This window comes from Lampetra fluviatilis, unplaced genomic scaffold (genome assembly GCF_964198595.1).
Source record: "Lampetra fluviatilis unplaced genomic scaffold, kcLamFluv1.1 SCAFFOLD_730, whole genome shotgun sequence".
Lineage (NCBI taxonomy): Eukaryota > Metazoa > Chordata > Hyperoartia > Petromyzontiformes > Petromyzontidae > Lampetra > Lampetra fluviatilis.
In genome coordinates, this window is record NW_027620522.1 from 1 (window position 1) to 52,109 (window position 52,109).

At 56.0% G+C, this 52,109-nt stretch overlaps 2 long non-coding RNA genes across 3 annotated transcripts; one reads left to right on the plus strand and one right to left on the minus strand.

The window, feature by feature from the left end:
* Positions 1-3,900: 3,900 nt before the first annotated feature.
* On the minus strand, positions 3,901-34,993 carry LOC144954011 (uncharacterized). 2 transcript variants are annotated; one of them, XR_013641004.1, is made up of 6 exons: positions 34,852-34,993; positions 17,463-17,521; positions 12,917-13,027; positions 11,059-11,145; positions 10,159-10,243; positions 3,901-3,980 (listed from the first exon to the last, which is right to left on the minus strand). It is a non-coding gene; the product is annotated as an uncharacterized LOC144954011 (long non-coding RNA). The 2 variants fall into 2 exon arrangements; XR_013641003.1 differs by lacking the exon at positions 34,852-34,993 and adding an exon at positions 20,719-20,791.
* A 10,624-nt stretch (positions 34,994-45,617) lies between these two features.
* On the plus strand, positions 45,618-50,127 carry LOC144954012 (uncharacterized). The gene is made up of 3 exons (XR_013641005.1): positions 45,618-45,711; positions 46,099-46,590; positions 49,873-50,127. It is a non-coding gene; the product is annotated as an uncharacterized LOC144954012 (long non-coding RNA).
* The last annotated feature ends 1,982 nt before the right edge of the window (positions 50,128-52,109 follow it).

A 52,109-nucleotide genomic window follows, 5' to 3' on the forward strand; every position in this document is an offset into this window, starting at 1 on the left:
CACCCACTCACGACTCACCCCACTCACCCCCACCCACCCACTCACCCACCCACCCACTCACCCACCACCCACTCACCACCCACCCACTCACCACTCACCCCACCCACTCCACTCACCCCACTCACCCACCCACTCACCCACCACCCACTCACCCACCCACCTCACCCACCCACTCACCCACCACTCACCCACCCCACTCACCACCCACCCCACCCACCCACTCCACACCACCCACCCACCTCACCACCCACCACCACCCACTCACACCACCCACTCACCCACCCACCCACTCCACCCACTCACCCACCCACTCCCACCCACTCACCCACCCACCCACCACCACCCACCCACCCACTCACCCACCACCCACCCACCACCCACTCACCCACCCACCCACCACTCACCCCACTCACCCACCCCCCACTCACCCACCCACCCACTCACCCACCCACCCACTCACCACCCACCCACCCACCACCCACCCACCCACTCACCCACCCACCCACCCACTCACCCACCCACCCACCCACCCACTCACCCACCCACCACCCACTCACCCACCCACCACCCACCCACTCACCCCCACTCACCCACCCACCCACCCACTCACCCACCCACTCACCCACCCACCCACCCACACCACCCACTCACCCACCCCACCACTCACCCACCCACCACCACCCACCCACCCACCCACCCACACCCACCACCCACCCACCCACCCACCCACTCACCCACCCACCCACCCACTCACCCACCCACCCACTCACCCACCCACCCCACCCACCCACTCACCCACCCACCCACCCACCCACCCACCCACCCACCACCACCCACCCACCCACCCACCCACTCACCCACCCACCCCACCCACCCACCCACCCACCACCCACCCACCCACCCACTCACCCACCACCACCCACCCCCCACCCACCCACCCACCACCCACTCACCCACCCACCCACCACCCACACTCACCCACCCACTCACCCACCCCCACCCACCCACACCACCCCACCACCCACCACCACCACCCACCCACCCACCACCCACCACCACCCACTCACCCACTCACCCACCCACTCACCCACCCACCCACCCACTCACCCACCACCCACCCACCCACCACCCACCCACTCACCCACCCACTCACCCACCCACCTCACCACCCACCCACCCACCCACCCCACCACCCACCCACTCACCCACCCACCCACTCACTCACCCACCCACCACCCACCCCACTCACTCACCCACCCACCCACTCCACCCACCCACCCACTCACCCCACCCACCCACTCCACTCACCCACTCACCACCCACCCACCCACCCACCCACCCACTCACCACTCACCCACCCACTCACCCACCCACCCACCCACCCTCACCCACCCACCCACCCACCCACCACCCACCCACTCACCACCACCCACTCACCACTCACCACCCACCCACTCACCCACCCACCCACTCACCCACTCACCCACCCACTCACCACCCACCCACCCACCCACCCACACCACCCACCACTCACCCACCCACTCACCCACCACCACCCACCACACACCCACCCACCCACTCACCCACCACACCCACCCACCCACCCACCCACCCACCCACTCACCCACCCACTCACCCACCCACCCACTCACCACCCACCCACCACTCACCCACACCCACCCACCCACCCACTCACCCACTCACCCACCCACTCACCCCACCCACCCACTCACCCACCCACCACCCACCCACTCACCCACCCTCACCCACTCACCACCCACCCACCCACTCCACCCACCCACTCACCCACCCACCACTCACCCACCACCCACCCACCACTCACCCACCCACTCACCCACCCACTCACCCACCCACCCACCCACCCACTCACCCACCCACCCACTCACCACCCACCCACCCACTCACCCACCCACCACCCACTCACCCACCCACCCACCCACTCACCCACTCCCACCCACCCACTCACCCACCCCACCCACCTCACCCACCCACACCACCACCCACCCACTCACCCACTCACCCACCCCCACCCACTCACCCACTCACCCACCCACCACCCCACTCACCCACCCACCCACTCACCCACCCACCCACTCACCCACCCACCCACCCACCCACTCACCCACCCACCCACCCACCCACTCACCCACCCTCACCCACTCACCCACCCACCCACTCACCCACCCACTCACCCACCCACTCACCCACCCACTCACCCACCACCCACTCACCCACCCACCACCACCCACCCACTCACCCACCCACCCACTCACCCACCCACCCACCCACCACCACTCACCCACCCACCCACTCACCCACTCACCCACCCACCCACTCACCCACCCACCCACTCACCACCCACTCACCCACCCACCCACCCACCCACCCACTCACCCACTCACCCACCCACTCACCCACCCACCCACTCACTCACCCACCCACCCACCCACTCACCCACCCACTCACCCACTCACCCACCCACCCACTCACCCACTCACCCACCCACCCACTCACCCACTCACCCACCCACCCACTCACCCACCCACCCACCCACTCACCCCACCCCACTCACCCACCCACTCACCCACCCACCCACTCACCCCACCCACTCACCCACCCACTCACTCACCCACCCACTCACCACTCACCCACCCACCCACTCACCCACTCACCACCCACCCACTCACCCACCCACCCACTCACCACCCACCCACCCACTCACCACCCACCCACACACCCACTCACCCACTCACCCACCCACCCACTCACCCACCCACTCACCCACCCACCCACCCACCCACTCACCACTCACCCACCCACTCACCCACCCACCCACTCACCCACCACCCACCCACCCACTCCACCCACTCACCCACCCACTCACCCACCCACTCACCCACCCACCCACTCACTCACCCACTCACTCACCCACTCACTCACCACCCACCCACCCACCCACTCACCCACTCACCCACCCACTCACCCACCCACCCACTCACTCACCCACCCACCCACTCACCCACCCACTCACCCACCCACCCACCCACTCACCCACCCACTCACCCACCCACCCACTCACCCACTCACCCACCACCCACTCACCCACCCACCCACTCACCACCCACTCACCACCCACCCACCCACTCACCCACCCACCCACTCACCCACCCACCCACTCACCCACCCACTCACCCACCCACTCACTCACTCACCCACTCACTCACCCACCCACTCACCACCCACCCACTCACCCACTCACCCACCCACCCACCCACTCACTCACCCACCCACCCACTCACCCACTCACCACCCACCCACTCACCCACTCACCCACCCACCCACTCACCCACCCACCCACTCACCCACTCACCCACCCACCCACTCACCACCCACCACCCACTCACCCACTCACCCACCCACTCACCCACCCACCACCCACTCACCCACTCACCCACCCACCCACTCACCCACCCACTCACCCACTCACCCACCCACTCACCCCACCCACCCACCCACTCACCCACTCACCCCCCACTCACCCACCCACCCACCCACTCACCCACTCACCCACCCACCCACTCACCACCCACTCACCCACCACTCACCCACCCACCCACCCACCCACCCACTCACCCACTCACCCACCCACTCACCCACCCACCCACCCACTCACCCACTCACCCACCCACCCACTCACCCACCCACTCCCCACTCACCCACCCACTCACCCACCCACCCACCCACCCACTCACCCACCCACCCACCCACCCACCCACTCACCCACCCACTCACTCACCCACCCACCCACCCACCCACTCACCCACCCACCCACTCACTCACCCACCCACTCACCCACCCACCCACTCACCCACCCACCCACTCACTCACCCTCTCTCTTGCTCTCTGAATAGTTTCTCTGTCCCGATGGAGATTGTCGAGAATGTCCTGGCCAATTTGTTCTGACGGACAAACAGAGAGACACACCAGACGTCAAAGACGGGTTTTGATTCCTTACCCGTACCCTACCCGTACCCTACCCGTACCCTACCCGCACCCTACCCGTACCCTACCCGTACCCTACCCGTACCCTACCCGTACCCTACCCGTACCCTACCCGCACCCTACCCGTACCCTACCCTACCCGTACCCTACCCGTACCCTACCCGTACCCTACCCGCACCCTACCCGTACCCTACCCGTACCCTACCCGCACCCTACCCGTACCCTACCCGTACCCTACCCGCACCCTACCCGTACCCTACCCGTACCCTACCCGCACCCTACCCGTACCCTACCCGTACCCTACCCGTACCCTACCCGTACCCTACCCGCACCCTACCCGTACCCTACCCGTACCCTACCCGTACCCTACCCATACCCGTACCCTACCCGTACCCTACCCGCACCCTACCCGTACCCTACCCGTACCCTACCCGTACCCTACCCGTACCCTACCCGCACCCTACCCGTACCCTACCCGCACCCTACCCGTACCCTACCCGTACCCATACCCGTACCCTACCCGTACCCTACCCGTACCCTACCCGTACCCGTACCGGGCCGTACCCTACCCGTACCCTACCCGTACCCTACCCGTACCCTACCCGTACCCTACCCGTACCCTACCCGTACCCTACCCGTACTCTACCCGTACCCTACCCGTACCCGTACCCTACCCGTACCCTACCCGTACCCTACCCGCACCCTACCCGTACCCTACCCGCACCCTACCCGTACCCTACCCGTACCCGTACCCGTACCCTACCCGTACCCTACCCGTACCCTACCCGTACCGTACCCTACCCGTACCCTACCCGTACCCAGCCGTACCCTACCCGTACCCGTACCCTACCCGTACCCTACCCGCACCCGTACCCTACCCGTACCGTACCCTACCCGTACCCTACCCGTACCCTACCCGCACCCGTACCCTACCCGCACCCGTACCCTACCCGCACCCTACCCGTACCCTACCCGTACCTGTACCCTACCCGTACCCTACCCGTACCCTACCCGCACCCGTACCCTACCCGCACCCGTACCCTACCCGCACCCGTACCCTACCCGCACCCGTACCCTACCCGCACCCGTACCCTACCCGTACCCGTACCCGTACCCGTACCCTACCCGTACCCCGCCGACCACCCGTACCCTACCCGTACCCTACCCGTACCCTACCCGTACCCTACCCGTACCGTACCCTACCCGTACCCTACCCGTACCCTACCCGTACCCTACCCGTACCCTACCCGTACCCTACCCGTACCCTACCCGTACCCGTACCCTACCCGTACCCAGCCGTACCGTACCCTACCCGTACCCTACCCGTACCCTACCCGTACCCTACCCGTACCCTACCCGTACCCTACCCGTACCCTACCCGTACCCGTACCCTACCCGTACCCTACCCGTACCCGTACCCTACCCGTACCCTACCCGTACCCATATCCGTACCCTACCCGTACCCTACCCGTACCCTACCCGTACCCTACCCGTACCCTACCCGTACCCTACCCGTACCCTACCCATACCGTACCCTACCCGTACCCTACCCGTACCCTACCCGTACCCTACCCGTACCCTACCCGTACCCTACCCATACCGTACCCTACCCGTACCCTACCCGTACCCTACCCGTACCCTACCCGTACCCTACCCGTACCCTACCCGTACCCTACCCATACCGTACCCTACCCGTACCCTACCCGTACCCTACCCGTACCCTACCCGTACCCTACCCGTACCCGTACCCTACCCGTACTCTACCCGTACCCTACCCGTACCCTACCCGTACCCTACCCTACCCGTACCCTACCCGTACCCTACCCGTACCCGGCCGGGTACGGGTAGGGTACGGGTATCGGGTACCCGATTGCGACCTCTGGGATGAAGCCGTGTTGTGGCAGGCGCGGGTTTGTTGATTCTATGAACTTGAATTGTGAGAAGACACTATGGGAACCTCATTTGCCAGTAAAAATATGATAATTGGATCTTTAGCCTTCTGTCTGGCAACAAAACTGACACCTCTTTACAAGGAGTCATGTTTGCATAGACCGCAATACCTGCGGTCATAATGCAAACAAAAGAACATAACTTCTGAGGACAGTGTACATTATCAGAGGTTCCCATAGTGTAGATGCTTGCCCCGAGCTCTCATACTCTGATGGTGCATTGTCTTTGAGTTGTGCGCCTTTTGGCGTCATCTGGTTCAACCCATGTGAGACTAGGCTCTAAGGAAAGCTGTCTCGGGTGTGGGCCAATCAACTTCAAGGACCATGCGAGACTAGGCTCTAAGGAAAGCTGTCTCGGGTGTGGACCAATCAACTTCAAAGACCATGTGAGACTAGGCTCTAAGAAAAGCTGTCTCGGGTGTGGACCAATCAACTTCAAGGACCATGTGAGACTAGGCTCTAAGGAAAGCTGTCTCGGGTGTGGACCAATCAACTTCAAGGACCATGCGAGACTAGGCTCTAAGGAAAGCTGTCTCGGGTGTGGACCAATCAACTTCAAGGACCATGTGAGACTAGGCTCTAAGGAAAGCTGTCTCGGGTGTGGACCAATCAACTTCAAGGACCATGTGAGACTAGGCTCTAAGGAAAGCTGTCTCGGGTGTGGACCAATCAACTTCAAGGACCATGTGAGACTAGGCTCTAAGGAAAGCTGTCTCGGGTGTGGACCAATCAACTTCAAGGACCATGTGAGACTAGGCTCTAAGGAAAGCTGTCTCGGGTGTGGACCAATCAACTTCAAGGACCATGTGAGACTAGGCTCTAAGGAAAGCTGTCTCGGGTGTGGACCAATCAACTTCAAGGACCATGTGAGACTAGGCTCTAAGGAAAGCTGTCTCGGGTGTGGACCAATCAACTTCAAGGACCATGTGAGACTAGGCTCTAAGGAAAGCTGTCTCGGGTGTGGACCAATCAACTTCAAGGACCATGTGAGACTAGGCTCTAAGGAAAGCTGTCTCGGGTGTGGACCAATCAACTTCAAGGACCATGTGAGACTAGGCTCTAAGGAAAGCTGTCTCGGGTGTGGACCAATCAACTTCAAGGACCATGTGAGACTAGGCTCTAAGGAAAGCTGTCTCGGGTGTGGACCAATCAACTTCAAGGACCATGTGAGACTAGGCTCTAAGGAAAGCTGTCTCGGGTGTGGACCAATCAACTTCAAGGACCATGTGAGACTAGGCTCTAAGGAAAGCTGTCTCGAGTGTGGACCAATCAACTTCAAGGACCATGTGAGACTAGGCTCTAAGGAAAGCTGTCTCGGGTGTGGACCAATCAACTTCAAGGACCATGTGAGACTAGGCTCTAAGGAAAGCTGTCTCGGGTGTGGACCAATCAACTTCAAGGACCATGTGAGACTAGGCTCTAAGGAAAGCTGTCTCGGGTGTGGACCAATCAACTTCAAGGACCATGTGAGACTAGGCTCTAAGGAAAACTGTCTCGGGTGTGGACCAATCAACTTCAAGGACCATGTGAGACTAGGCTCTAAGGAAAGCTGTCTCGGGTGTGGACCAATCAACTTCAAGGACCATGTGAGACTAGGCTCTAAGGAAAGCTGTATCGGGTGTGGACCAATCAACTTCAAGGACCATGTGAGACTAGGCTCTAAGGAAAACTGTCTCGGGTGTGGACCAATCAACTTCAAGGACCATGTGAGACTAGGCTCTAAGGAAAGCTGTCTCGGGTGTGGGCCAATCAACTTCAAGGACCATGTGAGACTAGGCTCTAAGGAAAGCTGTCTCGGGTGTGGACCAATCAACTTCAAGGACCATGTGAGACTAGGCTCTAAGGAAAACTGTCTCGGGTGTGGACCAATCAACTTCAAGGACCATGTGAGACTAGGCTCTAAGGAAAGCTGTCTCGGGTGTGGACCAATCAACTTCAAGGACCATGTGAGACTAGGCTCTAAGGAAAACTGTCTCGGGTGTGGACCAATCAACTTCAAGGACCATGTGAGACTAGGCTCTAAGGAAAGCTGTCTCGGGTGTGGACCAATCAACTTCAAGGACCATGTGAGACTAGGCTCTAAGGAAAACTGTCTCGGGTGTGGACCAATCAACTTCAAGGACCATGTGAGACTAGGCTCTAAGGAAAGCTGTCTCGGGTGTGGACCAATCAACTTCAAGGACCATGTGAGACTAGGCTCTAAGGAAAACTGTCTCGGGTGTGGACCAATCAACTTCAAGGACCATGTGAGACTAGGCTCTAAGGAAAGCTGTCTCGGGTGTGGACCAATCAACTTCAAGGACCATGTGAGACTAGGCTCTAAGGAAAGCTGTCTCGGGTGTGGACCAATCAACTTCAAGGACCATGTGAGACTAGGCTCTAAGGAAAACTGTCTCGGGTGTGGACCAATCAACTTCAAGGACCATGTGAGACTAGGCTCTAAGGAAAGCTGTCTCGGGTGTGGACCAATCAACTTCAAGGACCATGTGAGACTAGGCTCTAAGGAAAGCTGTCTCGGGTGTGGACCAATCAACTTCAAGGACCATGTGAGACTAGGCTCTAAGGAAAGCTGTCTCGGGTGTGCACCAATCAACTTCAAGGACCATGTGAGACTAGGCTCTAAGGAAAGCTGTCTCGGGTGTGGACCAATCAACTTCAAGGACCATGTGAGACTAGGCTCTAAGGAAAGCTGTCTCGGGTGTGGACCAATCAACTTCAAGGACCATGTGAGACTAGGCTCTAAGGAAAGCTGTCTCGGGTGTGGACCAATCAACTTCAAGGACCATGTGAGACTAGGCTCTAAGGAAAGCTGTCTCGGGTGTGGACCAATCAACTTCAAGGACCATGTGAGACTAGGCTCTAAGGAAAGCTGTCTCTGGTGTGGACCAATCAACTTCAAGGACCATGTGAGACTAGGCTCTAAGGAAAGCTGTCTCGGGTGTGCACCAATCAACTTCAAGGACCATGTGAGACTAGGCTCTAAGGAAAGCTGTCTCGGGTGTGGACCAATCAACTTCAAGGACCATGTGAGACTAGGCTCTAAGGAAAGCTGTCTCTGGTGTGGACCAATCAACTTCAAGGACCATGTGAGACTAGGCTCTAAGGAAAGCTGTCTCGGGTGTGGACCAATCAACTTCAAGGACCATGTGAGACTAGGCTCTAAGGAAAGCTGTCTCGGGTGTGGACCAATCAACTTCAAGGACCATGTGAGACTAGGCTCTAAGGAAAGCTGTCTCGGGTGTGGACCAATCAACTTCAAGGACCATGTGAGACTAGGCTCTAAGGAAAGCTGTCTCGGGTGTGGACCAATCAACTTCAAGGACCATGTGAGACTAGGCTCTAAGGAAAGCTGTCTCGGGTGTGGACCAATCAACTTCAAGGACCATGTGAGACTAGGCTCTAAGGAAAGCTGTCTCGGGTGTGCACCAATCAACTTCAAGGACCATGTGAGACTAGGCTCTAAGGAAAGCTGTCTCGGGTGTGCACCAATCAACTTCAAGGACCATGTGAGACTAGGCTCTAAGGAAAGCTGTCTCGGGTGTGCACCAATCAACTTCAAGGACCATGTGAGACTAGGCTCTAAGGAAAGCTGTCTCGGGTGTGGACCAATCAACTTCAAGGACCATGTGAGACTAGGCTCTAAGGAAAGCTGTCTCGGGTGTGGACCAATCAACTTCAAGGACAGTGCTTATACATCATCAGAGTTGTGTGTTTTGTTTGCATTATGACCGCAGGTATTGCGGTCTATGCAAACATGACTCCTTGTAAAGAGGTGTCAGTTTTGTTGCCAGACAGAAGGCTAAAGAACCAATTATGAAGAGACACGACGTTGGGACATGAGTGACACACACGGTGACTCAGCAGTGACTCACGGCCTACCCGTACCCGGCTAGGTACGTGTAGGCGGGTATCGGGTAGGGTACATGGAGAGGTGGTGGTGGTGGTGATGGTGGTGATGGTGGTGATGGTGGTGGTGATGTTGTTGATGTTGATGTTGTTGATGTTGTTGATGTTGTTGATGTTGATGTTGTTGATGTTGATGTTGTTGATGTTGATGTTGATGTTGTTGATGTTGTTGTTGATGTTGATGTTGATGTTGATGTTGTTGATGTTGTTGTTGATGTTGATGTTGTTGTTGATGTTGATGTTGTTGATGTTGTTGATGTTGTTGATGTTGTTGATGTACCGGTCTCCACCACCGCTCTGTATCCGGCCTCCAGGTGTCCGCTCGCGGCTTCCAACCTCTCTGTGTTGCCTAGCAACAGCGACCTCTACACAACAACAACATCAACAACATCAACAACATCAACAACATCAACATCAACAACATCAACATCAACATCAACAACATCAACATCAACAACATCAACATCAACAACATCAACAACATCAACAACATCAACATCAACAACATCAACAACATCAACAACATCAACAACAACAACATCACCATCACCATCACCACCATCACCACCACCATCACCACCATCACCACCACCACCACCATCACCACCACCATCACCACCACCACCACCACCATCACCATCACCACTACCACCATCACCACCACCATCACCACCATCACCACCACCACCATCACCACCATCACCACCACCACCATCACCACCACCACCACCATCACCACCATCATCACCACCATCACCACCATCACCACCATCACCACCACCCCCACCACCACCATCACCACCACCATCACCACCATCAACATCATCATCACCATCACCACCATCACCACCACCATCACCACCATCACCACCATCACCACCACCACCACCACCATCACCACCATCATCACCACTACCACCATCACCACCACCATCACCACCATCACCACCACCACCATCACCACCATCACCACCACCACCACCACCACCCCCACCACCATCACCACCATCACCATCACCACCACTACCACCATCACCACCATCACCACCACCATCATCACCACCATCACCACCATCACCACCACCACCATCACCACCATCACCACCACCACCATCACCACCACCACCACCATCACCACCATCACCACCATCACCACCACCATCACCACCATCACAGGTACCTGTCCGTGTGACGATGTTTTGCCATCACTGCTCAGCAACTTGTCCCTCACAGAGAGTTCATCGCTGTAAGCGATACGAGATCGTTTCTAGACAGGGGAGACAGCCAGTCAGTTAGTCAGTCAGTCAGTCAGTTAGTCAGTCAGTTAGTCAGTCAGTCAGTTAGTTAGTCAGTCAGTTAGTCAGTCAGTCAGTCAGTCAGTTAGTCAGTCAGTCAGTTAGTCAGTCAGTTAGTCAGTTAGTTAGTGACTCAGTTACTCAGTCAGTCAGTCACTCAGTCAGTCACTCAGTCAGTCACCAAGTCAGTCAGTCACTCAGTCAGTCAGTCACTCAGTCAGTTACTTAGTCAGTCAGTCACTCTCTGAGTGGGTGAGTAGCTGAGTGGGTAGCTGAGTATCTGAGTGGGTATCTGAGTGGGTGAGTGAGTGGGTGGCTGAGTGAGTAGCTGAGTGGGTGAGTGAGTGGGTGGCTGAGTGAGTAGCTGAGTGGGTGAGTAGCTGAGTGGGTAGCTGAGTATCTGAGTGGGTATCTGAGTGGGTGAGTGAGTGGGTGGCTGAGTGAGTAGCTGAGTGGGTGAGTAGCTGAGTGGGTAGCTGAGTATCTGAGTGGGTATCTGAGTGGGTGAGTGAGTGGGTGGCTGAGTGAGTAGCTGAGTGGGTAGCTAGCTGAGTGAGTGGGTGAGTGAGTGGGTGGCTGAGTGAGTAGCTGAGTGGGTGGGTAGCTGAGTGGGTGGGTAGCCGAGTGGGTAGTTGAGTGGCTGAGTGGTTATCTGAGTAGCTGAGTGGGTATCTGAGTGGGTGGCTAAGTGGCTGAGTGGGTGGCTGAGTGAGTGGCTGAGTGAGTGAGGGGGTGAGTGAGTGGGTGAGTGAGTGGGTGAGTGTGTGAGTGAGTGAGTAGCTGAGTGAGTGAGTATGTGAGTGAGTGGCTGAGTGGGTGAGTGTGTGAGTGAGTGAGTGGCTGAGTGAGTGAGTGTGTGAGTGAGTGGCTGAGTGAGTGAGTGTGTGAGTGAGTGGCTGAGTGAGTGAGTGTGTGAGTGAGTGGCTGAGTGAGTGAGTGTGTGAGTGGCTGAGTGGGTGAGTGAATGGGTGAGTGAGTGAGTGGCTGAGTGGGTGAGTGTGTGAGTGAGTGAGTGGCTGAGTGAGTGAGTGTGTGAGTGAGTGGCTGAGTGAGTGTGTGAGTGAGTGGCTGAGTGTGTGAGTGAGTGGCTGAGTGAGTGAGTGTGTGAGTGAGTGGCTGAGTGAGTGAGTGTGTGAGTGAGTGGCTGAGTGAGTGAGTGTGTGAGTGAGTGGCTGAGTGGGTGAGTGAATGGGTGAGTGAGTGAGTGGCTGAGTGAGTGAGTGTGTGAGTGAGTGGCTGAGTGAGTGAGTGAGTGGCTGAGTGAGTGAGTGTGTGAGTGAGTGAGTAGCTGGGTAGCTGAGTGGGTGGCTGAGTGGGTAGTTGAGTGGCTGAGTGAGTGAGTGGGTGAGTGAGTAGCTGAGTGAGTGAGTAGCTGAGTGGGTATCTGAGTGGCTGAGTGAGTGGCTGAGTGAGTGGCTGAGTGAGTGAGTAGCTGAGTGGGTAGCTGAGTGGCTGAGTGAGTGAGTGGCTGAGTGAGTGGCTGAGTGGGTAGTTCAGTGGCTGAGTGAGTGAGTAGCTGAGTGGGTATCTGAGTGAGTGGGTGGCCTCAGGGTGCACATGGCCTGGCACAAGCGTCGTGGTGACGTCACCGCCACTTAGTGGCGAATGGCGGTTGTTGTTGGGTAGCTGAGTGGGTAGCTGAGTGAGTAGCTGAGTGGGTAGCTGAGTGAGTAGCTGAGTGGGTAGCTGAGTGAGTAGCTGAGTGGGTAGCTGAGTGGGTAGCTGAGTGGGTAGCTGACTCACGTAGTCAGACTCGAGGGAGCTGAGCTCCGTGCGGAGGCTCCGAGTCTGAGCCGTGGCTCGGAGCCTCAGCGGAGCCGGCTGATCGCGAGCCTCCAACTCCATCTGTTCCATCTGCGACTCACACACAGACTCACTCACTCACTCAGAGACTCACTCAGAGACTCACTCACTCAGAGACTCACTCAGAGACTCACTCACTCACTCAGTCACTCACTCAGTCAGTCACTCAGTCACACACAGACTCACTCACTCACTCAGAGACTCAGTCACTCACTCACTCAAGACACTCACTCACTCACCCACCCACTCACTCAGTCACTCACTCAGTCAGTCACTCACTCACTCACTCAGAGACTCACTCACTCACTCAGAGACTCAGTCACTCACTCACTCAAGACACTCACTCACTCACCCACCCACTCACTCAGTCACACACTCAGTCACTCACTCAGTCAGTCACTCACTCAGAGACTCACTCACTCACACACAGACTCACTCACTCACTCAGTCAGAGACTCACTCACTCACACACAGACTCACTCACTCACTCAGTCAGAAACTCACTCAGTCAGTCACTCAGTCACTCAGTCACTCACTCAGAGACTCACTCACTCAGTCACTCACTCACTCAGTCACTCACTCACTCAGTCACTCACTCAGAGACTCACTCACTCACACACAGACTCACTCACTCAGTCAGAGACTCACTCAGTCAGACACTCACTCAGTCAGTCACTCAGTCACTCAGCCACTCAGTCACTCACTCACTCACTCAGTCACTCACACACAGACTCACTCACTCACTCAGTCACTCACACACAGACTCACTCACTCAGTCAGTCAGAGACTCACTCACTCAGTCACTCACTCACTCACTCAGAGACTCACTCACTCACTCAGAGACTCAGTCACTCACCACTCACTCACTCACCACTCACCCACCCACCCACCCACTCACTCACTCACCCACCCATCCACTCACCCACTCACCCACCCACTCACCCACCCACCCACTCGCCACTCACTCACCTACTCACCACCTACTCACCACTCACTCACCCACCCACCCACTCACCCACCCACTCACCCACCCACCCACCCACTCACCCACCCACCCACCCACTCACTCACTCACCACCCACTCACCACTCACTCACCAACTCACCCACCCACCCACCACCCACTCACCCACCCACCCACCCACTCACCCACCCACCCACTCACCCACCCACCCACCCACCCACCCACCCACTCACCCACCCACCCACCCACTCACTCACCCACTCACTCACCCACCCACCCACCCACTCACCCACCCACCCACTCACTCACTCACCCACCCACTCACTCACCCACCCAACCACTCACCCACTCACTCACTCACCCACCCACCCACTCACCCACCCACTCACTCACCCACTCACCCACCCACCTAGCCACTCACCCACTCACTCACTCACCCACCCACCCACTCACCCACCCACTCACTCACCCACCCACCCAATCACCCACCCACTCACCCACCCACCCACTCACCCACTCACTCACCCACCCACTCACCCACCCACTCACTCACCCACTCACTCACCCACTCACCACTCACTCACCACCTACTCACCCACTCACCACTCACTCACCCACCTACCCACCCACTCACCCACTCACCCACTCACTCACCCACCCACTCACCCACCCACTCACTCACTCACTCACTCACCCACCCACCCACTCACCCACCCACTCACTCACTCACTCACTCACCCACGCACCCACTCACCCACCCACCCACTCACCCACCCACCCACCCACTCACCCACTCACTCACTCACCCACCCACCCACCCACCCACTCACCCACCCACTCACTCACCCACCCACTCACCCACCCACCCACCCACCCAATCACCCACTCACTCACCCACCCACCCACCCACTCACCCACCCACTCACTCACTCACTCACTCACCCACCCACCCACCCACTCACCCACTCACTCACCCACCCACCCACCCACTCACTCACCCACCCACTGACCCACCCACCCACTCACCTACTCACCACTCACTCACCCACTCACTCACCCACCCACCCACTCACCCACTCACTCATCCACCCACCCACTCACCCACTCACTCACCCACCCACCCACCCACTCACTCACTCACCCACCCACCCACTCACCCACTCACTCACCCACCCACCCACTCACTCACCCACCCACCCACCCACTCACCCACCCACCCACTCACCCACTCACCACTCACTCACCCACCCACCCACCCACTCACTCACCCACTCACTCACCCACCCACCCACCCACTCACCCACTCACTCACCCACCCACCCACTCACTCACCCACTCACCCACCCACCCACTCACCTACTCACCCACTCACTCACCACCTACTCACCCACTCACCCACTCACTCACTCACTCACCACTCACCCACTCACCCACCCACTCACTCACCCACCCACTCACCCACTCACTCACCCACCCACCCACCCACTCACCCACTCACCCACCCACCCACTCACCCACTCACCACTCACTCACCCACCCACTCACTCACCCACCCACCCACCCACTCACTCACTCACCCACTCACCCACCCACCCACCCACTCACTCACTCACCCACCCACCCACCCACTCACCCACCCACCCACTCACCCACCCACTCACCACTCACTCACCACCTACTCACCACTCACTCACCCACCCACTCACCCACCCACCCACCCAACCACCCACCCACTCACCCACCCACCCACTCACCCACCCACCCACTCACCCACCCACCCACCCACTCACTCACCCACCCACTCACTTACCCACCCACCCACCCACTCACCCACCCACCCACCCACCCACTCACCCACCCACCCACTCACCACCTACTCACCACTCACTCACCCACCCACCCACCCACTCACCCACCCACCCACCCACTCACCCACCCACCCACCCACCCACCCACCCACTCACCCACTCACCACTCACTCACCACCTACTCACCACTCACCACTCACTCACCCACCCACTCACCCACTCACCCACCCACCCACTCACCCACCCACCCACCCACCCACTCACCCACCCACCCACCCACTCACCCACCCACCCACCCACTCACCCACCCACCCACCCACTCACCCACCCACCCACCCACTCACCCACCCACTCACCACTCACTCACCACCTACTCACCACTCACTCACCCACCCACTCACCCACCCACCCACCCAACCACCCACCCACTCACCCACCCACCCACTCACCCACCCACCCACCCACTCACTCACCCACCCACTCACTTACCCACCCACCCACCCACTCACCCACCCACCCACCCACTCACCCACCCACCCACCCACTCACCACCTACTCACCACTCACTCACCCACCCACCCACCCACTCACCCACCCACCCACCCACTCACCCACCCACCCACCCACTCACCCACTCACCACTCACTCACCACCTACTCACCACTCACTCACCCACCCACTCACCCACTCACCCACCCACCCACTCACCCACCCACCCACCCACCCACTCACCCACCCACCCACCCACCCACTCACCCACCCACCCACTCACCCACCCACCCACCCACTCACTCACTCACCCACCCACTCACCCACCCACCCACCCACTCACCCACCCACTCACCCACCCACCCACCCACTCACCCACCCACCCACTCACCACTCACTCACCACCTACTCACCACTCACTCACCCACCCACTCACCCACCCACCCACCCAACCACCCACCCACTCACCCACCCACCCACTCACCCACCCACCCACTCACCCACCCACCCACCCACTCACTCACCCACCCACTCACTTACCCACCCACCCACCCACTCACTCACTCACCCACCCACCCACCCACTCACCCACCCACCCACTCACCACCTACTCACCACTCACTCACCCACCCACCCACCCACTCACCCACGCACCCACCCACTCACCCACCCACCCACCCACTCACCCACTCACCACTCACTCACCACCTACTCACCACTCACCACTCACTCACCCACCCACCCACTCACCCACCCACCCACTCACCCACCCACCCAACCACCCACCCACCCACCCAACCACCCACCCACTCACCCACCCACCCACTCACCCACCCAACCAACCACCCACCCACCCACCCAACCACCCACCCACCCACCCAACCACCCACCCACCCACCCAACCACCCACCCACCCACCCACTCACCCACCCACCCACCCACTCACCCACCCACCCACCCACCCACTCACCCACTCACCACTCACTCACCACCTACTCACTACTCACCACTCACTCACCCACTCACCCACCCACCCACCCAACCACCCACCCACCCACTCACCCACCCACCCACTCACCCACCCACCCACCCACTCACCCACCCACCCACTCACCCACCCACCCACTCACCACTCACTCACCACCTACTCACCCACCCACCCACCCACTCACCCACTCACCACTCACTCACCACCTACTCACCACTCACATATCTCCGTGACTCACCAGCTCGTGACATTCCTCAAGTTGCTTTTCTGTGGCTGAGCAGAGAGCAGCTTTGTCATCTACACAGAGAGAGGTGAGTCGTGTGAGTGGTGAGTGTGGTGGCGAGTGAGTGGTGAGTGTGGTGGTGAGTGTGGTGGTGAGTGTGGTGGTGAGTGTGGTGGCGAGTGAGTGGTGAGTGTGGTGGTGAGTGTAGTGGTGAGTGTGGTGGTGAGTGTGGTGGTGAGTGTGGTGGCGAGTGAGTGGTGAGTGTGGTGGTGAGTGTGGTGGTGAGTGTGGTGGTGAGTGTGGTGGCGAGTGAGTGGTGAGTGTGGTGGTGAGTGTAGTGGTGAGTGTGGTGGTGAGTGTGGTGGTGAGTGTGGTGGCGAGTGAGTGGTGAGTGTGGTGGTGAGTGTGGTGGTGAGTGTGGTGGTGAGTGTGTTGGTGAGTGTGGTGGTGAGTGAGTGTAGTGGTGAGTGAGTGGTGGTGGTGAGTGTGTTGGTGAGTGAGTGGTGAGTGTGGTGGTGAGTGAGTGGTGAGTGTGGTGGTGAGTGAGTGTAGTGGTGAGTGAGTGGTGGTGGTGAGTGAGTGGTGAGTGTGGTGGTGAGTGTGGTGGCGAGTGAGTGGTGAGTGTGGTGGTGAGTGTGGTGGTGAGTGTGGTGGTGAGTGTGGTGGCGAGTGTGGTGGTGAGTGTGGTGGCGAGTGAGTGGTGAGTGTGGTGGTGAGTGTGGTGGTGAGTGTGGTGGTGAGTGTGGTGGCGAGTGAGTGGTGAGTGTGGTGGTGAGTGTAGTGGTGAGTGTGGTGGTGAGTGTGGTGGTGAGTGTGGTGGCGAGTGAGTGGTGAGTGTGGTGGTGAGTGTGGTGGTGAGTGTGGTGGTGAGTGTGGTGGCGAGTGAGTGGTGAGTGTGGTGGTGAGTGTAGTGGTGAGTGTGGTGGTGAGTGTGGTGGTGAGTGTGGTGGCGAGTGAGTGGTGAGTGTGGTGGTGAGTGTGGTGGTGAGTGTGGTGGTGAGTGTGTTGGTGAGTGTGGTGGTGAGTGAGTGTAGTGGTGAGTGAGTGGTGGTGGTGAGTGTGTTGGTGAGTGAGTGGTGAGTGTGGTGGTGAGTGAGTGGTGAGTGTGGTGGTGAGTGAGTGTAGTGGTGAGTGAGTGGTGGTGGTGAGTGAGTGGTGAGTGTGGTGGTGAGTGTGGTGGCGAGTGAGTGGTGAGTGTGGTGGTGAGTGTGGTGGTGAGTGAGTGGTGAGTGTGTTGGTGAGTGAGTGGTGAGTGTGGTGGTGAGTGTGGTGGTGAGTGAGTGGTGAGTCGTGGTGGCGAGTGAGTGGTGAGTGTGGTGGTGGTGGTGAGTGTGGTGGTGAGTGAGTGGTGAGTCGTGGTGGTGAGTGTGGTCGTGAGTGTGGTGGTGAGTGTGGTGGCGAGTGAGTGGTGAGTGTGGTGGTGAGTGTAGTGGTGAGTGTGGTGGTGAGTGTGGTGGTGAGTGTGGTCGTGAGTGTGGTCGTGAGTGTAGTGGTGAGTGTAGTGGTGAGTGTGGTGGTGAGTGTGGTGGTGAGTGTGGTGGTGAGCGTGGTGGTGAGTGAGTGGTGAGTGTAGTGGTGAGTGTAGTGGTGAGTGGTGAGTGTAGTGGTGAGTGTGTTGGTGAGTGAGTGAGTGTGGTGGTGAGTGAGTGGTGAGTGTAGTGGTGAGTGTAGTGGTGAGTGTGGTGGTGAGTAGTGGTGAGTGTGGTGGTGAGTGTAGTGGTGAGTGTAGTGGTGAGTGTGGTGGTGAGTGTAGTGGTGAGTGAGTGGTGAGTGTGGTGGTGAGTGTAGTGGTGAGTGTGGTGGTGAGTGTGGTGGCGAGTGTGGTGGTGAGTGTAGTGGTGAGTGTAGTGGTGAGTGGTGAGTGTAGTGGTGAGTGAGTGGTGAGTGTGTCTGAGTGTGTTGGTGAGTGTGGTGGTGAGTGTGGTGGTGAGTGTGGTGGTGAGTGAGCGTGGTGGTGAGTGAGTGGTGAGTGTAGTGGTGAGTGTAGTGGTGAGTGGTGAGTGTAGTGGTGAGTGAGTGGTGAGTGTGTCTGAGTGTGGTGGTGAGTGAGTGGTGAGTGTGTCTGAGTGTGGTGGTGAGTGAGTGGTGAGTGTGGTGGTGAGTGTGTTGGTGAGTGAGTGGTGAGTGTGGTGGTGAGTGAGTGGTGAGTGAGTGTGGTGGTGAGTGTGGTGGTGAGTGAGTGTGGTGGTGAGTGAGTGGTGAGTGTGTGTCTCTGTGTAGTGGTGAGTGAGTGAGTGTGGTGGTGAGTGAGTGGTGAGTCGTGTGGTGGTGAGTGTAGTGGTGAGTGTGGTGAGTGAGTGTGGTGGTGAGTGAGTGGTGAGTGAGTGTGGTGGTGAGTGTGGTGGTGAGTGAGTGTGGTGGTGAGTGAGTGGTGAGTGAGTGTGGTGGTGAGTGTGGTGGTGAGTGAGTGGTGAGTCGTGTGGTGGTGAGTGTGTTGGTGAGTGAGTGTGGTGGTGAGTGAGTGGTGAGTGAGTGTTGGTGAGTGTGGTGGTGAGTGAGTGGTGAGTGTGGTGGTGAGTGAGTGGTGAGTGAGTGTGGTGGTGAGTGAGTGGTGAGTGAGTGTAGTGGTGAGTGTGGTGGTGAGTGTGGTGGTGAGTGTGGTGGTGAGTGAGTGGTGAGTGTGGTGGTGAGTGTGGTGGTGAGTGAGTGGTGAGTGTGGTGGTGAGTGTGGTGGTGAGTGTAGTGGTGAGTGTGGTGGTGAGTGTGGTGGTGAGTGTGGTGGTGAGTGTGGTGGTGAGTGTGGTGGTGAGTGTGGTGGTGAGTGTGGTGGTGAGTGTGGTGGTGAGTGTGGTGGTGAGTGAGTGTAGTGGTGAGTGTGGTGGTGAGTGTGGTGGTGAGTGTGGTGGTGAGTGTGTTGGTGAGTGTGGTGGTGAGTGTGGTGGCGAGTGAGTGGTGAGTGAGTGGTGAGTGAGTGGTGAGTGTGGTGGTGAGTGTGGTGGTGAATGTGTTGGTGAGTGTGGTGGTGAGTGTGGTGGCGAGTGAGTGGTGAGTGAGTGGTGAGTGAGTGGTGAGTGAGTGGTGAGTGTGGTGGTGAGTGAGTGGTGAGTGTGGTGGTGAGTGAGTGGTGAGTGTGGTGGTGAGTGAGTGGTGAGTGTGGTGGTGAGTGAGTGGTGAGTGAGTGGTGAGTGAGTGGTGAGTGAGTGGTGAGTGTGGTGGTGAGTGAGTGGTGAGTGAGTGGTGAGTGAGTGGTGAGTGAGTGGTGAGTGTGGTGGTGGTGAGTGAGTGGTGAGTGTGTCTCTGTGTGTTGGTGAGTGAGTGGTGAGCTCCTCACCCCCGGTGAGCTTGGGGATGGTGCCCAGCTTGTTTGTGATGGTGAGTGAGTGGTGAGTGTAGTGGTGAGTGAGTGGTGAGTGTAGTGGTGAGTGAGTGGTGAGCTCCTCACCCCCGGTGAGCTTGGGGATGGTGCCCAGCTTGTTTGTGATGGTGAGTGTGTTGGTGAGTGTGGTGGTGAGTGAGTGGTGAGTGTGGTGGTGAGTGGTGAGTGAGTGGTGAGTGAGTGTGGTGGTGAGTGAGTGTGGTGGTGAGTGAGTGGTGAGTGAGTGGTGAGTGAGTGTGGTGGTGAGTGAGTGTGGTGGTGAGTGGTGAGTGAGTGTGGTGGTGAGTGAGTGTGGTGGTGAGTGAGTGGTGAGTGAGTGGTGAGTGAGTGTGGTGGTGAGTGTGGTGGTGAGTGTGGTGGTGAGTGAGTGTGGTGGTGAGTGTAGTGGTGAGTGTGTTGGTGAGTGTGGTGGTGAGTGAGTGTGGTGGTGAGTGTAGTGGTGAGTGTGGTGGTGAGTGTGTTGGTGAGTGTGGTGGTGAGTGAGTGTGGTGGTGAGTGAGTGGTGAGTGAGTGTGGTGGTGAGTGAGTGGTGAGTGAGTGGTGAGTGAGTGTGGTGGTGAGTGTGGTGGTGAGTGTGGTGGTGAGTGAGTGTGGTGGTGAGTGTAGTGGTGAGTGTGTTGGTGAGTGTGGTGGTGAGTGAGTGTGGTGGTGAGTGTAGTGGTGAGTGTGGTGGTGAGTGTGTTGGTGAGTGTGGTGGTGAGTGAGTGGTGAGTGAGTGTGGTGGTGAGTGAGTGGTGAGTGAGTGGTGAGTGTGGTGGTGAGTGGTGAGTGAGTGGTGAGTGAGTGTGGTGGTGAGTGAGTGTGGTGGTGAGTGGTGAGTGAGTGTGGTGGTGAGTGAGTGTGGTGGTGAGTGTAGTGGTGAGTGTGTTGGTGAGTGTGGTGGTGAGTGAGTGTGGTGGTGAGTGTAGTGGTGAGTGTGGTGGTGAGTGTGTTGGTGAGTGTGGTGGTGAGTGAGTGTGGTGGTGAGTGAGTGTGGTGGTGAGTGGTGAGTGAGTGTGGTGGTGAGTGAGTGTGGTGGTGAGTGAGTGGTGAGTGAGTGGTGAGTGAGTGTGGTGGTGAGTGTGGTGGTGAGTGTGGTGGTGAGTGAGTGTGGTGGTGAGTGTAGTGGTGAGTGTGTTGGTGAGTGTGGTGGTGAGTGAGTGTGGTGGTGAGTGTAGTGGTGAGTGTGGTGGTGAGTGTGTTGGTGAGTGTGGTGGTGAGTGAGTGTGGTGGTGAGTGAGTGGTGAGTGAGTGTGGTGGTGAGTGAGTGGTGAGTGAGTGGTGAGTGTGGTGGTGAGTGGTGAGTGAGTGGTGAGTGAGTGTGGTGGTGAGTGAGTGTGGTGGTGAGTGGTGAGTGAGTGTGGTGGTGAGTGAGTGTGGTGGTGAGTGTAGTGGTGAGTGTGTGGTGAGTGTGGTGGTGAGTGAGTGTGGTGGTGAGTGTAGTGGTGAGTGTGGTGGTGAGTGTGTTGGTGAGTGTGGTGGTGAGTGAGTGTGGTGGTGAGTGTAGTGGTGAGTGTGGTGGTGAGTGTGTTGGTGAGTGTGGTGGTGAGTGAGTGTGGTGGTGAGTGAGTGGTGAGTGAGTGTGGTGGTGAGTGTGGTGGTGAGTGTGGTGGTGAGTGAGTGTGGTGGTGAGTGTAGTGGTGAGTGTAGTGGTGAGTGTGTTGGTGAGTGTGGTGGTGAGTGAGTGTGGTGGTGAGTGTAGTGGTGAGTGTGGTGGTGAGTGTGTTGGTGAGTGTGGTGGTGAGTGAGTGTGGTGGTGAGTGAGTGGTGAGTGAGTGTGGTGGTGAGTGTGGTGGTGAGTGTGGTGGTGAGTGAGTGTGGTGGTGAGTGTAGTGGTGAGTGTGTTGGTGAGTGTGGTGGTGAGTGAGTGTGGTGGTGAGTGTAGTGGTGAGTGTGGTGGTGAGTGTGTTGGTGAGTGTGGTGGTGAGTGAGTGTGGTGGTGAGTGAGTGGTGAGTGAGTGTGGTGGTGAGTGAGTGGTGAGTGAGTGGTGAGTGAGTGTGGTGGTGAGTGTGGTGGTGAGTGTGGTGGTGAGTGAGTGTGGTGGTGAGTGTAGTGGTGAGTGTGTTGGTGAGTGTGGTGGTGAGTGAGTGTGGTGGTGAGTGTAGTGGTGAGTGAGTGGTGAGTGAGTGGTGAGTGTGGTGGTGTGTGTGTTGGTGAGTGTGGTGGTGAGTGAGTGTGGTGGTGAGTGAGTGTGGTGGTGAGTGAGTGGTGAGTGAGTGGTGAGTGAGTGGTGAGTGAGTTGGTGGTGAGTGTGTGGTGAGTGTGGTGGTGAGTGTGTGTGGTGGTGAGTGGTGGTGAGTGTGTGGTGAGTGTGGTGGTGAGTGAGTGGTGAGTGAGTGTGGTGGTGAGTGTGTGGTGAGTGAGTGTGGTGGTGAGTGTGGTGGTGAGTGTGGTGGTGAGTGAGTGGTGAGTGTGGTGAGTGAGTGTGGTGGTGAGTGTGGTGGTGAGTGAGTGGTGAGTGTGGTGGTGAGTGAGTGGTGAGTGTGGTGGTGAGTGAGTGGTGAGTGTGGTGGTGAGTGAGTGGTGAGTGTGGTGGTGAGTGTGGTGGTGAGTGTGGTGGTGAGTGAGTGTGGTGAGTGTGGTGGTGAGTGAGTGTGAGTGTGGTGGTGAGTGAGTGGTGAGTGTGGTGGTGAGTGAGTGGTGAGTGTGGTGGTGAGTGAGTGGTGAGTGTGGTGGTGAGTGAGTGGTGAGTGTGGTGGTGAGTGTGGTGGTGAGTGTGGTGGTGAGTGTGGTGGTGAGTGAGTGGTGAGTGTGGTGGTGAGTGAGTGGTGAGTGTGGTGGTGAGTGAGTGGGTGAGTGTGGTGGTGAGTGTGGTGGTGAGTGAGTGGTGAGTGTGGTGGTGAGTGAGTGGTGAGTGTGGTGGTGAGTGAGTGGTGAGTGTAGTGGTGAGTGTGTTGGTGAGTGTGGTGGTGAGTGAGTGGTGAGTGTGGTGGTGAGTGAGTGGTGAGTGTGGTGGTGAGTGAGTGGTGAGTGTGGTGAGTGAGTGTAGTGGTGAGTGTGGTGGTGAGTGAGTGGTGAGTGTGGTGGTGAGTGAGTGGTGAGTGTGGTGGTGAGTGTGGTGGTGAGTGTGGTGGTGAGTGTGGTGGTGAGTGAGTGGTGAGTGTGGTGGTGAGTGAGTGGTGAGTGTGGTGGTGAGTGAGTGTGGTGGTGAGTGGTGAGTGAGTGTGGTGGTGAGTGAGTGTGGTGGTGAGTGGTGAGTGAGTGTGGTGGTGAGTGTAGTGGTGAGTGTGGTGGTGAGTGAGTGGTGAGTGAGTGGTGAGTGAGTGTGGTGGTGAGTGAGTGTGGTGGTGAGTGGTGAGTGAGTGTGGTGGTGAGTGTAGTGGTGAGTGTGGTGGTGAGTGAGTGGTGAGTGAGTGGTGAGTGAGTGTGGTGGTGAGTGTGGTGGTGAGTGTGGTGGTGAGTGAGTGTGGTGGTGAGTGTAGTGGTGAGTGTGTTGGTGAGTGTGGTGGTGAGTGTAGTGGTGAGTGTAGTGGTGAGTGTGTTGGTGAGTGTGGTGGTGAGTGTGGTGGTGAGTGTGGTGGTGAGTGAGTGTGGTGGTGAGTGTAGTGGTGAGTGTGTTGGTGAGTGTGGTGGTGAGTGTGGTGGTGAGTGTGGTGGTGAGTGAGTGTGGTGGTGAGTGTAGTGGTGAGTGAGTGGTGAGTGTGTCTGAGTGTGTTGGTGAGTGTGGTGGTGAGTGTGGTGGTGAGTGTAGTGGTGAGTGTGGTGGTGAGTGTGGTGGTGAGTGTGGTGGTGAGTGTGGTGGTGAGTAGTGGTGAGTGTGGTGGTGAGTGTGGTGGTGAGTGTGGTGGTGAGTGTGGTGGTGAGTGTAGTGGTGAGTAGTGGTGAGTGTGGTGGTGAGTGTGGTGGTGAGTGTGGTGGTGAGTGTGGTGGTGAGTGTAGTGGTGAGTGTAGTGGTGAGTGTTGTGGTGAGTGTGGTGGTGAGTGTAGTGGTGAGTGTGGTGGTGAGTGTGGTGGTGAGTAGTGGTGAGTGTAGTGGTGAGTGTGGTGGTGAGTGTAGTGGTGAGTAGTGGTGAGTGTGGTGGTGAGTGTGGTGGTGAGTGTAGTGGTGAGTGTGATGGTGAGTGTGGTGGTGAGTGTGGTGGTGAGTGTAGTGGTGAGTAGTGGTGAGTGTGGTGGTGAGTGTGGTGGTGAGTGTGGTGGTGAGTGTGGTGGTGAGCGTGGTGGTGAGTGAGTGGTGAGTGTAGTGGTGAGTGTAGTGGTGAGTGGTGAGTGTAGTGGTGAGTGTGTTGGTGAGTGAGTGAGTGTGGTGGTGAGTGAGTGGTGAGTCGTGTGGTGGTGAGTGTGGTGGTGAGTGTGGTGGTGAGTGTGGTGGTGAGTGTGGTGGTGAGTGTGGTGGTGAGTGTGGTCGTGAGTGTGGTGGTGAGTGTGGTCGTGAGTGTGGTGGTGAGTGTGGTGGTGAGTGTGGTGGTGAGTGTGGTGGTGAGTGTGGTCGTGAGTGTGGTGGTGAGTGTGGTGGTGAGTGAGTGGTGAGTGAGTGGTGAGTGTGGTGGTGAGTGAGTGGTGAGTGAGTGGTGAGTGTGGTGGTGAGTGAGTGGTGAGTGTGGTGGTGAGTGAGTGGTGAGTGTGGTGGTGAGTGAGTGGTGAGTGAGTGTGGTGGTGAGTGAGTGGTGAGTGTGGTGGTGAGTGAGTGGTGAGTGAGTGGTGAGTGTGGTGGTGAGTGAGTGGTGAGTGTGGTGGTGAGTGAGTGGTGAGTGTGGTGGTGAGTGAGTGGTGAGTGAGTGTGGTGGTGAGTGAGTGGTGAGTGTGGTGGTGAGTGAGTGGTGAGTGAGTGGTGAGTGTGGTGGTGAGTGAGTGGTGAGTGTGGTGGTGAGTGAGTGGTGAGTGTGGTGGTGAGTGAGTGGTGAGTGAGTGGTGAGTGTGGTGGTGAGTGAGTGGTGAGTGAGTGGTGAGTGTGGTGGTGAGTGAGTGGTGAGTGTGGTGGTGAGTGAGTGGTGAGTGTGGTGGTGAGTGAGTGGTGAGTGAGTGTGGTGGTGAGTGAGTGGTGAGTGTGGTGGTGAGTGAGTGGTGAGTGAGTGGTGAGTGTGGTGGTGAGTGAGTGGTGAGTGTGGTGGTGAGTGAGTGGTGAGTGTGGTGGTGAGTGAGTGGTGAGTGTGGTGGTGAGTGAGTGGTGAGTGTGGTGGTGAGTGAGTGGTGAGTGTGGTGGTGAGTGAGTGGTGAGTGTGGTGGTGAGTGAGTGGTGAGTGAGTGTGGTGGTGAGTGAGTGGTGAGTGAGTGTGGTGGTGAGTGAGTGGTGAGTGTGGTGGTGAGTGTGGTGGTGAGTGAGTGGTGAGTGTGGTGGTGAGTGAGTGGTGAGTGAGTGTGGTGGTGAGTGAGTGGTGAGTCGTGGTGGTGAGTGTGGTCGTGAGTGGTGGTGGTGAGTGAGTGGTGAGTGAGTGGTGAGTGTCTCTGTGTGGTGAGTGGTTCCCTCACCCCCGGTGAGCTTGGGGATGGTGCCCAGCTTGTTTGTGATGGTGAGTGAGTGGTGAGTGTAGTGGTGAGTGAGTGGTGAGCTCCTCACCCCCGGTGAGCTTGGGGATGGTGCCCAGCTTGTTTGTGATGGTGAGTGTGTCTCTGTGTGTTGGTGAGGTGGTGAGTGAGTGGTGAGTGAGCTCCTCACCCCCGGTGAGCTTGGGGATGGTGCCCAGCTTGTTTGTGATGGTGAGTGAGTGGTGAGTGTGGTGGTGAGTGAGTGGTGAGTGTAGTGGTGAGTGAGTGGTGAGTGAGTGGTGAGTGTTTGTGGTGGTGAGTGAGTGTGGTGGTGAGTGAGTGTGGTGGTGAGTGTGGTGGTGAGTGTGGTGGTGAGTGAGTGTGGTGGTGAGTGTAGTGGTGAGTGTGGTGGTGAGTGTGTTGGTGAGTGTGGTGGTGAGTGAGTGGTGAGTGTGTTGGTGAGTGTGGTGGTGAGTGTGGTGGTGAGTGAGTGTGGTGGTGAGTGAGTGTGGTGGTGAGTGTGGTGGTGAGTGTGGTGGTGAGTGAGTGTGGTGGTGAGTGTGGTGGTGAGTGAGTGGTGAGTGTGTTGGTGAGTGTGGTGGTGAGTGAGTGTGGTGGTGAGTGTGGTGGTGAGTGAGTGGTGAGTGTGTTGGTGAGTGTGGTGGTGAGTGAGTGTGGTGGTGAGTGTAGTGGTGAGTGTGTGGTGAGTGTGAGTGGTGAGTGTGGTGGTGAGTGAGTGAGTGTAGTGGTGAGTGTGTTGGTGAGTGTGGTGGTGAGTGAGTGTGGTGGTGAGTGTGGTGGTGAGTGAGTGGTGAGTGTGTTGGTGAGTGTGGTGGTGAGTGAGTGTGGTGGTGAGTGTAGTGGTGAGTGTGTGGTGAGTGTGAGTGGTGAGTGTGGTGGTGAGTGAGTGAGTGTAGTGGTGAGTGTGGTGGTGAGTGTGGTGGTGGTGAGTGAGTGTGGTGGTGAGTGAGTGGTGAGTGTGCTGGTGAGTGTGGTGGTGAGTGAGTGTGGTGGTGAGTGTAGTGGTGAGTGTGTGGTGAGTGTGAGTGGTGAGTGTGGTGGTGAGTGAGTGAGTGTAGTGGTGAGTGTGGTGGTGAGTGTGGTGGTGGTGAGTGAGTGTGGTGGTGAGTGAGTGGTGAGTGTGCTGGTGAGTGTGTCTCTGTGTAGTGGTGGTGAGTGTGGTGGTGAGTGGTGAGTGTGGTAGTGAGTGTGTGTCTATGTGTGTTGGTGAGTGTGTTGGTGAGTGAGTGAGGTGAGTGAGTGGTGAGTCTCTGTGTGTCTCTGTGTAGTGGTGGTGAGTGTGGTGGTGAGTGTGTTGGTGAGTGGTGAGTGTAGTGGTGAGTGGTGAGTGAGTGGTGAGTGTGTCTGAGTGTGTTGGTGAGTGTGGTGGTGAGTGTGGTGGTGAGTGTAGTGGTGAGTGTGGTGGTGAGTGTGGTGGTGAGTGTGGTGGTGAGTGTGGTGGTGAGTGTGGTGGTGAGTGTGGTGGTGAGTGTGGTGGTGAGTGTGGTGGTGAGTGTGGTGGTGAGTGTGGTGGTGAGTGTGGTGGTGAGTGTGGTGGTGAGTGGTGAGTGTGGTGGTGAGCGTGGTGGTGAGTGAGTGGTGAGTGTAGTGGTGAGTGTAGTGGTGAGTGGTGAGTGGTGAGTGTAGTGGTGAGTGAGTGGTGAGTGTGTTGGTGAGTGTGGTGGTGAGTGAGTGGTGAGTGTGGTGGTGAATGTGTTGGTGAGTGTAGTGGTGAGTGAGTGGTGAGTGAGTGTGGTGGTGAGTGAGTGGTGAGTCGTGGTGGTGAGTGTGGTGGTGAGTGTAGTGGTGAGTGTAGTGGTGAGTGTGGTGGTGAGTGTAGTGGTGAGTGTGGTGGTGAGTGTAGTGGTGAGTGTGGTGGTGAGTGTAGTGGTGAGTGTAGTGGTGAGTGTGGTGGTGAGTGTGGTGGTGAGTGTGGTGGTGAGTGTGGTGGTGAGTGTGGTGGTGAGTGTGGTGGTGAGTGTAGTGGTGAGTGTGGTGGTGAGTGTGGTGGTGAGTGTGGTGGTGAGTGTGGTGGTGAGTGTGGTCGTGAGTGTGGTGGTGAGTGTGGTGGTGAGTGTAGTGGTGAGTGTGGTGGTGAGTGTAGTGGTGAGTGTGGTGGTGAGTGTGGTGGTGAGTGTGTTGGTGAGTGTGGTGGTGAGTGTAGTGGTGAGTGTGGTGGTGAGTGTAGTGGTGAGTGTAGTGGTGAGTGTGGTGGTGAGTGTAGTGGTGAGTGTGGTGGTGAGTGTGGTGGTGAGTGTGGTGGTGAGTGTAGTGGTGAGTGGTGAGTGTAGTGGTGAGTGAGTGGTGAGTGTGTCTGAGTGTGTTGGTGAGTGTGGTGGTGAGTGTGGTGGTGAGTGTGGTGGTGAGTGTGGTGGTGAGTGTAGTGGTGAGTGTGGTGGTGAGTGTGGTGGTGAGTGTGGTGGTGAGTGTGGTGGTGAGTGTGGTCGTGAGTGTGGTGGTGAGTGTGGTGGTGAGTGTGTTGGTGAGTGTGGTGGTGAGTGTAGTGGTGAGTGTGGTGGTGAGTGTAGTGGTGAGTGTAGTGGTGAGTGTGGTGGTGAGTGTAGTGGTGAGTGTGGTGGTGAGTGTGGTGGTGAGTGTGGTGGTGAGTGTGGTGGTGAGTGTGGTGGTGAGTGTGTTGGTGAGTGTGGTCGTGAGTGTGGTCGTGAGTGTAGTGGTGAGTGTAGTGGTGAGTGTGGTGGTGAGTGTGGTGGTGAGTGTAGTGGTGAGTGTGGTGGTGAGTGTGGTGGTGAGTGTAGTGGTGAGTGTGGTGGTGAGTGTAGTGGTGAGTGTGGTGGTGAGTGTAGTGGTGAGTGTAGTGGTGAGTGTGGTGGTGAGTGTAGTGGTGAGTGTAGTGGTGAGTGGTGAGTGTAGTGGTGAGTGAGTGGTGAGTGTGTCTGAGTGTGTTGGTGAGTGAGTGGTGAGTGTAGTGGTGAGTGGTGAGTGTAGTGGTGAGTGAGTGGTGAGTGTGTCTGAGTGTGTTGGTGAGTGAGTGGTGAGTGTGGTGGTGAGTGTAGTGGTGAGTGTGGTGGTGAGTGTGGTGGTGAGTGTGGTGGTGAGTGTGGTGGTGAGTGTGGTGGTGAGTGTGGTGGTGAGTGTGGTGGTGAGTGTGGTCGTGAGTGTGGTGGTGAGTGTGGTGGTGAGTGTGGTGGTGAGTGTGTTGGTGAGTGTGGTGGTGAGTGTGGTGGTGAGTGTGGTGGTGAGTGTGGTGGTGAGTGTGGTGGTGAGTGTGGTGGTGAGTGTGGTGGTGAGTGTGTCTGAGTGTGTTGGTGAGTGTGGTGGTGAGTGTGGTGGTGAGTGTGGTGGTGAGTGTGGTGGTGAGTGTGGTGGTGAGTGTGGTGGTGAGCGTGGTGGTGAGTGAGTGGTGAGTGTAGTGGTGAGTGTAGTGGTGAGTGGTGAGTGGTGAGTGGTGAGTGTGGTGGTGAGTGTGTTGGTGAGTGTGGTGGTGAGTGTGGTCGTGAGTGTGGTGGTGAGTGAGTGGTGAGTGTGGTGGTGAGTGTAGTGGTGAGTGGTGAGTGGTGAGTGTGGTGGTGAGTGTGGTGGTGAGTGTGGTGGTGAGTGTGGTGGTGAGTGTGGTGGTGAGCGTGGTGGTGAGTGTGGTGGTGAGTGTGGTCGTGAGTGTGGTGGTGAGTGAGTGGTGAGTGTGGTGGTGAGTGTGGTGGTGAGTGTGGTGGTGAGTGTGTTGGTGAGTGTGGTGGTGAGTGTGGTCGTGAGTGTGGTGGTGAGTGAGTGGTGAGTGTGGTGGTGAGTGTAGTGGTGAGTGGTGAGTGGTGAGTGTGGTGGTGAGTGTGGTGGTGAGTGTGGTGGTGAGTGTGGTGGTGAGTGTGGTGGTGAGCGTGGTGGTGAGTGAGTGGTGAGTGTAGTGGTGAGTGTAGTGGTGAGTGGTGAGTGGTGAGTGTAGTGGTGAGTGAGTGGTGAGTGTGGTCGTGAGTGTGGTGGTGAGTGTGGTGGTGAGTGTAGTGGTGAGTGTGGTGGTGAGTGGTGAGTGGTGAGTGTGGTGGTGAGTGTGGTGGTGAGTGTAGTGGTGAGTGTAGTGGTGAGTGGTGAGTGGTGAGTGTAGTGGTGAGTGAGTGGTGAGTGTGGTGGTGAGTGTAGTGGTGAGTGTGGTGGTGAGTGTAGTGGTGAGTGTGGTGGTGAGTGTAGTGGTGAGTGTGGTGGTGAGTGTAGTGGTGAGTGTGGTGGTGAGTGTAGTGGTGAGTGTGGTGGTGAGTGTGGTGGTGAGTGTGGTGGTGAGTGTGGTGGTGAGTGTGGTGGTGAGTGTGGTGGTGAGTGTGGTGGTGAGTGTGGTCGTGAGTGTGGTGGTGAGTGTGGTGGTGAGTGTGGTGGTGAGTGTGGTGGTGAGTGTGGTCGTGAGTGTGGTGGTGAGTGTGGTGGTGAGTGTGGTCGTGAGTGTGGTGGTGAGTGTGGTGGTGAGTGTAGTGGTGAGTGTGGTGGTGAGTGTGGTGGTGAGTGTGGTGGTGAGTGTGTTGGTGAGTGTGGTGGTGAGTGTGTTGGTGAGTGTGGTGGTGAGTGTGTTGGTGAGTGTGGTGGTGAGTGTGGTGGTGAGTGTGTTGGTGAGTGTGGTCGTGAGTGTGGTGGTGAGTGTGTTGGTGAGTGTGGTGGTGAGTGTAGTGGTGAGTGTGGTGGTGAGTGTAGTGGTGAGTGTAGTGGTGAGTGTGGTGGTGAGTGTAGTGGTGAGTGTAGTGGTGAGTGTGGTGGTGAGTGTGTTGGTGAGTGTGGTGGTGAGTGTGGTGGTGAGTGTGTTGGTGAGTGTGGTGGTGAGTGTGGTCGTGAGTGTGGTGGTGAGTGTAGTGGTGAGTGTAGTGGTGAGTGGTGAGTGTAGTGGTGAGTGAGTGGTGAGTGTGTCTGAGTGTGTTGGTGAGTGAGTGGTGAGTGTGGTGGTGAGTGTAGTGGTGAGTGTGGTGGTGAGTGTGGTGGTGAGTGTGGTGGTGAGTGTGGTGGTGAGTGTAGTGGTGAGTGTGGTGGTGAGTGTAGTGGTGAGTGTGGTGGTGAGTGTAGTGGTGAGTGTGGTGGTGAGTGTGGTGGTGAGTGTGGTGGTGAGTGTGGTGGTGAGTGTGGTGGTGAGTGTGGTGGTGAGTGTGGTGGTGAGTGTGTTGGTGAGTGTGGTGGTGAGTGTGGTGGTGAGTGTAGTGGTGAGTGTGGTGGTGAGTGTGTTGGTGAGTGTGGTCGTGAGTGTGGTGGTGAGTGTGGTGGTGAGTGTGGTGGTGAGTGTAGTGGTGAGTGTGGTGGTGAGTGTAGTGGTGAGTGTGGTGGTGAGTGTGTTGGTGAGTGTGGTCGTGAGTGTGGTGGTGAGTGTGTTGGTGAGTGTGGTCGTGAGTGTGGTGGTGAGTGTGGTGGTGAGTGTGGTGGTGAGTGTAGTGGTGAGTGTGGTGGTGAGTGTAGTGGTGAGTGTAGTGGTGAGTGTGGTGGTGAGTGTGTTGGTGAGTGTGGTGGTGAGTGTGGTCGTGAGTGTGGTGGTGAGTGTAGTGGTGAGTGTAGTGGTGAGTGGTGAGTGTAGTGGTGAGTGAGTGGTGAGTGTGTCTGAGTGTGTTGGTGAGTGAGTGGTGAGTGTGGTGGTGAGTGTAGTGGTGAGTGTGGTGGTGAGTGTAGTGGTGAGTGTGGTGGTGAGTGTAGTGGTGAGTGTGGTGGTGAGTGTGGTGGTGAGTGTGGTGGTGAGTGTGGTGGTGAGTGTGGTGGTGAGTGTGGTGGTGAGTGTGGTGGTGAGTGTGTTGGTGAGTGTGGTGGTGAGTGTGGTGGTGAGTGTGGTGGTGAGTGTGGTGGTGAGTGTGGTGGTGAGTGTGGTGGTGAGTGTGGTGGTGAGTGTGGTGGTGAGTGTGGTCGTGAGTGTGGTGGTGAGTGTGGTGGTGAGTGTGGTGGTGAGTGTGGTGGTGAGTGTAGTGGTGAGTGTGGTGGTGAGTGTGGTGGTGAGTGTGGTGGTGAGTGTGGTGGTGAGTGTGTTGGTGAGTGTGGTGGTGAGTGTGGTGGTGAGTGTGGTCGTGAGTGTGGTGGTGAGTGTGGTGGTGAGTGTGGTGGTGAGTGTGTTGGTGAGTGTGGTGGTGAGTGTAGTGGTGAGTGTGGTGGTGAGTGTAGTGGTGAGTGTGGTGGTGAGTGTGTTGGTGAGTGTGGTCGTGAGTGTGGTGGTGAGTGTGTTGGTGAGTGTGGTGGTGAGTGTAGTGGTGAGTGTGGTGGTGAGTGTAGTGGTGAGTGTAGTGGTGAGTGTGGTGGTGAGTGTGTTGGTGAGTGTGGTGGTGAGTGTGGTGGTGAGTGTGTTGGTGAGTGTGGTGGTGAGTGTGGTCGTGAGTGTGGTGGTGAGTGTAGTGGTGAGTGTAGTGAGTGTAGTGGTGAGTGTAGTGGTGAGTGAGTGGTGAGTGTGTCTGAGTGTGTTGGTGAGTGAGTGGTGAGTGAGTGGTGAGTGGTGAGTGGTGAGTGTAGTGGTGAGTGAGTGGTGAGTGTGTCTGAGTGTGTTGGTGAGTGAGTGGTGAGTGTGGTGGTGAGTCTATGGGTCTCTGTGTAGTGTTGGTGAGTGTGGTGGTGAGTGAGTGGTGAGTGTGGTGGTGAGTGAGTGGTGAGTGAGTGTGGTGGTGAGTGAGTGGTGAGTGAGTGGTGAGTGTGTCTCTGTGTGTTGGTGAGTGAGTGGTGAGCTCCTCACCCCCGGTGAGCTTGGGGATGGTGCCCAGCTTGTTTGTGATGGTGAGTGAGTGGTGAGTGTGGTGGTGAGTGAGTGGTGAGTGTAGTGGTGAGTGGTGAGTGAGCTCCTCACCCCCGGTGAGCTTGGGGATGGTGCCCAGCTTGTTTGTGATGGTGAGTGTGGTGAGTGTGGTGGTGAGTGAGTGGTGAGTGTAGTGGTGAGTGGTGAGTGTGGTGAGTGTGGTGGTGAGTGAGTGGTGAGTGTAGTGGCGAGTGGTGAGTGAGTGGTGAGTGTCTCTGTGTGGTGGTGGTGGTGAGTGAGTGGTGAGTGAGTGGTGAGTGTGGTGGTGAGTGAGTGGTGAGTGTGGTGGTGAGTGAGTGGTGAGTGAGTGAGTGAGTGTGGTGGTGAGTGAGTGGTGAGTGAGTGAGTGAGTGTGGTGGTGAGTGTAGTGGTGAGTGTGGTGGTGAGTGAGTGTGGTGAGTGAGCTCCTCACCCCCGGTGAGCTTGGGGATGGTGCCCAGCTTGTTTGTGATGGTGAGTGAGTGGTGAGTGTGGTGGTGAGTGTGGTGGTGAGTGTGGTGGTGAGTGTGGTGGTGAGTGTCTCTGTGTGTTGGTGAGTGGTGAGTGTCTCTGTGTGGTGGTGGTGGTGAGTGAGTGAGTGGTGAGTGGTGAGCTCCTCACCCCCGGTGAGCTTGGGGATGGTGCCCAGCTTGTTTGTGATGGTGAGTGAGTGGTGAGTGTGGTGGTGAGTGAGTGGTGAGTGTAGTGGTGAGTGGTGAGTGAGCTCCTCACCCCCGGTGAGCTTGGGGATGGTGCCCAGCTTGTTTGTGATGGTGAGTGTGGTGAGTGTGGTGGTGAGTGAGTGGTGAGTGTAGTGGTGAGTGGTGAGTGTGGTGAGTGTGGTGGTGAGTGAGTGGTGAGTGTAGTGGCGAGTGGTGAGTGAGTGGTGAGTGTCTCTGTGTGGTGGTGGTGGTGAGTGAGTGGTGAGTGAGTGGTGAGTGTGGTGGTGAGTGAGTGGTGAGTGTGGTGGTGAGTGAGTGGTGAGTGAGTGAGTGAGTGTGGTGGTGAGTGAGTGGTGAGTGAGTGAGTGAGTGTGGTGGTGAGTGTAGTGGTGAGTGTGGTGGTGAGTGAGTGTGGTGAGTGAGCTCCTCACCCCCGGTGAGCTTGGGGATGGTGCCCAGCTTGTTTGTGATGGTGAGTGAGTGGTGAGTGTGGTGGTGAGTGTGGTGGTGAGTGTGGTGGTGAGTGTCTCTGTGTGTTGGTGAGTGGTGAGTGTCTCTGTGTGGTGGTGGTGGTGAGTGAGTGAGTGGTGAGTGGTGAGCTCCTCACCCCCGGTGAGCTTGGGGATGGTGCCCAGCTTGTTTGTGATGGTAAGTGAGTGGTGAGTGTAGTGGTGAGTGAGTGGTGAGCTCCTCACCCCCGGTGAGCTTGGGGATGGTGCCCAGCTTGTTTGTGATGGTAAGTGAGTGGTGAGTGTAGTGGTGAGTGAGTGGTGAGCTCCTCACCCCCGGTGAGCTTGGGGATGGTGCCCAGCTTGTTTGTGATGGTAAGTGAGTGGTGAGTGTAGTGGTGAGTGAGTGGTGAGCTCCTCACCCCCGGTGAGCTTGGGGATGGTGCCCAGCTTGTTTGTGATGGTGAGTGTGGTGAGTGTGGTGGTGAGTGTCTCTGTGTGTTGGTGAGTGGTGAGTGTCTCTGTGTGGTGGTGGTGGTGAGTGAGTGAGTGGTGAGTGAGCTCCTCACCCCCGGTGAGCTTGGGGATGGTGCCCAGCTTGTTTGTGATGGTGAGTGTGGTGAGTGTGGTGGTGAGTGTAGTGGTGAGTGTGGTGGTGAGTGAGTGGTGAGTGGTGAGCTCCTCACCCCCGGTGAGCTTGGGGATGGTGCCCAGCTTGTTTGTGATGGTGAGTGAGTGGTGAGTGTGGTGGTGAGTGAGTGGTGAGTGTGGTGGTGAGTGAGTGGTGAGTGGTGAGCTCCTCACCCCCGGTGAGCTTGGGGATGGTGCCCAGCTTGTTTGTGATGGTGAGTGAGTGGTGAGTGTGGTGGTGAGTGTGGTGGTGAGTGAGTGGTGAGTGTGGTGGTGAGTGGTGAGTGAGCTCCTCACCCCCGGTGAGCTTGGGGATGGTGCCCAGCTTGTTTGTGATCTCAGCTGTCAACACCCCAAACTGTTGGCTGTATGAATCGAGCAGAGAGGACGTCGCCATCTTGGTAAGGGGTGGCGTCAAGTGGTGGTGGGCGGGGCCACACAACCGTCTCCTTACCCAAGATGGCGGCGCGAGCGGATGTGTGTGTGTGTGACGTCACGCCACTTAGTGGCGAATGGCGGTTGGTGTTGTTGGTGGTGGTGGGGGGGGTGATTTCCGGCGACGTCACTTCCGGAATTAATGACTGCGAATTTCCGGAAGATGTCGATGAAACGAGAAAATATCTTCCGGAAGATGTCAATAAAACAAGAAAATGTCTTCTGGAATCAATGTTGAAGATAGGGGAGGTGTTCTTCCGGAAGATGTCAATAAAACAAGAAAATATCTTCCGGAATAAATGTTGAAGATAGGGGAGTCGTTCTTCCGGAAGATGTCAATAAAACAAGAAAATATCTTCCGGAATCAATGTTGAAGATAGGTGAAGTGATCTTCCGGAAGATGTCATTAAAACAAGAAAATGTTTTCCGGAATCAATGTTGAAGATAGGGGAGGTGTTCTTCCGGAAGATGTCAATAAAACAAGAAAATGTCTTCCGGAATCAATGTTGAAGATAGGGGAGGTGATCTTCCGGAAGATGTCAATAAAACAAGAAAATATCTTCCGGAATCAATGTTGAAGATAGGGGAGGTGTTCTTCCGGAAGATGTCAATAAAACGAGAAAATATCTTCCGGAATCCATGTTGAAGATAGCGGAGTCGTTCTTCCGGAAGATGTCAATAAAACAAGAACATATCTTCCGGAATCAATGTTGAAGATAGCGGAGTCGTTCTTCCGGAAGATGTCAATAAAACAAGAAAATATCTTCCGGAATCAATGTTGAAGATAGGGGAGAAGTACTTCCGGAAGATGTCAATAAAACGAGAAAATATCTTCTGGAATCAATGTTGAAGATAGGGGAGGTGTTCTTCCGGAAGATGTCAATAAAACAAGAAAATGTCTTCCGGAATCAATGTTGAAGATAGGAGAGGTGTTCTTCCGGAAGATGTCAATAAAACGAGAAAATATCTTCCGGAATCAATGTTGAAGATAGCGGAGTCGTTCTTCCGGAAGATGTCAATAAAACAAGAAAATATCTTCCGGAATCAATGTTGAAGATAGGGGAGGTGTTCTTCCGGAAGATGTGAATAAAACGAGAAAATATCTTCCGGAATCAATGTTGAAGATAGGGAAGGTGTTCTTCCGGAAGATGTCAATAAAACGAGAAAATATCTTCCGGAATCAATGTTGAAGATAGGGGAGTCGTTCTTCCGGAAGATGTCAATAAAACTAGAAAATATCTTCCGGAATCAATGTTGAAGATAGGGGAGTCGTTCTTCCGGAAGATGTCAATAAAACTAGAAAATATCTTCCGGAATCAATGTTGAAGATAGGGGAGGTGTTCTTCCGGAAGATGTCAATAAAACGAGAAAATATCTTCCGGAATCAATGTTGAAGATAAGGGAGAGATCTTCCGGAAGATGTCAATAAAACGAGAAAATATCTTCCGGAATCAATGTTGAAGATAAGGGAGAGATCTTCCGGAAGATATCAATAAAACGAGAAAATATCTTCCGGAATCAATGTTGAAGATAGGGGAGTCGTTCTTCCGGAAGATGTCAATAAAACAAGAAAATATCTTCCGGAATAAATTTTGAAGATAGGGGAGAAGTACTTCCGGAAGATGTCAATAAAACGAGAAAATATCTTCCGGAATCAATGTTGAAGATAGGGGAGAAGTACTTCCGGAAGATGTCAATAAAACGAGAAAATATCTTCCGGAATCAATGTTGAAGATAGGGGAATCTTTCTTCCGGAAGATGTCAATAAAACGAGAAAATATCTTCCGGAATCAATGTTGAAGATAGGGGAGTTGCTCTTCCGGAAGATGTCAATAAAACAATAAAATGTCTTCCGGAATCAATGTTGAAGATAGCGGAGTCGTTCTTCCGGAAGATGTCAATAAAACAAGAAAATATCTTCCGGAATCAATGTTGAAGATAGGGGAATCTTTCTTCCGGAAGATGTCAATAAAACGAGAAAATATCTTCCGGAATCAATGTTGAAGATAGGGGAGTTGCTCTTCCGGAAGATGTCAATAAAACAATAAAATGTCTTCCGGAATCAATGTTGAAGATAGCGGAGTCGTTCTTCCGGAAGATGTCAATAAAACAAGAAAATATCTTCCGGAATCAATGTTGAAGATAGGGGAATCTTTCTTCCGGAAGATGTCAATAAAACGAGAAAATATCTTCCGGAATCAATGTTGAAGATAGGGGAGTTGCTCTTCCGGAAGATGTCAATAAAACAATAAAATGTCTTCCGGAATCAATGTTGAATATAGGGGAGTCGTACTTGCCACCCGATTGGTCGAGCCGGTATGCTAATGAGTCTCGTTAGGGGCGTGGTTAGTGAGTAATTCCCCCCCCCGCCACCTCAAACCTCGCCAGTCACGGACCAATCAGAGGGCGTCTCTCGGCCGCCTCAGCTTTAACGCGTCAGCCGATTGGTCGAGCCGGTTATGGTAATGAGGCAGTGGGCGTGGTTAGTGTAGGCCACACCCACCTCCCAAGATGGACCAATCAGCGCGCGTCTCTTTCGATTCAGGCCCAGACTTGGGGCCTTCGGTTTGAAAGGTTTCCGTGGAGAGAGGTGAGGAGCGGTGGTGAGTGGTGAGGAGATTTGGTGAGTGGTGAGGTGTGAGTGGTGAGTGGTGAGGAAGGGGTGAGTGGTGGTGGTGAGGGGGTGGTGATGGTGGTGGTGAGTGGTGGTGGTGGTGAGTGGTGAGGAGATTTGGTGAGTGGTGAGGAGGTTTGGTGAGGGTTGAGGGGTGGTGAGTGGTGAGTGGTGGTGGTGAGTGGTGAGGAGATTTGGTGAGTGGTGAGGAGTGGTGGTGAGTGGTGAGGAAGGGGTGAGTGGTGGTGGTGAGGGGTGAGTGGTGGTGGTGGTGAGTGATGGTGGTGATGATGGTGATGATGATGGTGAGTGGTGCAGGTGGTGAGTGGTGAGAAGATTTGGTGAGGTGGTGGTGAGTGGTGAGGAGGTTTGGTGAGGAGGTGGTGAGTGGTGAGGAGATTTGGTGAGTGGTGAGGAGATTTGGTGAGTGGTGAGGAAGGGGTGAGTGGTGGTGGTGAGGGGGTGGTGATGGTGGTGGTGAGTGGTGGTGGTGGTGAGTGGTGAGGAGATTTGGTGAGTGGTGAGGAGGTTTGGTGAGGGTTGAGGGGTGGTGAGTGGTGAGTGGTGGTGGTGAGTGGTGAGGAGATTTGGTGAGTGGTGAGGAGTGGTGGTGAGTGGTGAGGAAGGGGTGAGTGGTGGTGGTGAGGGGTGAGTGGTGGTGAGTGATGGTGGTGATGATGGTGATGATGATGGTGATGGTGAGTGGTGCAGGTGGTGAGTGGTGAGAAGATTTGGTGAGGTGGTGGTGAGTGGTGAGGAGGTTTGGTGAGGAGGTGGTGAGTGGTGAGGAGATTTGGTGAGGTGGTGGTGAGTGGTGAGGAGGTTTGGTGAGGAGGTGGTGAGTGGTGAGGAGATTTGGTGAGTGGTGAGGAGGTTTGGTGAGTGGTGAGGAGGTTTGGTGAGTGGTGAGGAGGTTTGGTGAGGGTTGAGGGGTGGTGAGTGGTGGTGGTGAGTGGTGAGGAGATTTGGTGAGTGGTGAGGAGTGGTGGTGAGTGGTGAGGAAGGGGTGAGTGGTGGTGGTGAGGGGTGAGTGGTGGTGGTGGTGAGTGATGGTGGTGATGATGGTGATGATGATGGTGATGGTGAGTGGTGCAGGTGGTGAGTGGTGAGAAGATTTGGTGAGGTGGTGGTGAGTGGTGAGGAGGTTTGGTGAGGAGGTGGTGAGTGGTGAGGAGATTTGGTGAGTGGTGAGGAGATTTGGTGAGTGGTGAGGAAGGGGTGAGTGGTGGTGGTGAGGGGGTGGTGATGGTGGTGGTGAGTGGTGGTGGTGGTGAGTGGTGAGGAGATTTGGTGAGTGGTGAGGAGGTTTGGTGAGGGTTGAGGGGTGGTGAGTGGTGAGTGGTGGTGGTGAGTGGTGAGGAGATTTGGTGAGTGGTGAGGAGTGGTGGTGAGTGGTGAGGAAGGGGTGAGTGGTGGTGGTGAGGGGTGAGTGGTGGTGGTGGTGAGTGATGGTGGTGATGATGGTGATGATGATGGTGATGGTGAGTGGTGCAGGTGGTGAGTGGTGAGAAGATTTGGTGAGGTGGTGGTGAGTGGTGAGGAGGTTTGGTGAGGAGGTGGTGAGTGGTGAGGAGATTTGGTGAGGTGGTGGTGAGTGGTGAGGAGGTTTGGTGAGGAGGTGGTGAGTGGTGAGGAGATTTGGTGAGTGGTGAGGAGGTTTGGTGAGTGGTGAGGAGGTTTGGTGAGTGGTGAGGAGGTTTGGTGAGGGTTGAGGGGTGGGTGGTGAGTGGTGAGGAGCGGTGGTGAGTGGTGAGGAGATTTGGTGAGTGGTGAGGTGTGAGTGGTGAGTGGTGAGGAAGGGGTGAGTGGTGAGTGGTGAGGAAGGGGTGAGTGGTGGTGGTGAGGGGGTGGTGATGGTGGTGGTGAGTGGTGGTGGTGGTGAGTGGTGAGGAGATTTGGTGAGTGGTGAGGAGGTTTGGTGAGTGGTGAGGAGGTTTGGTGAGGGTTGAGGGGTGAGTGGTGAGGGGTGGTGAGTGGTGAGGTGTGAGTGGTGAGTGGTGAGGTGTGAGTGGTGAGTGGTGAGTGGTGAGGTGTGAGTGGTGAGTGGTGAGGTGTGAGTGGTGAGTGGTGAGGAAGGGGTGAGTGGTGGTGGTGAGGGGGTGGTGATGATGGTGATGATGGTGATGATGATGGTGGTGGTGAGTGGTGGTGGTGAGTGGTGAGGAGATTTGGTGAGTGGTGAGGAGTGGTGGTGAGTGGTGAGGAAGGGGTGAGTGGTGGTGGTGAGGGGTGAGTGGTGGTGGTGAGGGGGTGGTGATGGTGAGGGGTGAGTGGTGAGGAGGTTTGGTGAGTGGTGAGTGGTGAGGAAGGGGTGAGTGGTGGTGAGGTGTGAGTGGTGAGGAGGGGGTGAGTGGTGGTGGTGAGGGGTGAGTGGTGAGGGGGTGGTGATGGTGGCGGTGGTGAGTGGTGAGGGGGTGGTGAGTGGTGAGGAGATTTGGTGAGGGGTTGGTGAGTAAGTTGAGGTGGTGGTGAGTGGTGAGGAGTTGGTGAGTGGTGGTGATGATGGTGGTGATGGTGGTGATGATGGTGGTGATGGTGGTGATGGTGGTACTGATGATGATAATACTACTGATGATGGTGGTGATGGTGGTGGTGGTGATGGTGGTGATGGTGATGGTGGTGATGGTGATGGTGGTGATGGTGATGGTGGTGATGGTGATGGTGGTGATGGTGATGGTGGTGATGGTGATGGTGGTGATGGTGATGATGGTGATGGTGGTACTGATGATAATACTACTGATGATGGTGGTGATGGTGGAGGTGATGGTGGTGATGGTGGAGGTGATGGTGGTGATGGTGATGGTGGTGATGGTGATGGTGGTACTGATGATAATACTACTGATGATGGTGGTGATGGTGGAGGTGATGGTGGTGATGGTGGAGGTGATGGTGGTGATGGTGATGGTGGTGATGGTGATGGTGGTACTGATGATAATACTACTGATGATGGTGGTGATGGTGGTGATGGTGGAGGTGATGGTGGTGATGGTGGTGATGGTGATGGTGGTGATGGTGATGGTGGTACTGATGATAATACTACTGATGATGATGGTGATGGTGGTGATGGTGGTGGTGATGGTGGTGATGGTGGTGATGGTGATGGTGGTGGTGGTGATGATGATGGTGGTGGTGATGGTGGTGGTGGTGGTGGTGATGGTGGTGATGGTGATGATGGTGATGATGGTGATGGTGGTGATGGTGGTGATGGTGGTGGTGGTGGTGATGATGATGATGATGGTGGTGATGGTGATGGTGGTGATGGTGGTGATGGTGATGATGGTGATGGTGGTGATGGTGGTGATGGTGGTGGTGGTGGTGATGATGATGATGGTGGTGGTGATGGTGGTGATGGTGGTGATGGTGGTGGTGGTGGTGATGGTGGTGATGGTGGTGATGGTGGTGGTGGTGGTGATGGTGATGGTGGTGATGGTGGTGATGGTGGTGATGGTGGTGATGGTGATGATGGTGGTGATGGTGGTGATGGTGGTGATGGTGGTGATGGTGATGCTCTTTTTCTCCCTCAGTGCAATCACCGCCACCATGATCCATCGACTGCTGCATGAAGATCAGTCATGACGATGATGGTGGTTGTGGTTGTGGTGGTGCCTCATAGACTCACACAGAGACCCATAGACTCACACAGAGACCCATAGACTCACACAGAGACCCATAGACTCACACAGAGACGCATAGACTCACACAGAGACCCATAGACTCACACAGAGACCCGTAGACTCACACAGAGACCCGTAGACTCACACAGAGACCCACAGACTCACACAGAGACCCATAGACTCACACAGAGACCCATAGACTCACACAGAGACCCATAGACTCACACAGAGACCCGTAGACTCACACAGAGACCCATAGACTCACACAGAGACCCATAGACTCACACAGAGACCCGTAGACTCACACAGAGACCCGTAGACTCACACAGAGACCCGTAGACTCACACAGAGACTCATAGACTCACACAGAGACCCATAGACTCACACAGAGACCCGTAGACTCACACAGAGACCCACAGACTTACACAGAGACCCATAGACTCACACAGAGACCCATAGACTCACACAGAGACCCGTAGACTCACACAGAGACCCATAGACTCACACAGAGACCCGTAGACTCACACAGAGACTCATAGACTCACACAGAGACCCATAGACTCACACAGAGACCCGTAGACTCACACAGAGACCCACAGACTTACACAGAGACCCATAGACTCACACAGAGACCCACAGACTCACACAGAGACCCATAGACTCACACAGAGACCCATAGACTCACACACAGACCCATAGACTCACACAGAGACCCATAGACTCACACAGAGACCCATAGACTCACACACAGACCCATAGACTCACACAGAGACCCGTAGACTCACACAGAGACCCATAGACTCACACAGAGACCCACAGACTCACACAGAGACCCATAGACTCACACAGAGACCCATAGACTCACACAGAGACCCATAGACTCACACAGAGACCCACAGACTCAAACAGAGACCCACAGACTCACACAGAGACCCATAGACTCACACACAGACCCACAGACTCACACAGAGACCCACAGACTCACACAGAGACCCATAGACTCACACAGAGACCCATAGACTCACACACAGACCCATAGACTCACACAGAGACCCACAGACTTACACAGAGACCCATAGACTCACACAGAGACCCATAGACTCACACACAGACCCATAGACTCACACAGAGACCCACAGACTTACACAGAGACCCATAGACTCACACAGAGACGCATAGACTCACACAGAGACGCGTAGACTCACACAGAGACCCATAGACTCACACAGAGACCCATAGACTCACACAGAGACCCGTAGACTCACACAGAGACCCGTAGACTCACACAGAGACCCATAGACTCACACAGAGACCCATAGACTCACACAGAGACCCATAGACTCACACAGAGACCCATAGACTCACACAGAGACTCATAGACTCACACAGAGACCCATAGACTCACACAGAGACCCACAGACTCACACAGAGACCCACAGACTTACACAGAGACCCATAGACTCACACAGAGACGCATAGACTCACACAGAGACCCATAGACTCACACAGAGACGCGTAGACTCACACAGAGACCCATAGACTCACACAGAGACCCATAGACTCACACACAGACCCATAGACTCACACACAGACCCACAGACTTACACAGAGACCCATAGACTCACACAGAGACCCATAGACTCACACACAGACCCATAGACTCACACAGAGACCCACATACTTACACAGAGACCCATAGACTCACACAGAGACCCATAGACTCACACAGAGACCCATAGACTCACACAGACCCATAGACTCACACAGACCCATAGACTCACACAGAGACCCATAGACTCACACAGAGACCCATAGACTCACACAGAGACCCATAGACTCACACAGAGACCCATAGACTCACACAGAGACCCATAGACTCACACAGAGACCCATAGACTCACACAGAGACCCATAGACTCATACAGAGACCCATAGACTCACACAGAGACCCATAGACTCACACAGAGACCCATAGACTCACACAGAGACCCATAGACTCACACAGACCCATAGACTCACACAGACCCATAGACTCACACAGAGACGCATAGACTCACACAGAGACCCATAGACTCACACAGAGACCCATAGACTCACACAGAGACCCATAGACTCACACAGAGACCGTAGACTCACACAGAGACCCGTAGACTCACACAGAGACCCATAGACTCACACAGAGACGCATAGACTCACACAGAGACGCATAGACTCACACAGAGACCCGTAGACTCACACAGAGACCCATAGACTCACACAGAGACCCATAGACTCACACAGAGACGCATAGACTCACACAGAGACCCGTAGACTCACACAGAGACGCATAGACTCACACAGAGACCCATAGACTCACACAGACCCATAGACTCACACAGAGACCCATAGACTCACACAGAGACCCATAGACTCACACAGAGACCCATAGACTCACACAGAGACCCATAGACTCACACAGAGACCCATAGACTCACACAGAGACCCATAGACTCACACAGAGACCCATAGACTCACACAGAGACCGATAGACTCACACAGAGACCCATAGACTCACACAGAGACCCATAGACTCACACAGAGACCCATAGACTCACACAGAGACCCGTAGACTCACACAGAGACCCGTAGACTCACACAGAGACCCGTAGACTCACACAGAGACCCATAGACTCACACAGAGACCCATAGACTCACACAGAGACCCGTAGACTCACACAGAGACCCATAGACTCACACAGAGACCCATCGACTCACCTCACCCACTCACCCACCCATTCATTCACTCACCTACCCACTCACACACCCACCCACTCACCCACCCACCCACTCACCCACCCACTCACCCACCCACTCACCCACCCACCCACTCACTCACCCACCCACTCACCCCCTCACTCACCCACCCACCCATTCATCCACTCACCCACCCACTCACCCACCCACTCACCAACCCACCCACTCACCCACTCACTCACCCACCCACTCACCCATTCACCCACCCACTCACCCACCCACCCACCAACCCACCCACTCACCCACTCACCCACCCACTCACCCACCCACTCACCCACCCATCCACCCACTCACTCACCCACCCACCCACTCACCCACTCACCCACCAACCCACCAACCTACCCATCCACCCACCCACTCACCCACCCACTCACCCACGCACCCACCCACCCACTCACTCACCCACCCACCCACTCACCCACCCACCCACTCACCCACCCACTCACCAACCCACCCACCAACCCACCCACTCATCCACTCACTCACCCACTCACCCACCCACTCACCCACTCACTCACCCACCCACTCACTCACCCACTCACCCACCCACTCACCCACCCACTCACCCACCCACTCACCCACTTACTCACCCACCCACTCACTCACCCACCAACCCACCCACTCACCCATCCACTCACCCACCCACCCACTCACCCACCCACTCACCCATCCACCCACCCACTCACCCACTCACCCACCAACCCACCAACCTACCCATCCACCCACTCATTCACTCACCCACCCACTCACCCACCCACTCACCCACCCACTCACCCACTCACCCACCCACTCACCCACCCACCCACTCACTCACCCACCCACCCACTCACCCACCCACTCACCCACCCACTCACCCACCCACTCACCAACCCACCCACCAACCCACCCACCCACTCATCCACTCACTCACCCACTCACTCACCCACCCACTCACTCACCCACCCACTCACCCACTCACCCACCCACTCACCCACTTACTCACCCACCCACTCACCCACCCACTCACCAACCCACCCACCAACCCACCCACCCACTCATCCACTCACTCACCCACTCACCCACCCACTCACCCACTCACTCACCCACCCACTCACTCACCCACTCACCCACCCACTCACCCACCCACTCACCCACTTACTCACCCACCCACTCACTCACCCACTCACCCACCCACTCACCCACTCACCCACCCACTCATCCACCCACCCACCATGCCACCACCACCACCACCGCACCACCACCACCACCCTCACTCCATCCGCTCATCTCTCCTTTCCGTCGCGTTTCGAAATCGCCGTTGCCTCCTCGTGTGCCTCCTGTGCACCTCCCTCGCCTCCCTACTCATCCTCTCCTGGCTCTTGTCCACCTCCTCCACCTCCTCCACCTCCTCCACCTCCACCTCATCGTCCTCCTCATCCGGCAACCACCACCACCACCACCGCTTCGTTCAGGGAGCACATTTCCCGTTCCCGAGAACTCCGCAGGGACTTTGGCCTCCCGTAGACTCGGAGGTTTGCCGAGGCCGGGAGATCCTTGCCGAGGTGGACGAGGAGGTGGTGGAGGAGGTGGTGGAGGTGGTGGAGGAGGAGGTGGAGGTGGTGGTGGTGGTGGAGGATCGCTACTCGGCGTTCGCCACGGAGATGGAGTCGGTGCTTGAGACGGCGCGGATTCCATACCGGGTGGAGAGCGCTGCGGGGAGAGGTGAGGTGGTGGTGGTGGTGGTGGTGGAGTGGGTGGGTGAGTGGGTGGGTGAGTGGGTGGGTGGGTGGGTGAGCGGGTGGGTGAGTGAGTGAGTGACTGAGTGAGCGAGCGAGTGGGTGGGTGAGTGGGTGGGTGAGCGAGCGACTGAGTGAGTGAGTGACTGAGTGAGTGACTGAGTGACTGACTGACTGAGTAACTGACTGACTGAGTGACTGCCTGACTGACTGACTGACTGAGTGACTGACTGAGTGACTGAGTGACTGACTGAGTAACTGACTAACTAACTGACTGACTGACTGACTGAGTGACTAACTAACTAACTGACTGAGTGACTAACTAACTGACTGACTGACTAAATCTCTCCCCTCTCTCTCCCCTCACCCCCAGGTCCTTTACCCCCAGACTCTCACCTTCTCGCCTGTATCGCCAGCTCACCCCCCTCACCCCCCTCACCCCCCTCACCCCCCTCACCCCCCTCACCCCCCTCACCCCCCTCACCCCCCTCACCACCCCCCTCACCCCCCTCACCACGCTGCCGTGTTGGCTGTGTGGTGTTTGAGAGCTCCGCTCGTTTTGCCTCGCTGCCCGAGACGTTTCGGGTCACCGCCCTTCGCTGGCTGGCGAGGAGAGGGGCAGGCCTGCTGTTGTTTCATGGACACGTCAACAACAACAACAACAACAACAACGACGTCAACAACAACGTCAACAACAACGACGTCAACAACGTCAACAACGTCAACAACAACGTCAACAACGTCAACAACGTCAACGACGTCAACAACAACGTCAACAACAACGTCAACAACGTCAACAACGTCAACAACGATCGTGTGGAGGAGTCACCGAGGGCGATGTTGATGTCGCCTGTGCAGCTGATCGGTGAGTCAGTCGGTCGGTTAGTCAGTCAGTTAGTCAGTCAGTTAGTCAGTCAGTTGGTTAGTCAGTCAGTTAGTCAGTCAGTTAGTCAGTTAGTCAGTCAGTTGGTTAGTCAGTCAGTCAGTTAGTCAGTCAGTTAGTCAGTCAGTTGGTTAGTTTGTCACTCAGTCAGTTAGTTAGTTAGTCAGTCAGTCAGTTAGTTAGTTAGTTAGTCAGTTAGTTAGTCAGTCAGTTAGTCAGTCAGTTAGTCAGTCAGTTAGTTAGTTGGTTAGTTTGTCAGTCAGTTAGTTAGTTAGTTAGTCAGTCGGTTGGTCAGTCAGTTAGTCAGTCAGTTAGTCAGTCAGTTAGTTAGTCAGTTGGTTAGTTTGTCAGTCAGTCAGTTAGTCAGTCAGTTAGTCAGTCAGTTAGTCAGTCAGTTAGTCAGTCAGTTAGTTAGTTAGTCAGTTAGTTAGTCAGTTAGTCAGTCAGTTAGTCAGTCAGTTAGTTAGTCAGTTGGTTAGTTTGTCAGTCAGTCAGTTAGTTAGTTAGTTAGTCAGTCAGTTAGTCGGTTGGTCAGTCAGTCAGTTAGTCAGTCAGTTAGTCAGTCAGTTGGTTAGTCAGTCAGTCAGTCAGTTGGTTAGTCAGTTAGTTAGTCAGTCAGTTAGTTAGTCAGTCAGTCAGTTAGTCAGTCAGTTAGTCAGTCAGTCAGTTGGTTAGTTTGTCAGTCAGTCAGTTAGTTAGTCAGTCAGTTAGTTAGTTAGTCAGTCAGTTAGTTAGTTAGTCAGTCAGTTAGTCAGTCAGTTAGTCGGTTAGTCAGTCAGTTAGTCAGTCAGTCAGTTGGTTAGTTTGTCAGTCAGTCAGTTAGTTAGTCAGTCAGTTAGTCGGTTGGTCAGTCAGTCAGTTAGTCAGTTAGTCAGTCAGTTGGTTAGTCAGTCAGTCAGTCAGTCAGTTGGTTAGTCAGTCAGTTAGTTAGTCAGTCAGTTAGTTAGTCAGTCAGTTAGTCAGTCAGTTAGTCAGTCAGTTAGTCGGTTAGTCAGTCAGTTAGTCAGTCAGTCAGTTAGTCAGTTGGTTAGTTTGTCAGTCAGTCAGTTAGTTAGTTAGTTAGTCAGTCAGTCAGTTAGTCAGTCAGTCAGTCAGTTAGTCAGTTAGTCAGTCAGTCAGTCAGTTAGTCGGTTGGTCAGTCAGTTAGTTAGTCAGTTGGTTAGTTTGTCAGTCAGTCGGTTAGTTAGTTAGTCACTCAGTCAGTTAGTCGGTTGGTCAGTCAGTCAGTTAGTCGGTTAGTCAGTCAGTTAGTCAGTCAGTCAGTTAGTCGGTTAGTCAGTCAGTTTGTCAGTCAGTTAGTTAGTCAGTCACTCACTCGCTCAGTCACTCAGTCACTCGCTCAGTAACTCAGTCAGTCAGTTAGTCAGTCAGTTAGTTAGTCAGTTGGTTAGTCAGTCAGTTAGTCAGTCAGCCAGTTAGTCGGTTAGTCAGTCAGTCAGTCAGTTAGTCGGTTAGTCAGTCAGTTAGTCAGTCAGTTAGTTAGTTAGTCAGTCACTCACTCGCTCAGTCACTCAGTCACTCGCTCAGTAACTCAGTCAGTCAGTTAGTCAGTCAGTTAGTTAGTCAGTTGGTTAGTCAGTCAGTCAGTTAGTCACTCAGCCACTCACTTACCCACTCACCCGCTCAGTCAAGTGAGTGGGTGAGTGGCTGAGTGGGTGAGTGGGTGGGTGGGTGAGTGACTAAGTGAGTGACTGAGTGAGTGGGTGAGTGAGTGGACGAGTGAGTGAGTGGGTGAGTGGCTGAGTGGGTGAGTGGGTGGGTGGGTGAGTGACTAAGTGAGTGACTGAGTGAGTGGGTGAGTGAGTGGATGAGTGAGTGAGTGGGTGAGTGGCTGAGTGGGTGAGTGGGTGGGTGGGTGAGTGACTAAGTGAGTGACTGAGTGAGTGGGTGAGTGAGTGGATGAGTGAGTGAGTGGGTGAGTGGCTGAGTGGGTGAGTGGGTGGGTGGGTGAGTGACTAAGTGAGTGACTGAGTGAGTGGGTGAGTGAGTGGATGAGTGAGTGAGTGGGTGAGTGGCTGAGTGGGTGAGTGGGTGGGTGGGTGAGTGACTAAGTGAGTGACTGAGTGAGTGGGTGATTGAGTGGATGAGTGAGTGAGTGAGTGGGTGAGTGGCTGAGTGGGTGAGTGGGTGGGTGGGTGAGTGACTGACTGACTGAGTGACTGATTGACTGAGTGACTGACTGGGTGAGTGACTGAGTGACTGACTGAGTGACTGAGTGACTGAGTAACTGACTGAGTGACTAACTGACTGACTGACCGACTGACTGAGTGACTGACTAACTAACTGACTGACTGAGTGACTAACTAACTGACTGACTGAGTAACTAACTGACTGACTGAGTGACTGACTGAGTAACTGACTGACTAACTGACTGACTAACTGACTAACTGACTGACTGACTGGCTAACTGACTGACTGAGTGACTAACTGACTAACTAACTGACTATCTCACTGACTGACTAACTAACTGACTGACTGTCTGAGCGACTGACTGACTGACTAACTAACTGACTAACTAACTGACTAACTAACTGACTAACTAACTGACTAACTAACTGACTGACTAACTGACTAACTAACTGACTAACTGACTGAGCGACTGACTGACTGACTAACTAACTGACTGACTAACTGACTGACTGACTAACTGACTGACTGACTAACTGACTGACTGACTGACTAACTGACTGACTGACTAACTAACTGACTGACCGACTAACTAACTGACTGACTAACTAACTAACTGACTGACTGACTGACTGACTAACTCACTGACTGACTGACTAACTAACTGACTGACTAACTGACTAACTGACTGACTGACTAACTAACTGACTGACTAACTAACTGACTGACTGACTGACTGACTAACTGACTGACTGACTGACTAACTAACTGACTGACTAACTAACTGACTGACTGACTAACTGACTGACTAACTCACTGACTGACTGACTAACTGACTAACTAACTGACTAACTAACTGACTAACTAACTGACTAACTAACTGACTAACTGACTAACTAACTGACTAACTAACTGACTAACTGACTGACTAATTAACTGACTAACTAACTGACTGACTAACTGACTGACTGACTGACTGACTAACTGACTAACTGACTGACTGACTAATTGACTAACTAACTGACTAACTAACTGACTAACTAACTGACTGACTAACTGACTAACTAACTGACTAACTGACTAACTGACTAACTAACTGACTAGCTCTCCCCCCCCTCACCCCTCACCCCTCACCAGCTCCCACCGTGTCTCTCCTCCCGAGACTCTCGGTGAACAAGCTCCAACTGGATCCGAAGTCCGTCGTTTCGGGGACTCTTCGTCTGCGCGATGCACCTTATCCCGACCCACCTCCTCCTCCAACATCGTCGTCGTCGTCGTCGTCGTCATCGTCATCATGGACCGGATTTGGCGTGCCGGGAAATGGGAACGCGACGAGGAGGTTGCTACGGAACGACATCAATGTGGTGATGCGTGCAGAGGTGCAGTATGGAGCTAAGGTGAGTGGGTGGGTGGGTGGGTGAGTGGGTGGGTGGGTGGGTGAGTGGGTGAGTGGGTGAGGGGTGGGTGGGTGGGTGGGTGAGTGGGTGGGTGGGTGGGTGAGTGGGTGGGTGGGTGAGTGGGTGGGTGGGTGGGTGGGTGAGTGGGTGGGTGGGTGGGTGAGTGGGTGGGTGGGTGGGTGGGTGAGTGGGTGGGTGGGTGGGTGGGTGGGTGAGTGGGTGGGTGGGTGGGTGGGTGGGTGGGTGAGTGGGTGGGTGGGTGGGTGGGTGAGTGGGTGAGGGGTGGGTGGGTGAGTGGGTGGGTGGGTGGGTGAGTGGGTGGGTGAGTGGGTGGGTGGGTGGGTGGGTGAGTGGGTGGGTGGGTGGGTGAGTGGGTGGTGGGTGAGTGAGTGAGTGAGTGAGTGAGTGGGTGGGTGGGTGAGTGAGTGGGTGGGTGGGTGGGTGAGTGGGTGAGGGGTGGGTGGGTGGGTGGGTGAGTGGGTGGGTGGGTGGGTGGGTGAGTGGGTGAGTGAGTGGGTGGGTGGGTGAGTGGGTGGGTGGGTGGGTGGGTGAGTGGGTGGGTGGGTGGGTGAGTGGGTGGGTGGGTGGGTGGGTGAGTGGGTGAGGGGTGGGTGGGTGGGTGGGTGGGTGAGTGAGTGAGTGGGTGGGTGGGTGGTGAGTGGGTGAGGGTGAGTGGGTGGGTGGGTGGGTGGGTGAGTGGGTGGGTGGGTGAGTGAGTGAGTGGGTGGGTGGGTGGGTGGGTGAGTGGGTGAGGGGTGGGTGGGTGGGTGGGTGAGTGGGTGGGTGGGTGAGTGAGTGGGTGGGTGGGGTGAGTGGGTGGGTGGGTGGGTGGGTGAGTGGGTGGGTGGGTGAGTGAGTGGGTGGGTGGGTGAGTGGGTGGGTGGGTGAGTGGGTGGGTGGGGTGAGTGGGTGGGTGGGTGGGTGAGTGGGTGGGTGGGTGGGTGGGTGAGTGAGTGAGTGGGTGGGTGGTGGGTGAGTGGGTGGGGTGGGTGGGTGGGTGGGTGAGTGGGTGGGTGGGGTGGGTGGGTGAGTGGGTGGGTGGGTGGGTGAGTGGGTAGGTGGGTGGGTGGGTGGTGGAGTGGGTGGGTGGGTGAGTGGGTGGGTGGGTGGAGTGAGTGGGTGGGTGGGTGGGTGAGTGGGTGGGTGAGTGGGTGGGTGGGTGAGTGAGTGGGTGGGTGGGTGAGTGGGTGGTGGGTGGGTGAGTGGGTGGGTGAGTGGGTGGGTGGGTGGGTGGGTGGGTGAGTGAGTGGTGGGTGGGTGGGGGGTGAGTGAGTGGGTGGGTGAGTGGGTGAGTGGGTGGGTGAGTGGGTGGGTGGGTGAGTGGGTGGGTGGGTGGGTGAGTGGGTGGGGTGGGTGAGTGGGTGGGTGGGTGGGTGAGTGGGTGAGTGAGTGGGTGGGTGGGTGAGTGGGTGGGTGGGTGGGTGGGTGAGTGGGTGGGTGGGTGAGTGGGTGGGTGGGTGAGTGGGTGGGTGGGTGGGTGAGTGGGTGGGTGGGTGGGTGGGTGAGTGGGTGGGTGGGTGAGTTTGTGGGTGGGTGGGTGGGGTGGGTGAGTGGGTGGGTGGGTGAGTGGGTGAGGGGTGGGTGGGTGGGTGAGTGGGTGGGTGGGTGAGTGAGTGGGTGGGTGGGTGAGTGGGTGGGTGGGTGGGTGGGTGAGTGGGTGGGTGGGTGGGGTGGGTGGGTGGGTGTGGGTGAGTGAGTGGGTGGGTGGTGAGTGGGTGGGTGGGTGAGTGGGTGGGTGAGTGGGTGGGTGGGTGAGTGGGTGGGTGGGTGGGTGAGTGGTGGGTGGGTGAGTGGGTGGGTGGTGGGTGGGTGGGTGAGTGGGTGGGTGGGTGGGTGAGTGGGTGGTGGGTGGGTGAGTGGGTGGGTGAGTGGGTGGGTGGGTGAGTGAGGGGTGGTGGGTGGTGAGTGGGTGGGTGGGTGAGTGGTGGGAGTGGGTGAGTGGGTGAGTGGTGGGTGGGTGGGTGACTGAGTGAGTGA